Below are 72,089 nucleotides of genomic sequence, written 5' to 3'. Positions count from 1 at the left end.
CAATGATAGTTCCCAGAAATTACTAAGAATGTGTAAGAAACACCTCAAGTACATGGAAATAGAGTCTTACTACATTTACTGTCTCATTCAGTCACAGAGGTTTCCAGTGGAAAGCTGTGAAATGACGCAAATACTGGTAATATTTAGGTCTCCGGGTACTTACGGTGGCGTTTTCACGGGACAGTACTTTGAAAAATTAAGAGTTCATGCTTACAGAGCTCAGAATTGGTGTCTAAAGCCTTGGAATGACGAGAATATTGTTTCTCTTTACAATTAAGGAGGATTGGCTTTGGCGTTTTTTTGTGTGAATCAGTTAAAATGATGACGATTCTGGTAAATACTTCTAAGCAAACTGTATAATTTTGGTAAAACTGTTAAAATACACAATGATAGTTCCCAGAAATGACTAAGAACGTGTAAGAAACACCTCAAGTACACGTAAATAGAGTCTTACTAAATTTTCTGTCGTATTCAGTCACGGAGGTTTCCAGTGGAAAGCTGTGAAATGACATAAATACTGGTAATATTTACGTCTCCGGGTACTTCCGTTGGCGTTTTCACGGGACAGTGCTTTGAAAAATTAAGAGTTCATGCTTACAGAGCTCACAATTGGTGTCTGAAGCCTTGGAATGACGAGAATATTGTTTCTCTTTACAATTACGGAGGATTGGCTTTGGCGTTTTCTTGTGTGAATCAGTTAAAATGATGTCGATTCTGGTAAATACTTCTAAGCAAACTGTCTAATTTTGGTAAAACTGTTAAAATACACAATGATAGTTCCCCGAAATGATTAAGAACGTGTAAGAAACACCTCAAGTACACCTAAATACATTCTTACTATATTTACTGTCGTATTCAATCACGGAGGTTTCCAGTGGAAAGCTGTGAAATGGCCAAAATACCGGTAATATTTATGTCTCCGGGTACTTCCGGTGGCGTTTTCATGGGACTGTATTTTGAAATATTAAGACTTCATGCTTACAGTGCTCAGAAATGGTGTCTAACGCCTTGGAATGACGAGAATAGTGTTTCTGTTTACAATTAAGGTGGATTGGCTTTGGCGTTTTTTTGTGTGTGAATCAGTTAAAATGGTGACGATTCCGGTAAATACTTCTAAGCAAACTGTATAATTTTGGTAAAACTGTTAAAATACACAATGATAGTTCCCAGAAATGATTAAGAACGTGTAAGAAACACCTCAAGGACACCTAAATACATTCTTACTATATTTACTGTCGTATTCAATCACGGAGGTTTCCAGTGGAAAGCTGTGAAATGGCCAAAATACCGGTAATATTTATGTCTCCGGATACTTCCGGTGGCGTTTTCATGGGACTGTATTTTGAAATATTAAGACTTCATGCTTACAGTGCTCAGAAATGGTGTCTAACGCCTTGGAATGACGAGAATAGTGTTTCTGTTTACAATTAAGGTGGATTGGCTTTGGCGTTTTTTTGTGTGTGAATCAATTAAAATGGTGACGATTCCGGTAAATACTTCTAAGCAAACTGTCTAATTTTGGTAAAACTGTTAAAATACACAATGATAGTTCCCAGAAATGACTAAGAACATGTAAGAAACACCTCAAGTACACGTAAATAGAGTCTTACTACATTTACTGTCTCATTCAGTCACGGAGGTTTCCAGTGGAAAGCTGTGAAATGACGCAAATACTGGTAATATTTACGTCTCCGGGTACTTCCGGTGGCGTTTTCACGGGACTGTGCTTTGAAAAATTAAGAGTTCATGCTTACAGAGCTCACAATTGGTGTCTGAAGCCTTGGAATGACGAGAATATTGTTTCTCTTTACAATTAAGGAGGATTGGCTTTGGCGTTTTTTTGTGTGAATCAGTTAAAATGGTGACGATTCTGGTAAATACTTCTAAGCAAACTGTCTAATTTTGGGAAAACTGTTAAAATACACAATGATAGTTCCCAGAAATTACTAAGAATGTGTAAGAAACACCTCAAGTACATGGAAATAGAGTCTTACTACATTTACTGTCTCATTCAGTCACAGAGGTTTCCAGTGGAAAGCTGTGAAATGACGCAAATACTGGTAATATTTAGGTCTCCGGGTACTTACGGTGGCGTTTTCACGGGACAGTACTTTGAAAAATTAAGAGTTCATGCTTACAGAGCTCAGAATTGGTGTCTAAAGCCTTGGAATGACGAGAATATTGTTTCTCTTTACAATTAAGGAGGATTGGCTTTGGCGTTTTTTTGTGTGAATCAGTTAAAATGATGACGATTCTGGTAAATACTTCTAAGCAAACTGTATAATTTTGGTAAAACTGTTAAAATACACAATGATAGTTCCCAGAAATGACTAAGAACGTGTAAGAAACACCTCAAGTAAACGTAAATAGAGTCTTACTAAATTTTCTGTCGTATTCAGTCACGGAGATTTCCAGTGGAAAGCTGTGAAATGACGAAAATACTGGTAATATTTACGTCTCCGGGTACTTCCGGTGGCATTTTCATGGGACTGTGCTTTGAAATATTAAGACTTCACGCTTACAGAGCTCAGAATTGGTGTCTAAAGCCTTGGAATGACGAGAATAGTGTTTTTGTTTACAATTAAGGAGGATTGGCTTTGGCGTTTTTTTTGTGTGAATCAGTTAAAATGGTGACGATTCCGGTAAATACTTCTAAGCAAACTGTCTAATTTTGGTAAAACTGTTAAAATACACAATGATAGTTCCCAGAAATGACTAAGAACGTGTAAGAAACACCTCAAGTACACGTAAATAGAGTCTTACTACATTTACTGTCTCATTCAGTCACGGAGGTTTCCAGTGGAAAGCTGTGAAATGACGCAAATACTGGTAATATTTACGTCTCCGGGTACTTCCGGTGGCGTTTTCACGGGACTGTGCTTTGAAAAATTAAGAGTTCATGCTTACAGAGCTCACAATTGGTGTCTGAAGCCTTGGAATGACGAGAATATTGTTTCTCTTTACAATTAAGGAGGATTGGCTTTGGCGTTTTTTTGTGTGAATCAGTTAAAATGGTGACGATTCTGGTAAATACTTCTAAGCAAACTGTCTAATTTTGAGAAAACTGTTAAAATACACAATGATAGTTCCCAGAAATTACTAAGAATGTGTAAGAAACACCTCAAGTACATGGAAATAGAGTCTTACTACATTTACTGTCTCATTCAGTCACAGAGGTTTCCAGTGGAAAGCTGTGAAATGACGCAAATACTGGTAATATTTAGGTCTCCGGGTACTTACGGTGGCGTTTTCACGGGACAGTACTTTGAAAAATTAAGAGTTCATGCTTACAGAGCTCAGAATTGGTGTCTAAAGCCTTGGAATGACGAGAATATTGTTTCTCTTTACAATTAAGGAGGATTGGCTTTGGCGTTTTTTTGTGTGAATCAGTTAAAATGATGACGATTCTGGTAAATACTTCTAAGCAAACTGTATAATTTTGGTAAAACTGTTAAAATACACAATGATAGTTCCCAGAAATGACTAAGAACGTGTAAGAAACACCTCAAGTACACGTAAATAGAGTCTTACTAAATTTTCTGTCGTATTCAGTCACGGAGGTTTCCAGTGGAAAGCTGTGAAATGACGCAAATACTGGTAATATTTACGTCTCCGGGTACTTCCGGTGGCGTTTTCACGGGACTGTGCTTTGAAAAATTAAGAGTTCATGCTTACAGAGCTCAGAATTGGTGTCTGAAGCCTTGGAATGACGAGAATATTGTTTCTCTTTACAATTAAGGAGGATTGGCTTTGGCATTTTTTTGTGTGAATCAGTTAAAATGGTGACGATTCTGGTAAATACTTCTAAGCAAACTGTCTAATTTTGGTAAGACTGTTAAAATACACAATGATAGTTCCCAGAAATTACTAAGAATGTGTAAGAAACACCTCAAGTACATGGAAATAGAGTCTTACTACATTTACTGTCTCATTCAGTCACAGAGGTTTCCAGTGGAAAGCTGTGAAATGACGCAAATACTGGTAATATTTAGGTCTCCGGGTACTTACGGTGGCGTTTTCTCGGGACAGTACTTTGAAAAATTAAGAGTTCATGCTTACAGAGCTCAGAATTGGTGTCTAAAGCCTTGGAATGACGAGAATATTGTTTCTCTTTACAATTAAGGAGGATTGGCTTTGGCGTTTTTTTGTGTGAATCAGTTAAAATGATGACGATTCTGTTAAATACTTCTAAGCGAACTGTATAATTTTGGTAAAACTGTTAAAATACACACTGATAGTTCCCAGAAATGACTAAGAACGTGGAGGAAACACCTCAAGTACACGTAAATAGATTCTTACTACATTTACTGTCGTATTCAATCACGCAGTTTTCTAGTGGAAAGCTGTGCAATGACGCAAATACTGGTAATATTTACGTCTCCGGGTACTTCCGGTGGCATTTTCACGGGACTGTGCTTTGAAATATTAAGACTTCATGCTTACAGAGCTCAGAATTGGTGTCTAACGCCTTGGAATGACGAGAATAGTGTTTCTGTTTACAATTAAGGAGGATTGGCTTTGGCGTTTTTTTGTGTGAATCAGTTAAAATGATGACGATTCTGGTAAATACTTCTAAGCAAACTGTATAATTTTGGTAAAACTGTTAAAATACACAATGATAGTTCCCCGAAAAGATTAAGAACGTGTAAGAAACACATCAAGTACACCTAAATACATTCTTACTATATTTACTGTCGTATTCAATCACGGAGGTTTCCAGTGGAAAGCTGTGAAATGACGCAAATACTGGTAATATTTACGTCTCCGGGTACTTCCGGTGGCGTTTTCACGGGACTGTGCTTTGAAAAATTAAGAGTTCATGCTTACAGAGCTGACAATTGGTGTCTGAAGCCTTGGAATGACGAGAATATTGTTTCTCTTTACAATTAAGGAGGATTGGCTTTGGCGTTTTCTTGTGTGAATCAGTTAAAATGATGACGATTCTGGTAAATACTTCTAAGCAAACTGTATAATTTTGGTAAAACTGTTAAAATACACAATGATAGTTCCCCGAAATGATTAAGAACGTGTAAGAAACACCTCAAGTACACCTAAATACATTCTTACTATGTTTACTGTCATATTCAATCACGGAGGTTTACAGTGGAAAGCTGTGAAATGACGCAAATACTGGTAATATTTACGTCTCCGGGTACTTCCGGTGGCGTTTTCACGGCACTGTGCTTTGAAATATTAAGACTTCATGCTTACAGAGCTCAGAATTGGTGTCTAACGCCTTGGAATGACGAGAATATTGTTTCTGTTTACAATTAAGGAGGATTGGCTTTGGCGTTTTTTTTCTGTGAATCAGTTAAAATGGTGACGATTCCGGTAAATACTTCTAAGCAAATGTCTAATTTTGGTAAAACTGTTAAAATACACAATGATAGTTCCCAGAAATGACTAAGAACGTTTAAGAAACACCCCAAGTACACGTAAATAGAGTCTTACTAAATTTTCTGTCGTATTCAGTCACGGAGATTTCCAGTGGAAAGATGTGAAATGACGAAAATACTGGTAATATTTACGTCTCCGGGTACTTCCGGTGGCATTTTCATGGGACTGTGCTTTGAAATATTAAGACTTCATGCTTACAGAGCTCAGAATTGGTGTCTGAAGCCTTGGAATGACGAGAATATTTTTTCTCTTTACAATTAAGGAGGATTGGCTTTGGCGTTTTTTTGTGTGAATCAGTTAAAATGGTGACGATTCCGGTAAATACTTCTAAGCAAACTGTCTAATTTTGGTAAAACTGTTAAAATACACAATGATAGTTCCCAGAAATGATTAAGAACGTGTAAGAAACACCTCAAGTACACCTAAATACATTCTTACTATATTTACTGTCGTATTCAATCACGGAGGTTTCCAGTGGAAAGCTGTGAAATGACGCAAATACTGGTAATATTTACGTCTCCGGGTACTTCCGGTGGCGTTTTCATGGGACTGTACTTTGAAATATTAAGACTTCATGCTTACAGAGCTCAGAATTGGTGTCTAACGCCTTGGAATGACGAGAATAGTGTTTCTGTTTACAATTAAGGAGGATTGGCTTTGGCGTTTTTTTGTGTGAATCAGTTAAAATGGTGACAATTCCGGTAAATACTTCTAAGCAAACTTTCTAATTTTGGTAAAACTGTTAAAATACACAATGATAGTTCCCAGAAATGACTAAGAACGTGTAAGAAACACCTCAAGTACACGTAAATAGAGTCTTACTAAATTTTCTGTCGTATTCAGTCACGGAGGATTCCAGTGGAAAGCTGTGAAATGACGAAAATACTGGTAATATTTACGTCTCCGGGTACTTCCGGTGGCGTTTTCATGGGACTGTGCTTTGAAATATTAAGACTTCATGCTTACAGATCTCAGAATTGGTGTCTAAAGCCTTGGAAGGACGAGAGTAGTGTTTTTGTTTACAATTAAGGAGGATTGGCTTTGGCGTTTTTTTGTGTGAATCAGTTAAAATGGTGACGATTCTGGTAAATACTTCTAAGCAAACTGTCTAATTTTGGTAAAACTGTTAAAATACACAATGATAGTTCCCAGAAAGGACTAACAACGTGTAAGAAACACCTCAATTACACTTAAATAGATTCTTACTACATTTACTGTCGTATTCAATCACGGAGGTTTCTAGTGGAAAGCTGTGAAATGACGCAAATACTGGTAATATTTACGTCTCCGGGTACTTCCGGTGGCGTTTTCATGGGACTGTGCTTTGAAATATTAAGACTTCATGCTTACAGAGCTCAGAATTGGTGTCTAACGCCTTGGAATGAGGAGAATAGTGTTTCTATTTACAATTAAGGAGGATTGGCTTTGGCGTTTTTTTTTTTTGTGAATCAGTTCAAATGGTGACGATTCCGGTAAATACTTCTAAGCAAACTGTGTAATTTTGGTAAAACTGTTAAAATACACAATGATAGTTCCCAGAAAATACTAAGAACGTGTAAGAACCACCTCAAGTACACGGAAATAGAGTCTTACTACATTTACTGTCTCATTCAGTCACAGAGGTTTCCAGTGGAAAGCTGTGAAATGACGCAAATACTGGTAATATTTAGGTCTCCGGGTACTTCGGGTGGCGTTTTCACGGGACAGTACTTTGAAAAATTAAGAGTTCATGCTTACAGAGCTCAGAATTGGTGTCTAAAGCCTTGGAATGACGAGAATATTGTTTCTCTTTACAATTAAGGAGGATTGGCTTTGGCGTTTTTTTGTGTGAAAAAGTTAAAATGATGACGATTCTGGTAAATACTTCTAAGCAAACTGTCTAATTTTGGTAAAACTGTTAAAATACACAATGATAGTTCCCCGAAAAGATTAAGAATGTGTAAGAAACACCTCAAGTACACCTAAATACATTCTTACTATATTTACTGTCGTATTCAATCACGGAGGTTTCCAGTGGAAAGCTGTGAAATGACGCAAATACTGGTAATATTTACGTCTCCGGGTACTTCCAGTGGCGTTTTCACGGGACTGTGCTTTGAAAAATTAAGAGTTCATGCTTACAGAGCTCACAATTGGTGTCTGAAGCCTTGGAATGACGAGAATATTTTTTCTCTTTACAATTAAGGAGGATTGGCTTTGGCGTTTTTTTTCTGTGAATCAGTTAAAATGGTGACGATTCCGGTAAATACTTCTAAGCAAATGTCTAATTTTGGTAAAACTGTTAAAATACACAATGATAGTTCCCAGAAATGACTAAGAACGTGTAAGAAACACCCCAAGTACACGTAAATAGAGTCTTACTAAATTTTCTGTCGTATTCAGTCACGGAGATTTCCAGTGGAAAGATGTGAAATGACGAAAATACTGGTAATATTTACGTCTCCGGGTACTTCCGGTGGCATTTTCATGGGACTGTGCTTTGAAATATTAAGACTTCATGCTTACAGAGCTCAGAATTGGTGTCTGAAGCCTTGGAATGACGAGAATATTTTTTCTCTTTACAATTAAGGAGGATTGGCTTTGGCGTTTTTTTGTGTGAATCAGTTAAAATGGTGACGATTCCGGTAAATACTTCTAAGCAAACTGTCTAATTTTGGTAAAACTGTTAAAATACACAATGATAGTTCCCAGAAATGATTAAGAACGTGTAAGAAACACCTCAAGTACACCTAAATACATTCTTACTATATTTACTGTCGTATTCAATCACGGAGGTTTCCAGTGGAAAGCTGTGAAATGACGCAAATACTGTTAATATTTACTTCTCCGGGTACTTCCGGTGGCGTTTTCATGGGACTGTACTTTGAAATATTAAGACTTCATGATTACAGAGCTCAGAATTGGTGTCTAACGCCTTGGAATGACGAGAATAGTGTTTCTGTTTACAATTAAGGAGGATTGGCTTTGGCGTTTTTTTGTGTGAATCAGTTAAAATGGTGACAATTCCGGTAAATACTTCTAAGCAAACTTTCTAATTTTGGTAAAACTGTTAAAATACACAATGATAGTTCCCAGAAATGACTAAGAACGTGTAAGAAACACCTCAAGTACACGTAAATAGAGTCTTACTAAATTTTCTGTCGTATTCAGTCACGGAGGTTTCCAGTGGAAAGCTGTGAAATGACGTAAATACTGGTAATATTTAGGTTTCCGGGTACTTCGGGTGGCGTTTTCACGGGACAGTACTTTGAAAAATTAAGAGTTCATGCTTACAGAGCTCAGAATTGGTGTCTAAAGCCTTGGAATGACGAGAATATTGTTTCTCTTTACAATTAAGGAGGATTGGCTTTGGCGTTTTTTTGTGTGAAAAAGTTAAAATGATGACGATTCTGGTAAATACTTCTAAGCAAACTGTATAATTTTGGTAAAACTGTTAAAATACACAATGATAGTTCCCAGAAAGGACTAACAACGTGTAAGAAACACCTCAAGTACACTTAAATAGATTCTTACTACATTTACTGTCGTATTCAATCACGCAGTTTTCTAGTGGAAAGCTGTGCAATGACGCAAATACTGGTAATATTTACGTCTCCGGGTACTTCCGGTGGCATTTTCATGGGACTGTGCTTTGAAATATTAAGACTTCATGCTTACAGAGCTCAGAATTGGTGTCTAACGCCTTGGAATGACGAGAATAGTGTTTCTGTTTACAATTAAGGAGGATTGGCTTTGGCGTTTTTTGTGTGAATCAGTTAAAATGATGACGATTCTGGTAAATACTTCTAAGCAAACTGTATAATTTTGGTAAAACTGTTAAAATACACAATGATAGTTCCCCGAAAAGATTAAGAACGTGTAAGAAACACCTCAAGTACACCTAAATACATTCTTACTATATTTACTGTCGTATTCAATCACGGAGGTTTCCAGTGGAAAGCTGTGAAATGATGCAAATACTGGTAATATTTACGTCTCCGGGTACTTCCGGTGGCGTTTTCACGGGACTGTGCTTTGAAAAATTAAGAGTTCATGCTTACAGAGCTCACAATTGGTGTCTGAAGCCTTGGAATGACGAGAATATTGTTTCTCTTTACAATTAAGGAGGATTGGCTTTGGCGTTTTCTTGTGTGAATCAGTTAAAATGATGACGATTCTGGTAAATACTTCTAAGCAAACTTTCTAATTTTGGTAAAACTGTTAAAATACACAATGATAGTTCCCAGAAATGACTAAGAACGTGTAAGAAACACCTCAAGTACACGTAAATAGAGTCTTACTAAATTTTCTGTCGTATTCAGTCACGGAGGATTCCAGTGGAAAGCTGTGAAATGACGAAAATACTGGTAATCTTTACGTCTCCGGGTACTTCCGGTGGCGTTTTCATGGGACTGTGCTTTGAAATATTAAGACTTCATGCTTACAGATCTCAGAATTGGTGTCTAAAGCCTTGGAAGGACGAGAGTAGTGTTTTTGTTTACAATTAAGGAGGATTGGCTTTGGCGTTTTTTTGTGTGAATCAGTTAAAATGGTGACGATTCTGGTAAATACTTCTAAGCAAACTGTCTAATTTTGGTAAAACTGTTAAAATACACAATGATAGTTCCCAGAAAGGACTAACAACGTGTAAGAAACACCTCAATTACACTTAAATAGATTCTTACTACATTTACTGTCGTATTCAATCACGGAGGTTTCTAGTGGAAAGCTGTGAAATGACGCAAATACTGGTAATATTTACGTCTCCGGGTACTTCCGGTGGCGTTTTCATGGGACTGTGCTTTGAAATATTAAGACTTCATGCTTACAGAGCTCAGAATTGGTGTCTAACGCCTTGGAATGAGGAGAATAGTGTTTCTATTTACAATTAAGGAGGATTGGCTTTGGCGTTTTTTTTTGTGTGAATCAGTTCAAATGGTGACGATTCCGGTAAATACTTCTAAGCAAACTGTGTAATTTTGGTAAAACTGTTAAAATACACAATGATAGTTCCCAGAAAATACTAAGAACGTGTAAGAACCACCTCAAGTACACGGAAATAGAGTCTTACTACATTTACTGTCTCATTCAGTCACAGAGGTTTCCAGTGGAAAGCTGTGAAATGACGCAAATACTGGTAATATTTAGGTCTCCGGGTACTTCGGGTGGCGTTTTCACGGGACAGTACTTTGAAAAATTAAGAGTTCATGCTTACAGAGCTCAGAATTGGTGTCTAAAGCCTTGGAATGACGAGAATATTGTTTCTCTTTACAATTAAGGAGGATTGGCTTTGGCGTTTTTTTGTGTGAAAAAGTTAAAATGATGACGATTCTGGTAAATACTTCTAAGCAAACTGTATAATTTTGGTAAAACTGTTAAAATACACAATGATAGTTCCCAGAAAGGACTAACAACGTGTAAGAAACACCTCAAGTACACTTAAATAGATTCTTACTACATTTACTGTCGTATTCAATCACGCAGTTTTCTAGTGGAAAGCTGTGCAATGACGCAAATACTGGTAATATTTACGTCTCCGGGTACTTCCGGTGGCGTTTTCATGGGACTGTGCTTTGAAATATTAAGACTTCATGCTTACAGATCTCAGAATTGGTGTCTAAAGCCTTGGAAGGATGAGAGTAGTGTTTTTGTTTACAATTAAGGAGGATTGGCTTTGGCGTTTTTTTGTGTGAATCAGTTAAAATGGTGACGATTCTGGTAAATACTTCTAAGCAAACTGTCTAATTTTGGTAAAACTGTTAAAATACACAATGATAGTTCCCAGAAAGGACTAACAACGTGTAAGAAACACCTCAATTACACTTAAATAGATTCTTACTACATTTACTGTCGTATTCAATCACGGAGGTTTCTAGTGGAAAGCTGTGAAATGACGCAAATACTGGTAATATTTACGTCTCCGGGTACTTCCGGTGGCGTTTTCATGGGACTGTGCTTTGAAATATTAAGACTTCATGCTTACAGAGCTCAGAATTGGTGTCTAACGCCTTGGAATGAGGAGAATAGTGTTTCTATTTACAATTAAGGAGGATTGGCTTTGGCGTTTTTTTTTGTGGGAATCAGTTAAAATGGTGACGATTCCGGTAAATACTTCTAAGCAAACTGTGTAATTTTGGTAAAACTGTTAAAATACACAATGATAGTTCCCAGAAAATACTAAGAACGTGTAAGAACCACCTCAAGTACACGGAAATAGAGTCTTACTACATTTACTGTCTCATTCAGTCACAGAGGTTTCCAGTGGAAAGCTGTGAAATGACGCAAATACTGGTAATATTTAGGTCTCCGGGTACTTCGGGTGGCGTTTTCACGGGACAGTACTTTGAAAAATTAAGAGTTCATGCTTACAGAGCTCAGAATTGGTGTCTAAAGCCTTGGAATGACGAGAATATTGTTTCTCTTTACAATTAAGGAGGATTGGCTTTGGCGTTTTTTTGTGTGAATAAGTTAAAATGATGACGATTCTGGTAAATACTTCTAAGCAAACTGTATAATTTTGGTAAAACTGTTAAAATACACAATGATAGTTCCCAGAAATGACTAAGAACGTGTAAGAAACACCTCAAGTACACGTAAATAGAGTCTTACTACATTTACTCTCGTATTCAATCACGCAGTTTTCTAGTGGAAAGCTGTGCAATGACGCAAATACTGGTAATATTTACGTCTCCGGGTACTTCCGGTGGCATTTTCACGGGACTGTGCTTTGAAATATTAAGACTTCATGCTTACAGAGCTCAGAATTGGTGTCTAACGCCTTGGAATGACGAGAATAGTGTTTCTGTTTACAATTAAGGAGGATTGGCTTTGGCGTTTTTTTGTGTGAATCAGTTAAAATGATGACGATTCTGGTAAATACTTCTAAGCAAACTGTATAATTTTGGTAAAACTGTTAAAATACACAATGATAGTTCCCCGAAATGATTAAGAACGTGTAAGAAACACCTCAAGTACACCTAAATACATTCTTACTATATTTACTGTCGTATTCAATCACGGAGGTTTCCAGTGGAAAGCTGTGAAATGACGCAAATACTGGTAATATTTACGTCTCCGGGTACTTCCGGTGGCGTTTTCATGGGACTGTACTTTGAAATATTAAGACTTCATGCTTACAGAGCTCAGAAATGTTGTCTAACACCTTGGAATGACGAGAATAGTGTTTCTGTTTACAATTAAGGAGGATTGGCTTTGGCGTTTTTTTGTGTGTGAATCAGTTAAAATGGTGACGATTCCGGTAAATACTTCTAAGCAAATGTCTAATTTTGGTAAAACTGTTAAAATACACAATGATAGTTCCCAGAAATGATTAAGAACGTGTAAGAAACACCTCAAGTACACCTAAATACATTCTTACTATATTTACTGTCGTATTCAATCACGGAGGTTTCCAGTGGAAAGCTGTGAAATGACCAAAATACCGGTAATATTTACGTCTCCGGGTACTTCCGGTGGCGTTTTCATGGGACTGTACTTTGAAATATTAAGACTTCATGCTTACAGAGCTCAGAAATGGTGTCTAACGCCTTGGAATGACGAGAATAGTGTTTCTGTTTACAATTAAGGAGGATTGGCTTTGGCGTTTTTTTGTGTGTGAATCAGTTAAAATGGTGACGATTCCGGTAAATACTTCTAAGCAAACTTTCTAATTTTGGTAAAACTGTTAAAATACACAATGATAGTTCCCAGAAATGACTAAGAACGTGTAAGAAACACCTCAAGTACACTTAAATAGATTCTTACTACATTTACTGTCGTATTCAATCACGCAGTTTTCTAGTGGAAAGCTGTGCAATGACGCAAATACTGGTAATATTTACGTCTCCGGGTACTTCCGGTGGCATTTTCACGGGACTGTGCTTTGAAATATTAAGACTTCATGCTTACAGAGCTCAGAATTGGTGTCTAACGCCTTGGAATGACGAGAATAGTGTTTCTGTTTACAATTAAGGAGGATTGGCTTTGGCGTTTTTTGTGTGAATCAGTTAAAATGATGACGATTCTGGTAAATACTTCTAAGCAAACTGTCTAATTTTGGTAAAACTGTTAAAATACACAATGATAGTTCCCAGAAAGGACTAACAACGTGTAAGAAACACCTCAATTACACTTAAATAGATTCTTACTACATTTACTGTCGTATTCAATCACGGAGGTTTCTAGTGGAAAGCTGTGAAATGACGCAAATACTGGTAATATTTACGTCTCCGGGTACTTCCGGTGGCGTTTTCATGGGACTGTGCTTTGAAATATTAAGACTTCATGCTTACAGAGCTCAGAATTGGTGTCTAACGCCTTGGAATGAGGAGAATAGTGTTTCTATTTACAATTAAGGAGGATTGGCTTTGGCGTTTTTTTTTGTGTGAATCAGTTCAAATGGTGACGATTCCGGTAAATACTTCTAAGCAAACTGTGTAATTTTGGTAAAACTGTTAAAATACACAATGATAGTTCCCAGAAAATACTAAGAACGTGTAAGAACCACCTCAAGTACACGGAAATAGAGTCTTACTACATTTACTGTCTCATTCAGTCACAGAGGTTTCCAGTGGAAAGCTGTGAAATGACGCAAATACTGGTAATATTTAGGTCTCCGGGTACTTCGGGTGGCGTTTTCACGGGACAGTACTTTGAAAAATTAAGAGTTCATGCTTACAGAGCTCAGAATTGGTGTCTAAAGCCTTGGAATGACGAGAATATTGTTTCTCTTTACAATTAAGGAGGATTGGCTTTGGCGTTTTTTTGTGTGAAAAAGTTAAAATGATGACGATTCTGGTAAATACTTCTAAGCAAACTGTATAATTTTGGTAAAACTGTTAAAATACACAATGATAGTTCCCAGAAAGGACTAACAACGTGTAAGAAACACCTCAAGTACACTTAAATAGATTCTTACTACATTTACTGTCGTATTCAATCACGCAGTTTTCTAGTGGAAAGCTGTGCAATGACGCAAATACTGGTAATATTTACGTCTCCGGGTACTTCCGGTGGCGTTTTCATGGGACTGTACTTTGAAATATTAAGACTTCATGCTTACAGAGCTCAGAATTGGTGTCTAACGCCTTGGAATGACGAGAATAGTGTTTCTGTTTACAATTAAGGAGGATTGGCTTTGGCGTTTTTTTTGTGTGAATCAGTTAAAATGGTGACAATTCCGGTAAATACTTCTAAGCAAACTTTCTAATTTTGGTAAAACTGTTAAAATACACAATGATAGTTCCCAGAAATGACTAAGAACGTGTAAGAAACACCTCAAGTACACGTAAATAGAGTCTTACTAAATTTTCTGTCGTATTCAGTCACGGAGGATTCCAGTGGAAAGCTGTGAAATGACGAAAATACTGGTAATATTTACGTCTCCGGGTACTTCCGGTGGCGTTTTCATGGGACTGTGCTTTGAAATATTAAGACTTCATGCTTACAGATCTCAGAATTGGTGTCTAAAGCCTTGGAAGGACGAGAGTAGTGTTTTTGTTTACAATTAAGGAGGATTGGCTTTGGCGTTTTTTTGTGTGAATCAGTTAAAATGGTGACGATTCTGGTAAATACTTCTAAGCAAACTGTCTAATTTTGGTAAAACTGTTAAAATACACAATGATAGTTCCCAGAAAGGACTAACAACGTGTAAGAAACACCTCAATTACACTTAAATAGATTTTTACTACATTTACTGTCGTATTCAATCACGGAGGTTTCTAGTGGAAAGCTGTGAAATGACGCAAATACTGGTAATATTTACGTCTCCGGGTACTTCCGGTGGCGTTTTCATGGGACTGTGCTTTGAAATATTAAGACTTCATGCTTACAGAGCTCAGAATTGGTGTCTAACGCCTTGGAATGAGGAGAATAGTGTTTCTATTTACAATTAAGGAGGATTGGCTTTGGCGTTTTTTTTTGTGGGAATCAGTTAAAATGGTGACGATTCCGGTAAATACTTCTAAGCAAACTGTGTAATTTTGGTAAAACTGTTAAAATACACAATGATAGTTCCCAGAAAATACTAAGAACGTGTAAGAACCACCTCAAGTACACGGAAATAGAGTCTTACTACATTTACTGTCTCATTCAGTCACAGAGGTTTCCAGTGGAAAGCTGTGAAATGACGCAAATACTGGTAATATTTAGGTCTCCGGGTACTTCGGGTGGCGTTTTCACGGGACAGTACTTTGAAAAATTAAGAGTTCATGCTTACAGAGCTCAGAATTGGTGTCTAAAGCCTTGGAATGACGAGAATATTGTTTCTGTTTACAATTAAGGAGGATTGGCTTTGGCGTTTTTTTGTGTGAATAAGTTAAAATGATGACAATTCTGGTAAATACTTCTAAGCAAACTGTATAATTTTGGTAAAACTGTTAAAATACACAATGATAGTTCCCAGAAATGACTAAGAACGTGTAAGAAACACCTCAAGTACACGTAAATAGAGTCTTACTACATTTACTCTCGTATTCAATCACGCAGTTTTCTAGTGGAAAGCTGTGCAATGACGCAAATACTGGTAATATTTACGTCTCCGGGTACTTCCGGTGGCATTTTCACGGGACTGTGCTTTGAAATATTAAGACTTCATGCTTACAGAGCTCAGAATTGGTGTCTAACGCCTTGGAATGACGACAATAGTGTTTCTGTTTACAATTAAGGAGGATTGGCTTTGGCGTTTTTTTGTGTGAATCAGTTAAAATGATGACGATTCTGGTAAATACTTCTAAGCAAACTGTATAATTTTGGTAAAACTGTTAAAATACACAATGATAGTTCCCCGAAATGATTAAGAACGTGTAAGAAACACCTCAAGTACACCTAAATACATTCTTACTATATTTACTGTCGTATTCAATCACGGAGGTTTCCAGTGGAAAGCTGTGAAATGACGCAAATACTGGTAATATTTACGTCTCCGGGTACTTCCGGTGGCGTTTTCATGGGACTGTACTTTGAAATATTAAGACTTCATGCTTACAGAGCTCAGAAATGTTGTCTAACACCTTGGAATGACGAGAATAGTGTTTCTGTTTACAATTAAGGAGGATTGGCTTTGGCGTTTTTTTGTGTGTGAATCAGTTAAAATGGTGACGATTCCGGTAAATACTTCTAAGCAAATGTCTAATTTTGGTAAAACTGTTAAAATACACAATGATAGTTCCCAGAAATGATTAAGAACGTGTAAGAAACACCTCAAGTACACCTAAATACATTCTTACTATATTTACTGTCGTATTCAATCACGGAGGTTTCCAGTGGAAAGCTGTGAAATGACCAAAATACCGGTAATATTTACGTCTCCGGGTACTTCCGGTGGCGTTTTCATGGGACTGTACTTTGAAATATTAAGACTTCATGCTTACAGAGCTCAGAAATGGTGTCTAACGCCTTGGAATGACGAGAATAGTGTTTCTGTTTACAATTAAGGAGGATTGGCTTTGGCGTTTTTTTGTGTGTGAATCAGTTAAAATGGTGACGATTCCGGTAAATACTTCTAAGCAAACTTTCTAATTTTGGTAAAACTGTTAAAATACACAATGATAGTTCCCAGAAATGACTAAGAACGTGTAAGAAACACCTCAAGTACACGTAAATAGAGTCTTACTAAATTTTCTGTGGTATTCAGTCACGGAGATTTCCAGTGGAAAGCTCTGAAATGACGAAAATAATGGTAATATTTACGTCTCCGGGTACTTCCGGTGGCGTTTTCACGGGACTGTGCTTTGAAATATTAAGACTTCATGCTTACAGAGCTCAGAATTGGTGTCTAACGCCTTGGAATGACGAGAATAGTGTTTCTGTTTACAATTAAGGAGGATTGGCTTTGGCGTTTTTTTGTGTGTGAATCAGTTAAAATGGTGACGATTCCGGTATATACTTCTAAGCAAATGTCTAATTTTGGTAAAACTGTTAAAATACACAATGATAGTTCCCAGAAAGGACTAACAACGTGTAAGAAACACCTCAATTACACTTAAATAGATTCTTACTACATTTACTGTCGTATTCAATCACGGAGGTTTCTAGTGGAAAGCTGTGAAATGACGCAAATACTGGTAATATTTACGTCTCCGGGTACTTCCGGTGGCGTTTTCATGGGACTGTGCTTTGAAATATTAAGACTTCATGCTTACAGAGCTCAGAATTGGTGTCTAACGCCTTGGAATGAGGAGAATAGTGTTTCTATTTACAATTAAGGAGGATTGGCTTTGGCGTTTTTTTTTGTGTGAATCAGTTAAAATGGTGACGATTCCGGTAAATACTTCTAAGCAAACTGTGTAATTTTTGTAAAACTGTTAAAATACACAATGATAGTTCCCAGAAAATACTAAGAACGTGTAAGAACCACCTCAAGTACACGGAAATAGAGTCTTACTACATTTACTGTCTCATTCAGTCACAGAGGTTTCCAGTGGAAAGCTGTGAAATGACGCAAATACTGGTAATATTTAGGTCTCCGGGTACTTCGGGTGGCGTTTTCACGGGACAGTACTTTGAAAAATTAAGAGTTCATGCTTACAGAGCTCAGAATTGGTGTCTAAAGCCTTGGAATGACGAGAATATTGTTTCTCTTTACAATTAAGGAGGATTGGCTTTGGCGTTTTTTTGTGTGAAAAAGTTAAAATGATGACGATTCTGGTAAATACTTCTAAGCAAACTGTATAATTTTGGTAAAACTGTTAAAATACACAATGATAGTTCCCAGAAAGGACTAACAACGTGTAAGAAACACCTCAAGTACACTTAAATAGATTCTTACTACATTTACTGTCGTATTCAATCACGCAGTTTTCTAGTGGAAAGCTGTGCAATGACGCAAATACTGGTAATATTTACGTCTCCGGGTACTTCCGGTGGCATTTTCACGGGACTGTGCTTTGAAATATTAAGACTTCATGCTTACAGAGCTCAGAATTGGTGTCTAACGCCTTGGAATGACGAGAATAGTGTTTCTGTTTACAATTAAGGAGGATTGGCTTTGGCGTTTTTTTGTGTGAATCAGTTAAAATGATGACGATTCTGGTAAATACTTCTAAGCAAACTGTCTAATTTTGGTAAAACTGTTAAAATACACAATGATAGTTCCCCGAAAAGATTAAGAATGTGTAAGAAACACCTCAAGTACACCTAAATACATTCTTACTATATTTACTGTCGTATTCAATCACGGAGGTTTCCAGTGGAAAGCTGTGAAATGACGCAAATACTGGTAATATTTACGTCTCCGGGTACTTCCGGTGGCGTTTTCACGGGACTGTGCTTTGAAAAATTAAGAGTTCATGCTTACAGAGCTCACAATTGGTGTCTGAAGCCTTGGAATGACGAGAATATTTTTTCTCTTTACAATTAAGGAGGATTGGCTTTGGCGTTTTTTTTCTGTGAATCAGTTAAAATGGTGACGATTCCGGTAAATACTTCTAAGCAAATGTTTAATTTTGGTAAAACTGTTAAAATACACAATGATAGTTCCCAGAAATGACTAATCACGTGTAAGAAACACCCCAAGTACACGTATATAGAGTCTTACTAAATTTTCTGTCGTATTCAGTCACGGAGATTTCCAGTGGAAAGATGTGAAATGACGAAAATACTGGTAATATTTACGTCTCCGGGTACTTTCGGTGGCATTTTCATGGGACTGTGCTTTGAAATATTAAGACTTCATGCTTACAGAGCTCAGAATTGGTGTCTGAAGCCTTGGAATGACGAGAATATTTTTTCTCTTTACAATTAAGGAGGATTGGCTTTGGCGTTTTTTTGTGTGAATCAGTTAAAATGGTGACGATTCCGGTAAATACTTCTAAGCAAACTGTCTAATTTTGGTAAAACTGTTAAAATACACAATGATTGTTCCCAGAAATGATTAAGAACGTGTAAGAAACACCTCAAGTACACCTAAATACATTCTTACTATATTTACTGTCGTATTCAATCACGGAGGTTTCCAGTGGAAAGCTGTGAAATGACACAAATACTGGTAATATTTACGTCTCCGGGTACTTCCGGTGGCGTTTTCATGGGACTGTACTTTGAAATATTAAGACTTCATGCTTACAGAGCTCAGAATTGGTGTCTAACGCCTTGGAATGACGAGAATAGTGTTTCTGTTTACAATTAAGGAGGATTGGCTTTGGCGTTTTTTTTGTGTGAATCAGTTAAAATGGTGACAATTCCGGTAAATACTTCTAAGCAAACTTTCTAATTTTGGTAAAACTGTTAAAATACACAATGATAGTTCCCAGAAATGACTAAGAACGTGTAAGAAACACCTCAAGTACACGTAAATAGAGTCTTACTAAATTTTCTGTCGTATTCAGTCACGGAGGATTCCAGTGGAAAGCTGTGAAATGACGAAAATACTGGTAATATTTACGTCTCCGGGTACTTCCGGTGGCGTTTTCATGGGACTGTGCTTTGAAATATTAAGACTTCATGCTTACAGATCTCAGAATTGGTGTCTAAAGCCTTGGAAGGACGAGAGTAGTGTTTTTGTTTACAATTAAGGAGGATTGGCTTTGGCGTTTTTTTGTGTGAATCAGTTAAAATGGTGACGATTCTGGTAAATACTTCTAAGCAAACTGTCTAATTTTGGTAAAACTGTTAAAATACACAATGATAGTTCCCAGAAAGGACTAACAACGTGTAAGAAACACCTCAATTACACTTAAATAGATTCTTACTACATTTACTGTCGTATTCAATCACGGAGGTTTCTAGTGGAAAGCTGTGAAATGACGCAAATACTGGTAATATTTACGTCTCCGGGTACTTCCGGTGGCGTTTTCCTGGGACTGTGCTTTGAAATATTAAGACTTCATGCTTACAGAGCTCAGAATTGGTGTCTAACGCCTTGGAATGAGGAGAATAGTGTTTCTATTTACAATTAAGGAGGATTGGCTTTGGCGTTTTTTTTTGTGTGAATCAGTTAAAATGGTGACGATTCCGGTAAATACTTCTAAGCAAACTGTGTAATTTTGGTAAAACTGTTAAAATACACAATGATAGTTCCCAGAAAATACTAAGAACGTGTAAGAACCACCTCAAGTACACGGAAATAGAGTCTTACTACATTTACTGTCTCATTCAGTCACAGAGGTTTCCAGTGGAAAGCTGTGAAATGACGCAAATACTGGTAATATTTAGGTCTCCGGGTACTTCGGGTGGCGTTTTCACGGGACAGTACTTTGAAAAATTAAGAGTTCATGCTTACAGAGCTCAGAATTGGTGTCTAAAGCCTTGGAATGACGAGAATATTGTTTCTCTTTACAATTAAGGAGGATTGGCTTTGGCGTTTTTTTGTGTGAATAAGTTAAAATGATGACGATTCTGGTAAATACTTCTAAGCAAACTGTATAATTTTGGTAAAACTGTTAAAATACACAATGATAGTTCCCAGAAATGACTAAGAACGTGTAAGAAACACCTCAAGTACACGTAAATAGAGTCTTATTACATTTACTGTCGTATTCAATCACGCAGTTTTCTAGTGGAAAGCTGTGCAATGACGCAAATACTGGTAATATTTACGTCTCCGGGTACTTCCGGTGGCATTTTCACGGGACTGTGCTTTGAAATATTAAGACTTCATGCTTACAGAGCTCAGAATTGGTGTCTAACGCCTTGGAATGACGAGAATAGTGTTTCTGTTTACAATTAAGGAGGATTGGCTTTGGCGTTTTTTTGTGTGAATCAGTTAAAATGATGACGATTCTGGTAAATACTTCTAAGCAAACTGTATAATTTTGGTAAAACTGTTAAAATACACAATGATAGTTCCCCGAAATGATTAAGAACGTGTAAGAAACACCTCAAGTACACCTAAATACATTCTTACTATATTTACTGTCGTATTCAATCACGGAGGTTTCCAGTGGAAAGCTGTGAAATGACGCAAATACTGGTAATATTTACGTCTCCGGGTACTTCCGGTGGCGTTTTCATGGGACTGTACTTTGAAATATTAAGACTTCATGCTTACAGAGCTCAGAAATGTTGTCTAACACCTTGGAATGACGAGAATAGTGTTTCTGTTTACAATTAAGGAGGATTGGCTTTGGCGTTTTTTTGTGTGTGAATCAGTTAAAATGGTGACGATTCCGGTAAATACTTCTAAGCAAATGTCTAATTTTGGTAAAACTGTTAAAATACACAATGATAGTTCCCAGAAATGATTAAGAACGTGTAAGAAACACCTCAAGTACACCTAAATACATTCTTACTATATTTACTGTCGTATTCAATCACGGAGGTTTCCAGTGGAAAGCTGTGAAATGACCAAAATACCGGTAATATTTACGTCTCCGGGTACTTCCGGTGGCGTTTTCATGGGACTGTACTTTGAAATATTAAGACTTCATGCTTACAGAGCTCAGAAATGGTGTCTAACGCCTTGGAATGACGAGAATAGTGTTTCTGTTTACAATTAAGGAGGATTGGCTTTGGCGTTTTTTTTGTGTGAATCAGTTAAAATGGTGACAATTCCGGTAAATACTTCTAAGCAAACTTTCTAATTTTGGTAAAACTGTTAAAATACACAATGATAGTTCCCAGAAATGACTAAGAACGTGTAAGAAACACCTCAAGTACACGTAAATAGAGTCTTACTAAATTTTCTGTCGTATTCAGTCACGGAGGATTCCAGTGGAAAGCTGTGAAATGACGAAAATACTGGTAATATTTACGTCTCCGGGTACTTCCGGTGGCGTTTTCATGGGACTGTGCTTTGAAATATTAAGACTTCATGCTTACAGATCTCAGAATTGGTGTCTAAAGCCTTGGAAGGACGAGAGTAGTGTTTTTGTTTACAATTAAGGAGGATTGGCTTTGGCGTTTTTTTGTGTGAATCAGTTAAAATGGTGACGATTCTGGTAAATACTTCTAAGCAAACTGTCTAATTTTGGTAAAACTGTTAAAATACACAATGATAGTTCCCAGAAAGGACTAACAACGTGTAAGAAACACCTCAATTACACTTAAATAGATTCTTACTACATTTACTGTCGTATTCAATCACGGAGGTTTCTAGTGGAAAGCTGTGAAATGACGCAAATACTGGTAATATTTACGTCTCCGGGTACTTCCGGTGGCGTTTTCCTGGGACTGTGCTTTGAAATATTAAGACTTCATGCTTACAGAGCTCAGAATTGGTGTCTAACGCCTTGGAATGAGGAGAATAGTGTTTCTATTTACAATTAAGGAGGATTGGCTTTGGCGTTTTTTTTTGTGTGAATCAGTTAAAATGGTGACGATTCCGGTAAATACTTCTAAGCAAACTGTGTAATTTTGGTAAAACTGTTAAAATACACAATGATAGTTCCCAGAAAATACTAAGAACGTGTAAGAACCACCTCAAGTACACGGAAATAGAGTCTTACTACATTTACTGTCTCATTCAGTCACAGAGGTTTCCAGTGGAAAGCTGTGAAATGACGCAAATACTGGTAATATTTAGGTCTCCGGGTACTTCGGGTGGCGTTTTCACGGGACAGTACTTTGAAAAATTAAGAGTTCATGCTTACAGAGCTCAGAATTGGTGTCTAAAGCCTTGGAATGACGAGAATATTGTTTCTCTTTACAATTAAGGAGGATTGGCTTTGGCGTTTTTTTGTGTGAATAAGTTAAAATGATGACGATTCTGGTAAATACTTCTAAGCAAACTGTATAATTTTGGTAAAACTGTTAAAATACACAATGATAGTTCCCAGAAATGACTAAGAACGTGTAAGAAACACCTCAAGTACACGTAAATAGAGTCTTATTACATTTACTGTCGTATTCAATCACGCAGTTTTCTAGTGGAAAGCTGTGCAATGACGCAAATACTGGTAATATTTACGTCTCCGGGTACTTCCGGTGGCATTTTCACGGGACTGTGCTTTGAAATATTAAGACTTCATGCTTACAGAGCTCAGAATTGGTGTCTAACGCCTTGGAATGACGAGAATAGTGTTTCTGTTTACAATTAAGGAGGATTGGCTTTGGCGTTTTTTTGTGTGAATCAGTTAAAATGATGACGATTCTGGTAAATACTTCTAAGCAAACTGTATAATTTTGGTAAAACTGTTAAAATACACAATGATAGTTCCCCGAAATGATTAAGAACGTGTAAGAAACACCTCAAGTACACCTAAATACATTCTTACTATATTTACTGTCGTATTCAATCACGGAGGTTTCCAGTGGAAAGCTGTGAAATGACGCAAATACTGGTAATATTTACGTCTCCGGGTACTTCCGGTGGCGTTTTCATGGGACTGTACTTTGAAATATTAAGACTTCATGCTTACAGAGCTCAGAAATGTTGTCTAACACCTTGGAATGACGAGAATAGTGTTTCTGTTTACAATTAAGGAGGATTGGCTTTGGCGTTTTTTTGTGTGTGAATCAGTTAAAATGGTGACGATTCCGGTAAATACTTCTAAGCAAATGTCTAATTTTGGTAAAACTGTTAAAATACACAATGATAGTTCCCAGAAATGATTAAGAACGTGTAAGAAACACCTCAAGTACACCTAAATACATTCTTACTATATTTACTGTCGTATTCAATCACGGAGGTTTCCAGTGGAAAGCTGTGAAATGACCAAAATACCGGTAATATTTACGTCTCCGGGTACTTCCGGTGGCGTTTTCATGGGACTGTACTTTGAAATATTAAGACTTCATGCTTACAGAGCTCAGAAATGGTGTCTAACGCCTTGGAATGACGAGAATAGTGTTTCTGTTTACAATTAAGGAGGATTGGCTTTGGCGTTTTTTTGTGTGTGAATCAGTTAAAATGGTGACGATTCCGGTAAATACTTCTAAGCAAACTTTCTAATTTTGGTAAAACTGTTAAAATACACAATGATAGTTCCCAGAAATGACTAAGAACGTGTAAGAAACACCTCAAGTACACGTAAATAGAGTCTTACTAAATTTTCTGTGGTATTCAGTCACGGAGATTTCCAGTGGAAAGCTGTGAAATGACGAAAATACTGGTAATATTTACGTCTCCGGGTACTTCCGGTGGCGTTTTCACGGGACTGTGCTTTGAAATATTAAGACTTCATGCTTACAGAGCTCAGAATTGGTGTCTAACGCCTTGGAATGACGAGAATAGTGTTTCTGTTTACAATTAAGGAGGATTGGCTTTGGCGTTTTTTTGTGTGTGAATCAGTTAAAATGGTGACGATTCCGGTAAATACTTCTAAGCAAATGTATAATTTTGGTAAAACTGTTAAAATACACAATGATAGTTCCCAGAAATGATTAAGAACATGTAAGAAACACCTCAAGTACACCTAAAAACATTCTTACTATATTTACTGTCGTATTCAATCACGGAGGTTTCCAGTGGAAAGCTGTGAAATGACCAAAATACCGGTAATATTTACGTCTCCGGGTACTTCCGGTGGCGTTTTCATGGGACTGTACTTTGAAATATTAAGACTTCATGCTTACAGAGCTCAGAATTGGTGTCTAACGCCTTGGAATGACGAGAATAGTGTTTCTGTTTACAATTAAGGAGGATTGGCTTTGGCGTTTTTTTGTGTGAATCAGTTAAAATGATGACGATTCTGGTAAATACTTCTAAGCAAACTGTATAATTTTGGTAAAACTGTTAAAATACACAATGATAGTTCCCCGAAATGATTAAGAACGTGTAAGAAACACCTCAAGTACACCTAAATACATTCTTACTATATTTACTGTCGTATTCAATCACGGAGGTTTCCAGTGGAAAGCTGTGAAATGACGCAAATACTGGTAATATTTACGTCTCCGGGTACTTCCGGTGGCGTTTTCATGGGACTGTACTTTGAAATATTAAGACTTCATGCTTACAGAGCTCAGAAATGTTGTCTAACACCTTGGAATGACGAGAATAGTGTTTCTGTTTACAATTAAGGAGGATTGGCTTTGGCGTTTTTTTGTGTTTGAATCAGTTAAAATGGTGACGATTCCGGTAAATACTTCTAAGCAAATGTCTAATTTTGGTAAAACTGTTAAAATACACAATGATAGTTCCCAGAAATGATTAAGAACGTGTAAGAAACACCTCAAGTACACCTAAATACATTCTTACTATATTTACTGTCGTATTCAATCACGGAGGTTTCCAGTGGAAAGCTGTGAAATGACCAAAATACCGGTAATATTTACGTCTCCGGGTACTTCCGGTGGCGTTTTCACGGGACTGTACTTTGAAATATTAAGACTTCATGCTTACAGAGCTCAGAAATGGTGTCTAACGCCTTGGAATGACGAGAATAGTGTTTCTGTTTACAATTAAGGAGGATTGGCTTTGGCGTTTTTTTGTGTGTGAATCAGTTAAAATGGTGACGATTCCGGTAAATACTTCTAAGCAAACTTTCTAATTTTGGTAAAACTGTTAAAATACACAATGATAGTTCCCAGAAATGACTAAGAACGTGTAAGAAACACCTCAAGTACACGTAAATAGAGTCTTACTAAATTTTCTGTGGTATTCAGTCACGGAGATTTCCAGTGGAAAGCTGTGAAATGACGAAAATAATGGTAATATTTACGTCTCCGGGTACTTCCGGTGGCGTTTTCACGGGACTGTGCTTTGAAATATTAAGACTTCATGCTTACAGAGCTCAGAATTGGTGTCTAACGCCTTGGAATGACGAGAATAGTGTTTCTGTTTACAATTAAGGAGGATTGGCTTTGGCGTTTTTTTGTGTGTGAATCAGTTAAAATGGTGACGATTCCGGTAAATACTTCTAAGCAAATGTATAATTTTGGTAAAACTGTTAAAATACACAATGATAGTTCCCAGAAATGATTAAGAACATGTAAGAAACACCTCAAGTACACCTAAATACATTCTTACTATATTTACTGTCGTATTCAATCACGGAGGTTTCCAGTGGAAAGCTGTGAAATGACCAAAATACCGGTAATATTTACGTCTCCGGGTACTTCCGGTGGCGTTTTCATGGGACTGTACTTTGAAATATTAAGACTTCATGCTTACAGAGCTCAGAAATGGTGTCTAACGCCTTGGAATGACGAGAATAGTGTTTCTGTTTACAATTAAGGAGGATTGGCTTTGGCGTTTTTTTGTGTGTGAATCAGTTAAAATGGTGACGATTCCGGTAAATACTTCTAAGAAAACTTTCTAATTTTGGTAAAACTGTTAAAATACACAATGATAGTTCCCAGAAATGACTAAGAACGTGTAAGAAACACCTCAAGTACACGTAAATAGAGTCTTACTAAATTTTCTGTGGTATTCAGTCACGGAGATTTCCAGTGGAAAGCTGTGAAATGACGAAAATACTGGTAATATTTACGTCTCCGGGTACTTCCGGTGGCGTTTTCACGGGACTGTGCTTTGAAATATTAAGACTTCATGCTTACAGAGCTCAGAATTGGTGTCTAAAGCCTTGGAATGACGAGAATAGTGTTTTTGTTTACAATTAAGAAGGATTGGCTTTGGCGTTTTTTTTGTGTGAATCAGTTAAAATGGTGACGATTCCGGTAAATACTTCTAAGCAAACTGTCTAATTTTGGTAAAACTGTTAAAATACACAATGATAGTTCCCAGAAATGACTAAGAACGTGTAAGAAACACCTCAAGTACACGTAAATAGAGTCTTACTACATTTACTGTCTCATTCAGTCACGGAGTTTTCCAGTGGAAAGCTGTGAAATGACGCAAATACTGGTAATATTTACGTCTCCGGGTACTTCCGGTGGCGTTTTCACGGGACTGTGCTTTGAAAAATTAAGAGTTCATGCTTACAGAGCTCAGAATTGGTGTCTGAAGCCTTGGAATGACGAGAATATTGTTTCTGTTTACAATTAAGGAGGATTGGCTTTGGCGTTTTTTTGTGTGTGAATCAGTTAAAATGGTGACGATTCCGGTAAATACTTCTAAGCAAATGTATAATTTTGGTAAAACTGTTAAAATACACAATGATAGTTCCCAGAAATGATTAAGAACATGTAAGAAACACCTCAAGTACACCTAAATACATTCTTACTATATTTACTGTCGTATTCAATCACGGAGGTTTCCAGTGGAAAGCTGTGAAATGACCAAAATACCGGTAATATTTACGTCTCCGGGTACGTCCGGTGGCGTTTTCATGGGACTGTACTTTGAAATATTAAGACTTCATGCTTACAGAGCTCAGAAATGGTGTCTAAAGCCTTGGAATGACGAGAATAGTGTTTCTGTTTACAATTAAGGAGGATTGGCTTTGGCGTTTTTTTGTGTGTGAATCAGTTAAAATGGTGACGATTCCGGTAAATACTTCTAAGCAAACTTTCTAATTTTGGTAAAACTGTTAAAATACACAATGATAGTTCCCAGAAATGACTAAGAACGTGTAAGAAACACCTCAAGTACACGTAAATAGAGTCTTACTAAATTTTCTGTGGTATTCAGTCACGGAGATTTCCAGTGGAAAGCTGTGAAATGACGAAAATACTGGTAATATTTACGTCTCCGGGTACTTCCGGTGGCGTTTTCACGGGACTGTGCTTTGAAATATTAAGACTTCATGCTTACAGAGCTCAGAATTGGTGTCTAACGCCTTGGAATGACGAGAATAGTGTTTTTGTTTACAATTAAGAAGGATTGGCTTTGGCGTTTTTTTTGTGTGAATCAGTTAAAATGGTGACGATTCCGGTAAATACTTCTAAGCAAACTGTCTAATTTTGGTAAAACTGTTAAAATACACAATGATAGTTCCCAGAAATGACTAAGAACGTGTAAGAAACACCTCAAGTACACGTAAATAGAGTCTTACTACATTTACTGTCTCATTCAGTCACGGAGTTTTCCAGTGGAAAGCTGTGAAATGACGCAAATACTGGTAATATTTACGTCTCCGGGTACTTCCGGTGGCGTTTTCACGGGACTGTGCTTTGAAAAATTAAGAGTTCATGCTTACAGAGCTCAGAATTGGTGTCTGAAGCCTTGGAATGACGAGAATATTGTTTCTCTTTACAATTAAGGAGGATTGGCTTTGGCGTTTTTTTTTGTGAATCAGTTAAAATGGTGACGATTCTGGTAAATACTTCTAAGCAAAGTGCCTAATTTTGGTAAAACTGTTAAAATACACAATGATAGTTCCCAGAAATTACTAAGAATGTGTAAGAAACACCTCAAGTACATGGAAATAGAGTCTTACTACATTTACTGTCTCATTCAGTCACAGAGGTTTCCAGTGGAAAGCTGTGAAATGAAGCAAATACTGGTAATATTTAGGTCTCCGGGTACTTACGGTGGCGTTTTCACGGGACAGTACTTTGAAAAATTAAGAGTTCATGCTTACAGAGCTCAGAATTGGTGTCTAAAGCCTTGGAATGACGAGAATATTGTTTCTCTTTACAATTAAGGAGGATTGGCTTTGGCGTTTTTTGGGTGAATCAGTTAAAATGATGACGATTCTGTTAAATACTTCTAAGCAAACTGTCTAATTTTGGTAAAACTGTTAAAATACACAATGATAGTTCCCAGAAATGACTAAGAACGTGTAAGAAACACCTCAAGTACACGTAAATAGAGTCTTACTAAATTTTCTGTCGTATTCAGTCACGGAGGTTTCCAGTGGAAAGCTGTGAAATGTCGTAAATACTGGTAATATTTACGTCTCCGGGTACTTCCGGTGGCGTTTTCACGGGACTGTGCTTTGAAATATTAAGACTTCATGCTTACAGAGCTCAGAATTGGTGTCTAAAGCCTTGGAATGACGAGAATAGTGTTTTTGTTTACAATTAAGGAGGATTGGCTTTGGCGTTTTTTTTGTGTGAATCAGTTAAAATGGTGACGATTCCGGTAAATACTTCTAAGCAAACTGTCTAATTTTGGTAAAACTGTTAAAATACACAATGATAGTTCCCAGAAATGACTAAGAACGTATAAGAAACACCTCAAGTACACGTAAATAGAGTCTTACTACATTTACTGTCTCATTCAGTCACGGAGTTTTCCAGTGGAAAGCTGTGAAATGACGCAAATACTGGTAATATTTAGGTCTCCGGGTACTTCCGGTGGCGTTTTCACGGGACTGTGCTTTGAAAAATTAAGAGTTCATGCTTACAGAGCTCAGAATTGGTGTCTGAAGCCTTGGAATGACGAGAATATTGTTTCTGTTTACAATTAAGGAGGATTGGCTTTGGCGTTTTTTTGTGTGTGAATCAGTTAAAATGGTGACGATTCCGGTAAATACTTCTAAGCAAATGTATAATTTTGGTAAAACTGTTAAAATACACAATGATAGTTCCCAGAAATGATTAAGAACATGTAAGAAACACCTCAAGTACACCTAAATACATTCTTACTATATTTACTGTCGTATTCAATCACGGAGGTTTCCAGTGGAAAGCTGTGAAATGACCAAAATACCGGTAATATTTACGTCTCCGGGTACTTCCGGTGGCGTTTTCATGGGACTGTACTTTGAAATATTAAGACTTCATGCTTACAGAGCTCAGAAATGGTGTCTAACGCCTTGGAATGACGAGAATAGTGTTTCTGTTTACAATTAAGGAGGATTGGCTTTGGCGTTTTTTTGTGTGTGAATCAGTTAAAATGGTGACGATTCCGGTAAATACTTCTAAGCAAACTTTCTAATTTTGGTAAAACTGTTAAAATACACAATGATAGTTCCCAGAAATGACTAAGAACGTGTAAGAAACACCTCAAGTACACGTAAATAGAGTCTTACTAAATTTTCTGTGGTATTCAGTCACGGAGATTTCCAGTGGAAAGCTGTGAAATGACGAAAATACTGGTAATATTTACGTCTCCGGGTACTTCCGGTGGCGTTTTCACGGGACTGTGCTTTGAAATATTAAGACTTCATGCTTACAGAGCTCAGAATTGGTGTCTAACGCCTTGGAATGACGAGAATAGTGTTTCTGTTTACAATTAAGGAGGATTGGCTTTGGCGTTTTTTTGTGTGTGAATCAGTTAAAATGGTGACGATTCCGGTAAATACTTCTAAGCAAATGTATAATTTTGGTAAAACTGTTAAAATACACAATGATAGTTCCCAGAAATGATTAAGAACATGTAAGAAACACCTCAAGTACACCTAAAAACATTCTTACTATATTTACTGTCGTATTCAATCACGGAGGTTTCCAGTGGAAAGCTGTGAAATGACCAAAATACCGGTAATATTTACGTCTCCGGGTACTTCCGGTGGCGTTTTCATGGGACTGTACTTTGAAATATTAAGACTTCATGCTTACAGAGCTCAGAATTGGTGTCTAACGCCTTGGAATGACGAGAATAGTGTTTCTGTTTACAATTAAGGAGGATTGGCTTTGGCGTTTTTTTGTGTGAATCAGTTAAAATGATGACGATTCTGGTAAATACTTCTAAGCAAACTGTATAATTTTGGTAAAACTGTTAAAATACACAATGATAGTTCCCCGAAATGATTAAGAACGTGTAAGAAACACCTCAAGTACACCTAAATACATTCTTACTATATTTACTGTCGTATTCAATCACGGAGGTTTCCAGTGGAAAGCTGTGAAATGACGCAAATACTGGTAATATTTACGTCTCCGGGTACTTCCGGTGGCGTTTTCATGGGACTGTACTTTGAAATATTAAGACTTCATGCTTACAGAGCTCAGAAATGTTGTCTAACACCTTGGAATGACGAGAATAGTGTTTCTGTTTACAATTAAGGAGGATTGGCTTTGGCGTTTTTTTGTGTTTGAATCAGTTAAAATGGTGACGATTCCGGTAAATACTTCTAAGCAAATGTCTAATTTTGGTAAAACTGTTAAAATACACAATGATAGTTCCCAGAAATGATTAAGAACGTGTAAGAAACACCTCAAGTACACCTAAATACATTCTTACTATATTTACTGTCGTATTCAATCACGGAGGTTTCCAGTGGAAAGCTGTGAAATGACCAAAATACCGGTAATATTTACGTCTCCGGGTACTTCCGGTGGCGTTTTCACGGGACTGTACTTTGAAATATTAAGACTTCATGCTTACAGAGCTCAGAAATGGTGTCTAACGCCTTGGAATGACGAGAATAGTGTTTCTGTTTACAATTAAGGAGGATTGGCTTTGGCGTTTTTTTGTGTGTGAATCAGTTAAAATGGTGACTATTCCGGTAAATACTTCTAAGCAAACTTTCTAATTTTGGTAAAACTGTTAAAATACACAATGATAGTTCCCAGAAATGACTAAGAACGTGTAAGAAACACCTCAAGTACACGTAAATAGAGTCTTACTAAATTTTCTGTGGTATTCAGTCACGGAGATTTCCAGTGGAAAGCTGTGAAATGACGAAAATAATGGTAATATTTACGTCTCCGGGTACTTCCGGTGGCGTTTTCACGGGACTGTGCTTTGAAATATTAAGACTTCATGCTTACAGAGCTCAGAATTGGTGTCTAACGCCTTGGAATGACGAGAATAGTGTTTCTGTTTACAATTAAGGAGGATTGGCTTTGGCGTTTTTTTGTGTGTGAATCAGTTAAAATGGTGACGATTCCGGTAAATACTTCTAAGCAAATGTATAATTTTGGTAAAACTGTTAAAATACACAATGATAGTTCCCAGAAATGATTAAGAACATGTAAGAAACACCTCAAGTACACCTAAATACATTCTTACTATATTTACTGTCGTATTCAATCACGGAGGTTTCCAGTGGAAAGCTGTGAAATGACCAAAATACCGGTAATATTTACGTCTCCGGGTACTTCCGGTGGCGTTTTCATGGGACTGTACTTTGAAATATTAAGACTTCATGCTTACAGAGCTCAGAAATGGTGTCTAACGCCTTGGAATGACGAGAATAGTGTTTCTGTTTACAATTAAGGAGGATTGGCTTTGGCGTTTTTTTGTGTGTGAATCAGTTAAAATGGTGACGATTCCGGTAAATACTTCTAAGAAAACTTTCTAATTTTGGTAAAACTGTTAAAATACACAATGATAGTTCCCAGAAATGACTAAGAACGTGTAAGAAACACCTCAAGTACACGTAAATAGAGTCTTACTAAATTTTCTGTGGTATTCAGTCACGGAGATTTCCAGTGGAAAGCTGTGAAATGACGAAAATACTGGTAATATTTACGTCTCCGGGTACTTCCGGTGGCGTTTTCACGGGACTGTGCTTTGAAATATTAAGACTTCATGCTTACAGAGCTCAGAATTGGTGTCTAAAGCCTTGGAATGACGAGAATAGTGTTTTTGTTTACAATTAAGAAGGATTGGCTTTGGCGTTTTTTTTGTGTGAATCAGTTAAAATGGTGACGATTCCGGTAAATACTTCTAAGCAAACTGTCTAATTTTGGTAAAACTGTTAAAATACACAATGATAGTTCCCAGAAATGACTAAGAACGTGTAAGAAACACCTCAAGTACACGTAAATAGAGTCTTACTACATTTACTGTCTCATTCAGTCACGGAGTTTTCCAGTGGAAAGCTGTGAAATGACGCAAATACTGGTAATATTTACGTCTCCGGGTACTTCCGGTGGCGTTTTCACGGGACTGTGCTTTGAAAAATTAAGAGTTCATGCTTACAGAGCTCAGAATTGGTGTCTGAAGCCTTGGAATGACGAGAATATTGTTTCTGTTTACAATTAAGGAGGATTGGCTTTGGCGTTTTTTTGTGTGTGAATCAGTTAAAATGGTGACGATTCCGGTAAATACTTCTAAGCAAACTTTCTAATTTTGGTAAAACTGTTAAAATACACAATGATAGTTCCCAGAAATGACTAAGAACGTGTAAGAAACACCTCAAGTACACGTAAATAGAGTCTTACTAAATTTTCTGTGGTATTCAGTCACGGAGATTTCCAGTGGAAAGCTGTGAAATGACGAAAATACTGGTAATATTTACGTCTCCGGGTACTTCCGGTGGCGTTTTCACGGGACTGTGCTTTGAAATATTAAGACTTCATGCTTACAGAGCTCAGAATTGGTGTCTAACGCCTTGGAATGACGAGAATAGTGTTTTTGTTTACAATTAAGAAGGATTGGCTTTGGCGTTTTTTTTGTGTGAATCAGTTAAAATGGTGACGATTCCGGTAAATACTTCTAAGCAAACTGTCTAATTTTGGTAAAACTGTTAAAATACACAATGATAGTTCCCAGAAATGACTAAGAACGTGTAAGAAACACCTCAAGTACACGTAAATAGAGTCTTACTACATTTACTGTCTCATTCAGTCACGGAGTTTTCCAGTGGAAAGCTGTGAAATGACGCAAATACTGGTAATATTTACGTCTCCGGGTACTTCCGGTGGCGTTTTCACGGGACTGTGCTTTGAAAAATTAAGAGTTCATGCTTACAGAGCTCAGAATTGGTGTCTGAAGCCTTGGAATGACGAGAATATTGTTTCTCTTTACAATTAAGGAGGATTGGCTTTGGCGTTTTTTTTTGTGAATCAGTTAAAATGGTGACGATTCTGGTAAATACTTCTAAGCAAAGTGCCTAATTTTGGTAAAACTGTTAAAATACACAATGATAGTTCCCAGAAATTACTAAGAATGTGTAAGAAACACCTCAAGTACATGGAAATAGAGTCTTACTACATTTACTGTCTCATTCAGTCACAGAGGTTTCCAGTGGAAAGCTGTGAAATGAAGCAAATACTGGTAATATTTAGGTCTCCGGGTACTTACGGTGGCGTTTTCACGGGACAGTACTTTGAAAAATTAAGAGTTCATGCTTACAGAGCTCAGAATTGGTGTCTAAAGCCTTGGAATGACGAGAATATTGTTTCTCTTTACAATTAAGGAGGATTGGCTTTGGCGTTTTTTGGGTGAATCAGTTAAAATGATGACGATTCTGTTAAATACTTCTAAGCAAACTGTCTAATTTTGGTAAAACTGTTAAAATACACAATGATAGTTCCCAGAAATGACTAAGAACGTGTAAGAAACACCTCAAGTACACGTAAATAGAGTCTTACTAAATTTTCTGTCGTATTCAGTCACGGAGGTTTCCAGTGGAAAGCTGTGAAATGTCGTAAATACTGGTAATATTTACGTCTCCGGGTACTTCCGGTGGCGTTTTCACGGGACTGTGCTTTGAAATATTAAGACTTCATGCTTACAGAGCTCAGAATTGGTGTCTAAAGCCTTGGAATGACGAGAATAGTGTTTTTGTTTACAATTAAGGAGGATTGGCTTTGGCGTTTTTTTTGTGTGAATCAGTTAAAATGGTGACGATTCCGGTAAATACTTCTAAGCAAACTGTCTAATTTTGGTAAAACTGTTAAAATACACAATGATAGTTCCCAGAAATGACTAAGAACGTATAAGAAACACCTCAAGTACACGTAAATAGAGTCTTACTACATTTACTGTCTCATTCAGTCACGGAGTTTTCCAGTGGAAAGCTGTGAAATGACGCAAATACTGGTAATATTTAGGTCTCCGGGTACTTCCGGTGGCGTTTTCACGGGACTGTGCTTTGAAAAATTAAGAGTTCATGCTTACAGAGCTCAGAATTGGTGTCTGAAGCCTTGGAATGACGAGAATATTGTTTCTGTTTACAATTAAGGAGGATTGGCTTTGGCGTTTTTTTGTGTGTGAATCAGTTAAAATGGTGACGATTCCGGTAAATACTTCTAAGCAAATGTATAATTTTGGTAAAACTGTTAAAATACACAATGATAGTTCCCAGAAATGATTAAGAACATGTAAGAAACACCTCAAGTACACCTAAATACATTCTTACTATATTTACTGTCGTATTCAATCACGGAGGTTTCCAGTGGAAAGCTGTGAAATGACCAAAATACCGGTAATATTTACGTCTCCGGGTACTTCCGGTGGCGTTTTCATGGGACTGTACTTTGAAATATTAAGACTTCATGCTTACAGAGCTCAGAAATGGTGTCTAACGCCTTGGAATGACGAGAATAGTGTTTCTGTTTACAATTAAGGAGGATTGGCTTTGGCGTTTTTTTGTGTGTGAATCAGTTAAAATGGTGACGATTCCGGTAAATACTTCTAAGCAAACTTTCTAATTTTTGTAAAACTGTTAAAATACACAATGATAGTTCCCAGAAATGACTAAGAACGTGTAAGAAACACCTCAAGTACACGTAAATAGAGTCTTACTAAATTTTCTGTGGTATTCAGTCACGGAGATTTCCAGTGGAAAGCTCTGAAATGACGAAAATAATGGTAATATTTACGTCTCCGGGTACTTCCGGTGGCGTTTTCACGGGACTGTGCTTTGAAATATTAAGACTTCATGCTTACAGAGCTCAGAATTGGTGTCTAACGCCTTGGAATGACGAGAATAGTGTTTCTGTTTACAATTAAGGAGGATTGGCTTTGGCGTTTTTTTGTGTGTGAATCAGTTAAAATGGTGACGATTCCGGTAAATACTTCTAAGCAAATGTATAATTTTGGTAAAACTGTTAAAATACACAATGATAGTTCCCAGAAATGATTAAGAACATGTAAGAAACACCTCAAGTACACCTAAATACATTCTTACTATATTTACTGTCGTATTCAATCACGGAGGTTTCCAGTGGAAAGCTGTGAAATGACCAAAATACCGGTAATATTTACGTCTCCGGGTACTTCCGGTGGCGTTTTCATGGGACTGTACTTTGAAATATTAAGACTTCATGCTTACAGAGCTCAGAATTGGTGTCTAACGCCTTGGAATGACGAGAATAGTGTTTCTGTTTACAATTAAGGAGGATTGGCTTTGGCGTTTTTTTGTGTGAATCAGTTAAAATGATGACGATTCTGGTAAATACTTCTAAGCAAACTGTATAATTTTGGTAAAACTGTTAAAATACACAATGATAGTTCCCCGAAATGATTAAGAACGTGTAAGAAACACCTCAAGTACACCTAAATACATTCTTACTATATTTACTGTCGTATTCAATCACGGAGGTTTCCAGTGGAAAGCTGTGAAATGACGCAAATACTGGTAATATTTACGTCTCCGGGTACTTCCGGTGGCGTTTTCATGGGACTGTACTTTGAAATATTAAGACTTCATGCTTACAGAGCTCAGAAATGTTGTCTAACACCTTGGAATGACGAGAATAGTGTTTCTGTTTACAATTAAGGAGGATTGGCTTTGGCGTTTTTTTGTGTGTGAATCAGTTAAAATGGTGACGATTCCGGTAAATACTTCTAAGCAAATGTCTAATTTTGGTAAAACTGTTAAAATACACAATGATAGTTCCCAGAAAGGACTAACAACGTGTAAGAAACACCTCAATTACACTTAAATAGATTCTTACTACATTTACTGTCGTATTCAATCACGGAGGTTTCTAGTGGAAAGCTGTGAAATGACGCAAATACTGGTAATATTTACGTCTCCGGGTACTTCCGGTGGCGTTTTCATGGGACTGTGCTTTGAAATATTAAGACTTCATGCTTACAGAGCTCAGAATTGGTGTCTAACGCCTTGGAATGAGGAGAATAGTGTTTCTATTTACAATTAAGGAGGATTGGCTTTGGCGTTTTTTTTTGTGTGAATCAGTTAAAATGGTGACGATTCCGGTAAATACTTCTAAGCAAACTGTGTAATTTTGGTAAAACTGTTAAAATACACAATGATAGTTCCCAGAAAATACTAAGAACGTGTAAGAACCACCTCAAGTACACGGAAATAGAGTCTTACTACATTTACTGTCTCATTCAGTCACAGAGGTTTCCAGTGGAAAGCTGTGAAATGACGCAAATACTGGTAATATTTAGGTCTCCGGGTACTTCGGGTGGCGTTTTCACGGGACAGTACTTTGAAAAATTAAGAGTTCATGCTTACAGAGCTCAGAATTGGTGTCTAAAGCCTTGGAATGACGAGAATATTGTTTCTCTTTACAATTAAGGAGGATTGGCTTTGGCGTTTTTTTGTGTGAAAAAGTTAAAATGATGACGATTCTGGTAAATACTTCTAAGCAAACTGTATAATTTTGGTAAAACTGTTAAAATACACAATGATAGTTCCCAGAAAGGACTAACAACGTGTAAGAAACACCTCAAGTACACTTAAATAGATTCTTACTACATTTACTGTCGTATTCAATCACGCAGTTTTCTAGTGGAAAGCTGTGCAATGACGCAAATACTGGTAATATTTACGTCTCCGGGTACTTCCGGTGGCATTTTCACGGGACTGTGCTTTGAAATATTAAGACTTCATGCTTACAGAGCTCAGAATTGGTGTCTAACGCCTTGGAATGACGAGAATAGTGTTTCTGTTTACAATTAAGGAGGATTGGCTTTGGCGTTTTTTTGTGTGAATCAGTTAAAATGATGACGATTCTGGTAAATACTTCTAAGCAAACTGTCTAATTTTGGTAAAACTGTTAAAATACACAATGATAGTTCCCCGAAAAGATTAAGAATGTGTAAGAAACACCTCAAGTACACCTAAATACATTCTTACTATATTTACTGTCGTATTCAATCACGGAGGTTTCCAGTGGAAAGCTGTGAAATGACGCAAATACTGGTAATATTTACGTCTCCGGGTACTTCCGGTGGCGTTTTCACGGGACTGTGCTTTGAAAAATTAAGAGTTCATGCTTACAGAGCTCACAATTGGTGTCTGAAGCCTTGGAATGACGAGAATATTTTTTCTCTTTACAATTAAGGAGGATTGGCTTTGGCGTTTTTTTTCTGTGAATCAGTTAAAATGGTGACGATTCCGGTAAATACTTCTAAGCAAATGTTTAATTTTGGTAAAACTGTTAAAATACACAATGATAGTTCCCAGAAATGACTAATCACGTGTAAGAAACACCCCAAGTACACGTATATAGAGTCTTACTAAATTTTCTGTCGTATTCAGTCACGGAGATTTCCAGTGGAAAGATGTGAAATGACGAAAATACTGGTAATATTTACGTCTCCGGGTACTTTCGGTGGCATTTTCATGGGACTGTGCTTTGAAATATTAAGACTTCATGCTTACAGAGCTCAGAATTGGTGTCTGAAGCCTTGGAATGACGAGAATATTTTTTCTCTTTACAATTAAGGAGGATTGGCTTTGGCGTTTTTTTGTGTGAATCAGTTAAAATGGTGACGATTCCGGTAAATACTTCTAAGCAAACTGTCTAATTTTGGTAAAACTGTTAAAATACACAATGATTGTTCCCAGAAATGATTAAGAACGTGTAAGAAACACCTCAAGTACACCTAAATACATTCTTACTATATTTACTGTCGTATTCAATCACGGAGGTTTCCAGTGGAAAGCTGTGAAATGACACAAATACTGGTAATATTTACGTCTCCGGGTACTTCCGGTGGCGTTTTCATGGGACTGTACTTTGAAATATTAAGACTTCATGCTTACAGAGCTCAGAATTGGTGTCTAACGCCTTGGAATGACGAGAATAGTGTTTCTGTTTACAATTAAGGAGGATTGGCTTTGGCGTTTTTTTTGTGTGAATCAGTTAAAATGGTGACAATTCCGGTAAATACTTCTAAGCAAACTTTCTAATTTTGGTAAAACTGTTAAAATACACAATGATAGTTCCCAGAAATGACTAAGAACGTGTAAGAAACACCTCAAGTACACGTAAATAGAGTCTTACTAAATTTTCTGTCGTATTCAGTCACGGAGGATTCCAGTGGAAAGCTGTGAAATGACGAAAATACTGGTAATATTTACGTCTCCGGGTACTTCCGGTGGCGTTTTCATGGGACTGTGCTTTGAAATATTAAGACTTCATGCTTACAGATCTCAGAATTGGTGTCTAAAGCCTTGGAAGGACGAGAGTAGTGTTTTTGTTTACAATTAAGGAGGATTGGCTTTGGCGTTTTTTTGTGTGAATCAGTTAAAATGGTGACGATTCTGGTAAATACTTCTAAGCAAACTGTCTAATTTTGGTAAAACTGTTAAAATACACAATGATAGTTCCCAGAAAGGACTAACAACGTGTAAGAAACACCTCAATTACACTTAAATAGATTCTTACTACATTTACTGTCGTATTCAATCACGGAGGTTTCTAGTGGAAAGCTGTGAAATGACGCAAATACTGGTAATATTTACGTCTCCGGGTACTTCCGGTGGCGTTTTCATGGGACTGTGCTTTGAAATATTAAGACTTCATGCTTACAGAGCTCAGAATTGGTGTCTAACGCCTTGGAATGAGGAGAATAGTGTTTCTATTTACAATTAAGGAGGATTGGCTTTGGCGTTTTTTTTTGTGTGAATCAGTTAAAATGGTGACGATTCCGGTAAATACTTCTAAGCAAACTGTGTAATTTTGGTAAAACTGTTAAAATACACAATGAAAGTTCCCAGAAAATACTAAGAACGTGTAAGAACCACCTCAAGTACACGGAAATAGAGTCTTACTACATTTACTGTCTCATTCAGTCACAGAGGTTTCCAGTGGAAAGCTGTGAAATGACGCAAATACTGGTAATATTTAGGTCTCCGGGTACTTCGGGTGGCGTTTTCACGGGACAGTACTTTGAAAAATTAAGAGTTCATGCTTACAGAGCTCAGAATTGGTGTCTAAAGCCTTGGAATGACGAGAATATTGTTTCTCTTTACAATTAAGGAGGATTGGCTTTGGCGTTTTTTTGTGTGAATAAGTTAAAATGATGACGATTCTGGTAAATATTTCTAAGCAAACTGTATAATTTTGGTAAAACTGTTAAAATACACAATGATAGTTCCCAGAAATGACTAAGAACGTGTAAGAAACACCTCAAGTACACGTAAATAGAGTCTTACTACATTTACTGTCGTATTCAATCACGCAGTTTTCTAGTGGAAAGCTGTGCAATGACGCAAATACTGGTAATATTTACGTCTCCGGGTACTTCCGGTGGCATTTTCACGGGACTGTGCTTTGAAATATTAAGACTTCATGCTTACAGAGCTCAGAATTGGTGTCTAACGCCTTGGAATGACGAGAATAGTGTTTCTGTTTACAATTAAGGAGGATTGGCTTTGGCGTTTTTTTGTGTGAATCAGTTAAAATGATGACGATTCTGGTAAATACTTCTAAGCAAACTGTATAATTTTGGTAAAACTGTTAAAATACACAATGATAGTTCCCCGAAATGATTAAGAACGTGTAAGAAACACCTCAAGTACACCTAAATACATTCTTACTATATTTACTGTCGTATTCAATCACGGAGGTTTCCAGTGGAAAGCTGTGAAATGACGCAAATACTGGTAATATTTACGTCTCCGGGTACTTCCGGTGGCGTTTTCATGGGACTGTACTTTGAAATATTAAGACTTCATGCTTACAGAGCTCAGAAATGTTGTCTAACACCTTGGAATGACGAGAATAGTGTTTCTGTTTACAATTAAGGAGGATTGGCTTTGGCGTTTTTTTGTGTGTGAATCAGTTAAAATGGTGACGATTCCGGTAAATACTTCTAAGCAAATGTCTAATTTTGGTAAAACTGTTAAAATACACAATGATAGTTCCCAGAAATGATTAAGAACGTGTAAGAAACACCTCAAGTACACCTAAATACATTCTTACTATATTTACTGTCGTATTCAATCACGGAGGTTTCCAGTGGAAAGCTGTGAAATGACCAAAATACCGGTAATATTTACGTCTCCGGGTACTTCCGGTGGCGTTTTCATGGGACTGTACTTTGAAATATTAAGACTTCATGCTTACAGAGCTCAGAAATGGTGTCTAACGCCTTGGAATGACGAGAATAGTGTTTCTGTTTACAATTAAGGAGGATTGGCTTTGGCGTTTTTTTGTGTGTGAATCAGTTAAAATGGTGACGATTCCGGTAAATACTTCTAAGCAAACTTTCTAATTTTGGTAAAACTGTTAAAATACACAATGATAGTTCCCAGAAATGACTAAGAACGTGTAAGAAACACCTCAAGTACACGTAAATAGAGTCTTACTAAATTTTCTGTGGTATTCAGTCACGGAGATTTCCAGTGGAAAGCTGTGAAATGACGAAAATACTGGTAATATTTACGTCTCCGGGTACTTCCGGTGGCGTTTTCACGGGACTGTGCTTTGAAATATTAAGACTTCATGCTTACAGAGCTCAGAATTGGTGTCTAACGCCTTGGAATGACGAGAATAGTGTTTCTGTTTACAATTAAGGAGGATTGGCTTTGGCGTTTTTTTGTGTGTGAATCAGTTAAAATGGTGACGATTCCGGTAAATACTTCTAAGCAAATGTATAATTTTGGTAAAACTGTTAAAATACACAATGATAGTTCCCAGAAATGATTAAGAACATGTAAGAAACACCTCAAGTACACCTAAAAACATTCTTACTATATTTACTGTCGTATTCAATCACGGAGGTTTCCAGTGGAAAGCTGTGAAATGACCAAAATACCGGTAATATTTACGTCTCCGGGTACTTCCGGTGGCGTTTTCATGGGACTGTACTTTGAAATATTAAGACTTCATGCTTACAGAGCTCAGAATTGGTGTCTAACGCCTTGGAATGACGAGAATAGTGTTTCTGTTTACAATTAAGGAGGATTGGCTTTGGCGTTTTTTTGTGTGAATCAGTTAAAATGATGACGATTCTGGTAAATACTTCTAAGCAAACTGTCTAATTTTGGTAAAACTGTTAAAATACACAATGATAGTTCCCCGAAATGATTAAGAACGTGTAAGAAACACCTCAAGTACACCTAAATACATTCTTACTATATTTACTGTCGTATTCAATCACGGAGGTTTCCAGTGGAAAGCTGTGAAATGACGCAAATACTGGTAATATTTACGTCTCCGGGTACTTCCGGTGGCGTTTTCATGGGACTGTACTTTGAAATATTAAGACTTCATGCTTACAGAGCTCAGAAATGTTGTCTAACACCTTGGAATGACGAGAATAGTGTTTCTGTTTACAATTAAGGAGGATTGGCTTTGGCGTTTTTTTGTGTGTGAATCAGTTAAAATGGTGACGATTCCGGTAAATACTTCTAAGCAAATGTCTAATTTTGGTAAAACTGTTAAAATACACAATGATAGTTCCCAGAAATGATTAAGAACGTGTAAGAAACACCTCAAGTACACCTAAATACATTCTTACTATATTTACTGTCGTATTCAATCACGGAGGTTTCCAGTGGAAAGCTGTGAAATGACCAAAATACCGGTAATATTTACGTCTCCGGGTACTTCCGGTGGCGTTTTCACGGGACTGTACTTTGAAATATTAAGACTTCATGCTTACAGAGCTCAGAAATGGTGTCTAACGCCTTGGAATGACGAGAATAGTGTTTCTGTTTACAATTAAGGAGGATTGGCTTTGGCGTTTTTTTGTGTGTGAATCAGTTAAAATGGTGACGATTCCGGTAAATACTTCTAAGCAAACTTTCTAATTTTGGTAAAACTGTTAAAATACACAATGATAGTTCCCAGAAATGACTAAGAACGTGTAAGAAACACCTCAAGTACACGTAAATAGAGTCTTACTAAATTTTCTGTGGTATTCAGTCACGGAGATTTCCAGTGGAAAGCTGTGAAATGACGAAAATAATGGTAATATTTACGTCTCCGGGTACTTCCGGTGGCGTTTTCACGGGACTGTGCTTTGAAATATTAAGACTTCATGCTTACAGAGCTCAGAATTGGTGTCTAACGCCTTGGAATGACGAGAATAGTGTTTCTGTTTACAATTAAGGAGGATTGGCTTTGGCGTTTTTTTGTGTGTGAATCAGTTAAAATGGTGACGATTCCGGTAAATACTTCTAAGCAAATGTATAATTTTGGTAAAACTGTTAAAATACACAATGATAGTTCCCAGAAATGATTAAGAACATGTAAGAAACACCTCAAGTACACCTAAATACATTCTTACTATATTTACTGTCGTATTCAATCACGGAGGTTTCCAGTGGAAAGCTGTGAAATGACCAAAATACCGGTAATATTTACGTCTCCGGGTACTTCCGGTGGCGTTTTCATGGGACTGTACTTTGAAATATTAAGACTTCATGCTTACAGAGCTCAGAAATGGTGTCTAACGCCTTGGAATGACGAGAATAGTGTTTCTGTTTACAATTAAGGAGGATTGGCTTTGGCGTTTTTTTGTGTGTGAATCAGTTAAAATGGTGACGATTCCGGTAAATACTTCTAAGCAAACTTTCTAATTTTGGTAAAACTGTTAAAATACACAATGATAGTTCCCAGAAATGACTAAGAACGTGTAAGAAACACCTCAAGTACACGTAAATAGAGTCTTACTAAATTTTCTGTGGTATTCAGTCACGGAGATTTCCAGTGGAAAGCTGTGAAATGACGAAAATACTGGTAATATTTACGTCTCCGGGTACTTTCGGTGGCGTTTTCACGGGACTGTGCTTTGAAATATTAAGACTTCATGCTTACAGAGCTCAGAATTGGTGTCTAAAGCCTTGGAATGACGAGAATAGTGTTTTTGTTTACAATTAAGAAGGATTGGCTTTGGCGTTTTTTTTGTGTGAATCAGTTAAAATGGTGACGATTCCGGTAAATACTTCTAAGCAAACTGTCTAATTTTGGTAAAACTGTTAAAATACACAATGATAGTTCCCAGAAATGACTAAGAACGTGTAAGAAACACCTCAAGTACACGTAAATAGAGTCTTACTACATTTACTGTCTCATTCAGTCACGGAGTTTTCCAGTGGAAAGCTGTGAAATGACGCAAATACTGGTAATATTTACGTCTCCGGGTACTTCCGGTGGCGTTTTCACGGGACTGTGCTTTGAAAAATTAAGAGTTCATGCTTACAGAGCTCAGAATTGGTGTCTGAAGCCTTGGAATGACGAGAATATTGTTTCTGTTTACAATTAAGGAGGATTGGCTTTGGCGTTTTTTTGTGTGTGAATCAGTTAAAATGGTGACGATTCCGGTAAATACTTCTAAGCAAATGTATAATTTTGGTAAAACTGTTAAAATACACAATGATAGTTCCCAGAAATGATTAAGAACATGTAAGAAACACCTCAAGTACACCTAAATACATTCTTACTATATTTACTGTCGTATTCAATCACGGAGGTTTCCAGTGGAAAGCTGTGAAATGACCAAAATACCGGTAATATTTACGTCTCCGGGTACGTCCGGTGGCGTTTTCATGGGACTGTACTTTGAAATATTAAGACTTCATGCTTACAGAGCTCAGAAATGGTGTCTAAAGCCTTGGAATGACGAGAATAGTGTTTCTGTTTACAATTAAGGAGGATTGGCTTTGGCGTTTTTTTGTGTGTGAATCAGTTAAAATGGTGACGATTCCGGTAAATACTTCTAAGCAAACTTTCTAATTTTGGTAAAACTGTTAAAATACACAATGATAGTTCCCAGAAATGACTAAGAACGTGTAAGAAACACCTCAAGTACACGTAAATAGAGTCTTACTAAATTTTCTGTGGTATTCAGTCACGGAGATTTCCAGTGGAAAGCTGTGAAATGACGAAAATACTGGTAATATTTACGTCTCCGGGTACTTCCGGTGGCGTTTTCACGGGACTGTGCTTTGAAATATTAAGACTTCATGCTTACAGAGCTCAGAATTGGTGTCTAACGCCTTGGAATGACGAGAATAGTGTTTTTGTTTACAATTAAGAAGGATTGGCTTTGGCGTTTTTTTTGTGTGAATCAGTTAAAATGGTGACGATTCCGGTAAATACTTCTAAGCAAACTGTCTAATTTTGGTAAAACTGTTAAAATACACAATGATAGTTCCCAGAAATGACTAAGAACGTGTAAGAAACACCTCAAGTACACGTAAATAGAGTCTTACTACATTTACTGTCTCATTCAGTCACGGAGTTTTCCAGTGGAAAGCTGTGAAATGACGCAAATACTGGTAATATTTACGTCTCCGGGTACTTCCGGTGGCGTTTTCACGGGACTGTGCTTTGAAAAATTAAGAGTTCATGCTTACAGAGCTCAGAATTGGTGTCTGAAGCCTTGGAATGACGAGAATATTGTTTCTCTTTACAATTAAGGAGGATTGGCTTTGGCGTTTTTTTTTGTGAATCAGTTAAAATGGTGACGATTCTGGTAAATACTTCTAAGCAAAGTGCCTAATTTTGGTAAAACTGTTAAAATACACAATGATAGTTCCCAGAAATTACTAAGAATGTGTAAGAAACACCTCAAGTACATGGAAATAGAGTCTTACTACATTTACTGTCTCATTCAGTCACAGAGGTTTCCAGTGGAAAGCTGTGAAATGAAGCAAATACTGGTAATATTTAGGTCTCCGGGTACTTACGGTGGCGTTTTCACGGGACAGTACTTTGAAAAATTAAGAGTTCATGCTTACAGAGCTCAGAATTGGTGTCTAAAGCCTTGGAATGACGAGAATATTGTTTCTCTTTACAATTAAGGAGGATTGGCTTTGGCGTTTTTTGGGTGAATCAGTTAAAATGATGACGATTCTGTTAAATACTTCTAAGCAAACTGTCTAATTTTGGTAAAACTGTTAAAATACACAATGATAGTTCCCAGAAATGACTAAGAACGTGTAAGAAACACCTCAAGTACACGTAAATAGAGTCTTACTAAATTTTCTGTCGTATTCAGTCACGGAGGTTTCCAGTGGAAAGCTGTGAAATGTCGTAAATACTGGTAATATTTACGTCTCCGGGTACTTCCGGTGGCGTTTTCACGGGACTGTGCTTTGAAATATTAAGACTTCATGCTTACAGAGCTCAGAATTGGTGTCTAAAGCCTTGGAATGACGAGAATAGTGTTTTTGTTTACAATTAAGGAGGATTGGCTTTGGCGTTTTTTTTGTGTGAATCAGTTAAAATGGTGACGATTCCGGTAAATACTTCTAAGCAAACTGTCTAATTTTGGTAAAACTGTTAAAATACACAATGATAGTTCCCAGAAATGACTAAGAACGTATAAGAAACACCTCAAGTACACGTAAATAGAGTCTTACTACATTTACTGTCTCATTCAGTCACGGAGTTTTCCAGTGGAAAGCTGTGAAATGACGAAAATACTGGTAATATTTACGTCTCCGGGTACTTCCGGTGGCGTTTTCACGGGACTGTGCTTTGAAAAATTAAGAGTTCATGCTTACAGAGCTCAGAATTGGTGTCTGAAGCCTTGGAATGACGAGAATATTGTTTCTGTTTACAATTAAGGAGGATTGGCTTTGGCGTTTTTTTGTGTGTGAATCAGTTAAAATGGTGACGATTCCGGTAAATACTTCTAAGCAAATGTATAATTTTGGTAAAACTGTTAAAATACACAATGATAGTTCCCAGAAATGATTAAGAACATGTAAGAAACACCTCAAGTACACCTAAATACATTCTTACTATATTTACTGTCGTATTCAATCACGGAGGTTTCCAGTGGAAAGCTGTGAAATGACCAAAATACCGGTAATATTTACGTCTCCGGGTACTTCCGGTGGCGTTTTCATGGGACTGTACTTTGAAATATTAAGACTTCATGCTTACAGAGCTCAGAAATGGTGTCTAACGCCTTGGAATGACGAGAATAGTGTTTCTGTTTACAATTAAGGAGGATTGGCTTTGGCGTTTTTTTGTGTGTGAATCAGTTAAAATGGTGACGATTCCGGTAAATACTTCTAAGCAAACTTTCTAATTTTGGTAAAACTGTTAAAATACACAATGATAGTTCCCAGAAATGACTAAGAACGTGTAAGAAACACCTCAAGTACACGTAAATAGAGTCTTACTAAATTTTCTGTGGTATTCAGTCACGGAGATTTCCAGTGGAAAGCTGTGAAATGACGAAAATACTGGTAATATTTACGTCTCCGGGTACTTCCGGTGGCGTTTTCACGGGACTGTGCTTTGAAATATTAAGACTTCATGCTTACAGAGCTCAGAATTGGTGTCTAAAGCCTTGGAATGACGAGAATAGTGTTTTTGTTTACAATTAAGAAGGATTGGCTTTGGCGTTTTTTTTGTGTGAATCAGTTAAAATGGTGACGATTCCGGTAAATACTTCTAAGCAAACTGTCTAATTTTGGTAAAACTGTTAAAATACACAATGATAGTTCCCAGAAATGACTAAGAACGTGTAAGAAAGACCTCAAGTACACGTAAATAGAGTCTTACTACATTTACTGTCTCATTCAGTCACGGAGTATTCCAGTGGAAAGCTGTGAAATGACGCAAATACTGGTAATATTTACGTCTCCGGGTACTTCCGGTGGCGTTTTCACGGGACTGTGCTTTGTAAAATTAAGAGTTCATGCTTACAGAGCTCAGAATTGGTGTCTGAAGCCTTGGAATGACGAGAATATTGTTTCTCTTTACAATTAAGGAGGATTGGCTTTGGCGTTTTTTTGTGTGAATCAGTTAAAATGGTGACGATTCTGGTAAATACTTCTAAGCAAAGTGCCTAATTTTGGTAAAACTGTTAAAATACACAATGATAGTTCCCAGAAATTACTAAGAATGTGTAAGAAACACCTCAAGTACATGGAAATAGAGTCTTACTACATTTACTGTCTCATTCAGTCACAGAGGTTTCCAGTGGAAAGCTGTGAAATGACGCAAATACTGGTAATATTTAGGTCTCCGGGTACTTACGGTGGCGTTTTCACGGGACAGTACTTTGAAAAATTAAGAGTTCATGCTTACAGAGCTCAGAATTGGTGTCTAAAGCCTTGGAATGACGAGAATATTGTTTCTCTTTACAATTAAGGAGGATTGGCTTTGGCGTTTTTTGGGTGAATCAGTTAAAATGATGACGATTCTGTTAAATACTTCTAAGCAAACTGTCTAATTTTGGTAAAACTGTTAAAATACACAATGATAGTTCCCAGAAATGACTAAGAACGTGTAAGAAACACCTCAAGTACACGTAAATAGAGTCTTACTAAATTTTCTGTCGTATTCAGTCACGGAGGTTTCCAGTGGAAAGCTGTGAAATGTCGTAAATACTGGTAATATTTACGTCTCCGGGTACTTCCGGTGGCGTTTTCACGGGACTGTGCTTTGAAATATTAAGACTTCATGCTTACAGAGCTCAGAATTGGTGTCTAAAGCCTTGGAATGACGAGAATAGTGTTTTTGTTTACAATTAAGGAGGATTGGCTTTGGCGTTTTTTTTGTGTGAATCAGTTAAAATGGTGACGATTCCGGTAAATACTTCTAAGCAAACTGTCTAATTTTGGTAAAACTGTTAAAATACACAATGATAGTTCCCAGAAATGACTAAGAACGTGTAAGAAACACCTCAAGTACACGTAAATAGAGTCTTACTAAATTTTCTGTGGTATTCAGTCACGGAGATTTCCAGTGGAAAGCTCTGAAATGACGAAAATAATGGTAATATTTACGTCTCCGGGTACTTCCGGTGGCGTTTTCACGGGACTGTGCTTTGAAAAATTAAGAGTTCATGCTTACAGAGCTCAGAATTGGTGTCTGAAGCCTTGGAATGACGAGAATATTGTTTCTGTTTACAATTAAGGAGGATTGGCTTTGGCGTTTTTTTGTGTGTGAATCAGTTAAAATGGTGACGATTCCGGTAAATACTTCTAAGCAAATGTATAATTTTGGTAAAACTGTTAAAATACACAATGATAGTTCCCAGAAATGATTAAGAACATGTAAGAAACACCTCAAGTACACCTAAATACATTCTTACTATATTTACTGTCGTATTCAATCACGGAGGTTTCCAGTGGAAAGCTGTGAAATGACCAAAATACCGGTAATATTTACGTCTCCGGGTACTTCCGGTGGCGTTTTCATGGGACTGTACTTTGAAATATTAAGACTTCATGCTTACAGAGCTCAGAAATGGTGTCTAACGCCTTGGAATGACGAGAATAGTGTTTCTGTTTACAATTAAGGAGGATTGGGTTTGGCGTTTTTTTGTGTGTGAATCAGTTAAAATGGTGACGATTCCGGTAAATACTTCTAAGCAAACTTTCTAATTTTGGTAAAACTGTTAAAATACACAATGATAGTTACCAGAAATGACTAAGAACGTGTAAGAAACACCTCAAGTACACGTAAATAGAGTCTTACTAAATTTTCTGTGGTATTCAGTCACGGAGATTTCCAGTGGAAAGCTGTGAAATGACGAAAATACTGGTAATATTTACGTCTCCGGGTACTTCCGGTGGCGTTTTCACGGGACTGTGCTTTGAAATATTAAGACTTCATGCTTACAGAGCTCAGAATTGGTGTCTAAAGCCTTGGAATGACGAGAATAGTGTTTTTGTTTACAATTAAGAAGGATTGGCTTTGGCGTTTTTTTAGTGTGAATCAGTTAAAATGGTGACGATTCCGGTAAATACTTCTAAGCAAACTGTCTAATTTTGGTAAAACTGTTAAAATACACAATGATAGTTCCCAGAAATGACTAAGAACGTGTAAGAAACACCTCAAGTACACGTAAATAGAGTCTTACTACATTTACTGTCTCATTCAGTCACGGAGTTTTCCAGTGGAAAGCTGTGAAATGACGCAAATACTGGTAATATTTACGTCTCCGGGTACTTCCGGTGGCGTTTTCACGGGACTGTGCTTTGAAAAATTAAGAGTTCATGCTTACAGAGCTCAGAATTGGTGTCTGAAGCCTTGGAATGACGAGAATATTGTTTCTCTTTACAATTAAGGAGGATTGGCTTTGGCGTTTTTTTGTGTGAATCAGTTAAAATGGTGACGATTCTGGTAAATACTTCTAAGCAAAGTGCCTAATTTTGGTAAAACTGTTAAAATACACAATGATAGTTCCCAGAAATTACTAAGAATGTGTAAGAAACACCTCAAGTACATGGAAATAGAGTCTTACTACATTTACTGTCTCATTCAGTCACAGAGGTTTCCAGTGGAAAGCTGTGAAATGACGCAAATACTGGTAATATTTAGGTCTCCGGGTACTTCGGGTGGCGTTTTCACGGGACAGTACTTTGAAAAATTAAGAGTTCATGCTTACAGAGCTCAGAATTGGTGTCTAAAGCCTTGGAATGACGAGAATAGTGTTTCTCTTTACAATTAAGGAGGATTGGCTTTGGCGTTTTTTGGGTGAATCAGTTAAAATGATGACGATTCTGTTAAATACTTCTAAGCAAACTGTCTAATTTTGGTAAAACTGTTAAAATACACAATGATAGTTCCCAGAAATGACTAAGAACGTGTAAGAAACACCTCAAGTACACGTAAATAGAGTCTTACTAAATTTTCTGTCGTATTCAGTCACGGAGGTTTCCAGTGGAAAGCTGTGAAATGTCGTAAATACTGGTAATATTTACGTCTCCGGGTACTTCCGGTGGCGTTTTCACGGGACTGTGCTTTGAAATATTAAGACTTCATGCTTACAGAGCTCAGAATTGGTGTCTAAAGCCTTGGAATGACGAGAATAGTGTTTTTGTTTACAATTAAGGAGGATTGGCTTTGGCGTTTTTTTTGTGTGAATCAGTTAAAATGGTGACGATTCCGGTAAATACTTCTAAGCAAACTGTCTAATTTTGGTAAAACTGTTAAAATACACAATGATAGTTCCCAGAAATGACTAAGAACGTATAAGAAACACCTCAAGTACACGTAAATAGAGTCTTACTACATTTACTGTCTCATTCAGTCACGGAGGTTTCCAGTGGAAAGCTGTGAAATGACGCAAATACTGGTAATATTTACGTCTCCGGGTACTTCCGGTGGCGTTTTCACGGGACTGTGCTTTGAAAAATTAAGAGTTCATGCTTACAGAGCTCAGAATTGGTGTCTGAAGCCTTGGAATGACGAGAATATTGTTTCTCTTTACAATTAAGGAGGATTGGCTTTGGCGTTTTTTGTGTGAATCAGTTAAAATGGTGACGATTCTGGTAAATACTTCTAAGCAAACTGTCTAATTTTGGTAAAACGGTTAAAATACACAATGATAGTTCCCAGAAATGACTAAGAACGTGTAAGAAACACCTCAAGTACACGTAAATAGAGTCTTACTAAATTTTCTGTCGTATTCAGTCACGGAGGATTCCAGTGGAAAGCTGTGAAATGACGAAAATACTGGTAATATTTACGTCTCCGGGTACGTCCGGTGGCGTTTTCATGGGACTGTGCTTTGAAATATTAAGACTTCATGCTTACAGATCTCAGAATTGGTGTCTAAAGCCTTGGAAGGACGAGAGTAGTGTTTTTGTTTACAATTAAGGAGGATTGGCTTTGGCGTTTTTTTGTGTGACTCAGTTAAAATGGTGACGATTCTGGTAAATACTTCTAAGCAAACTGTCTAATTTTGGTAAAACTGTTAAAATACACAATGATAGTTCCCAGAAAGGACTAACAACGTGTAAGAAACACCTCAATTACACTTAAATAGATTCTTACTACATTTACTGTCGTATTCAATCACGGAGGTTTCTAGTGGAAAGCTGTGAAATGACGCAAATACTGGTAATATTTACGTCTCCGGGTACTTCCGGTGGCGTTTTCACGGGACTGTGCTTTGAAATATTAAGACTTCATGCTTACAGAGCTCAGAATTGGTGTCTAACGCCTTGGAATGAGGAGAATAGTGTTTGTATTTACAATTAAGGAGGATTGGCTTTGGCGTTTTTTTGTGTGTGAATCAGTTCAAATGATGACGATTCCGGTAAATACTTCTAAGCAAACTGTGTAATTTTGGTAAAACTGTTAAAATACACAATGATAGTTCCCAGAAAATACTAAGAACGTGTAAGAACCACCTCAAGTACACGGAAATAGAGTCTTACTACATTTACTGTCTCATTCAGTCACAGAGGTTTCCAGTGGAAAGCTGTGAAATGACGCAAATACTGGTAATATTTAGGTCTCCGGGTACTTCGGGTGGCGTTTTCACGGGACAGTACTTTGAAAAATTAAGAGTTCATGCTTACAGAGCTCAGAATTGGTGTCTAAAGCCTTGGAATGACGAGAATATTGTTTCTCTTTACAATTAAGGAGGATTGGCTTTGGCGTTTTTTTGTGTGAATCAGTTAAAATGATGACGATTCTGGTAAATACTTCTAAGCAAACTGTATAATTTTGGTAAAACTGTTAAAATACACAATGATAGTTCCCAGAAAGGACTAACAACGTGTAAGAAACACCTCAAGTACACTTAAATAGATTCTTACTACATTTACTGTCATATTCAATCACGCAGTTTTCTAGTGGAAAGCTGTGCAATGACGCAAATACTGGTAATATTTACGTCTCCGGGTACTTCCGGTGGCATTTTCACGGGACTGTGCTTTGAAATATTAAGACTTCATGCTTCCAGAGCTCAGAATTGGTTTCTAACGCCTTGGAATGACGAGAATAGTGTTTCTGTTTACAATTAAGGAGGATTGGCTTTGGCGTTTTTTTGTGTGAATCAGTTAAAATGATGACGATTCTGGTAAATATTTCTAAGCAAACTGTATAATTTTGGTAAAACTGTTAAAATACACAATGATAGTTCCCCGAAATGATTAAGAACGTGTAAGAAACACCTCAAGTACACCTAAATACATTCTTACTATATTTACTGTCGTATTCAATCACGGAGGTTTCCAGTGGAAAGCTGTGAAATGACGCAAATACTGGTAATATTTACGTCTCCGGGTACTTCCGGTGGCGTTTTCATGGGACTGTACTTTGAAATATTAAGACTTCATGCTTACAGAGCTCAGAAATGGTGTCTAACGCCTTGGAATGACGAGAATAGTGTTTCTGTTTACAATTAAGGAGGATTGGCTTTGGCGTTTTTTTGTGTGTGAATCAGTTAAAATGGTGACGATTCCGGTAAATACTTCTAAGCAAATGTCTAATTTTGGTAAAACTGTTAAAATACACAATGATAGTTCCCAGAAATGATTAAGAACGTGTAAGAAACACCTCAAGTACACCTAAATACATTCTTACTATATTTACTGTCGTATTCAATCACGGAGGTTTCCAGTGGAAAGCTGTGAAATGACGCAAATACTGGTAATATTTACGTCTCCGGGTACTTCCGGTGGCATTTTCACGGGACTGTGCTTTGAAATATTAAGACTTCATGCTTACAGAGCTCAGAATTGGTGTCTAACGCCTTGGAATGACGAGAATAGTGTTTCTGTTTACAATTAAGGAGGATTGGCTTTGGCGTTTTTTTGTGTGAATCAGTTAAAATGATGACGATTCTGGTAAATACTTCTAAGCAAACTGTCTAATTTTGGTAAAACTGTTAAAATACACAATGATAGTTCCCAGAAATGACTAAGAACGTGTAAGAAACACCTCAAGTACACGTAAATAGAGTCTTACTAAATTTTCTGTCGTATTCAGTCACGGAGGATTCCAGTGGAAAGCTGTGAAATGACGAAAATACTGGTAATATTTACGTCTCCGGGTACTTCCGGTGGCGTTTTCACGGGACTGTGCTTTGAAATATTAAGACTTCATGCTTACAGAGCTCAGAATTGGTGTCTAAAGCCTTGGAATGACGAGAATAGTGTTTTTGTTTACAATTAAGAAGGATTGGCTTTGGCGTTTTTTTTGTGTGAATCAGTTAAAATGGTGACGATTCCGGTAAATACTTCTAAGCAAACTGTCTAATTTTGGTAAAACTGTTAAAATACACAATGATAGTTCCCAGAAATGACTAAGAACGTGTAAGAAACACCTCAAGTACACGTAAACAGAGTCTTACTACATTTACTGTCTCATTCAGTCACGGAGGTTTCCAGTGGAAAGCTGTGAAATGACGCAAATACTGGTAATATTTACGTCTCCGGGTACTTCCGGTGGCGTTTTCACGGGACTGTGCTTTGAAAAATTAAGAGTTCATGCTTACAGAGCTCAGAATTGGTGTCTGAAGCCTTGGAATGACGAGAATATTGTTTCTCTTTACAATTAAGGAGGATTGGCTTTGGCGTTTTTTTGTGTGAATCAGTTAAAATGGTGACGATTCTGGTAAATACTTCTAAGCAAAGTGCCTAATTTTGGTAAAACTGTTAAAATACACAATGATAGTTCCCAGAAATTACTAAGAATGTGTAAGAAACACCTCAAGTACATGGAAATAGAGTCTTACTACATTTACTGTCTCATTCAGTCACAGAGGTTTCCAGTGGAAAGCTGTGAAATGACGCAAATACTGGTAATATTTAGGTCTCCGGGTACTTACGGTGGCGTTTTCACGGGACAGTACTTTGAAAAATTAAGAGTTCATGCTTACAGAGCTCAGAATTGGTGTCTAAAGCCTTGGAATGACGAGAATATTGTTTCTCTTTACAATTAAGGAGGATTGGCTTTGGCGTTTTTTTGTGTGAATCAGTTAAAATGATGACGATTCTGTTAAATACTTCTAAGCAAACTGTATAATTTTGGTAAAACTGTTAAAATACACAATGATAGTTCCCAGAAATGACTAAGAACGTGTAAGAAACACCTCAAGTACACGTAAATAGAGTCTTACTAAATTTTCTGTCGTATTCAGTCACGGAGGTTTCCAGTGGAAAGCTGTGAAATGTCGTAAATACTGGTAATATTTACGTCTCCGGGTACTTCCGGTGGCGTTTTCACGGGACTGTGCTTTGAAATATTAAGACTTCATGCTTACAGAGCTCAGAATTGGTGTCTAAAGCCTTGGAATGACGAGAATAGTGTTTTTGTTTACAATTAAGGAGGATTGGCTTTGGCGTTTTTTTTGTGTGAATCAGTTAAAATGGTGACGATTCCGGTAAATACTTCTAAGCAAACTGTCTAATTTTGGTAAAACTGTTAAAATACACAATGATAGTTCCCAGAAATGACTAAGAACGTGTAAGAAACACCTCAAGTACACGTAAATAGAGTCTTACTACATTTACTGTCTCATTCAGTCACGGAGGTTTCCAGTGGAAAGCTGTGAAATGACGCAAATACTGGTAATATTTACGTCTCCGGGTACTTCCGGTGGCGTTTTCACGGGACTGTGCTTTGAAAAATTAAGAGTTCATGCTTACAGAGCTCAGAATTGGTGTCTGAAGCCTTGGAATGACGAGAATATTGTTTCTCTTTACAATTAAGGAGGATTGGCTTTGGCGTTTTTTTGTGTGAATCAGTTAAAATGGTGACGATTCTGGTAAATACTTCTAAGCAAACTGTCTAATTTTGGTAAAACTGTTAAAATACACAATGATAGTTCCCAGAAATGACTAAGAACGTGTAAGAAACACCTCAAGTACACGTAAATAGAGTCTTACTAAATTTTCTGTCGTATTCAGTCACGGAGGATTCCAGTGGAAAGCTGTGAAATGACGGAAATACTGGTAATATTTACGTCTCCGGGTACTTCCGGTGGCGTTTTCATGGGACTGTGCTTTGAAATATTAAGACTTCATGCTTACAGAGCTCAGAATTGGTGTCTAACGCCTTGGAATGACGAGAATAGTGTTTCTGTTTACAATTAAGGAGGATTGGCTTTGGCGTTTTTTTGTGTGAATCAGTTAAAATGATGACGATTCTGGTAAATACTTCTAAGCAAACTGTATAATTTTGGTAAAACTGTTAAAATACACAATGATAGTTCCCCGAAATGATTAAGAACGTGTAAGAAACACCTCAAGTACACCTAAATACATTCTTACTATATTTACTGTCGTATTCAATCACGGAGGTTTCCAGTGGAAAGCTGTGAAATGACGCAAATACTGGTAATATTTACGTCTCCGGGTACTTCCGGTGGCGTTTTCATGGGACTGTACTTTGAAATATTAAGACTTCCTGCTTACAGAGCTCAGAAATAGTGTCTAACGCCTTGGAATGACGAGAATAGTGTTTCTGTTTACAATTAAGGAGGATTGGCTTTGGCGTTTTTTTGTGTGTGAATCAGTTAAAATGGTGACGATTCCGGTAAATACTTCTAAGCAAATGTCTAATTTTGGTAAAACTGTTAAAATACACAATGATAGTTCCCAGAAATGATTAAGAACGTGTAAGAAACACCTCAAGTACACCTAAATACATTCTTACTATATTTACTGTCGTATTCAATCACGGAGGTTTCCAGTGGAAAGCTGTGAAATGACGCAAATACTGGTAATATTTACGTCTCCGGGTACTTCCGGTGGCATTTTCACGGGACTGTGCTTTGAAATATTAAGACTTCATGCTTACAGAGCTCAGAATTGGTGTCTAACGCCTTGGAATGACGAGAATAGTGTTTCTGTTTACAATTAAGGAGGATTGGCTTTGGCGTTTTTTTGTGTGAATCAGTTAAAATGATGACGATTCTGGTAAATACTTCTAAGCAAACTGTATAATTTTGGTAAAACTGTTAAAATACACAATGATAGTTCCCCGAAATGATTAAGAACGTGTAAGAAACACCTCAAGTACACCTAAATACATTCTTACTATATTTACTGTCGTATTCAATCACGGAGGTTTCCAGTGGAAAGCTGTGAAATGACCAAAATACCGGTAATATTTACGTCTCCGGGTACTTCCGGTGGCGTTTTCATGGGACTGTACTTTGAAATATTAAGACTTCATGCTTACAGAGCTCAGAAATGGTGTCTAACGCCTTGGAATGACGAGAATAGTGTTTCTGTTTACAATTAAGGAGGATTGGCTTTGGCGTTTTTTTGTGTGTGAATCAGTTAAAATGGTGACGATTCCGGTAAATACTTCTAAGCAAACTTTCTAATTTTGGTAAAACTGTTAAAATACACAATGATAGTTCCCAGAAATGACTAAGAACGTGTAAGAAACACCTCAAGTACACGTAAATAGAGTCTTACTAAATTTTCTGTGGTATTCAGTCACGGAGATTTCCAGTGGAAAGCTGTGAAATGACGAAAATACTGGTAATATTTACGTCTCCGGGTACTTTCGGTGGCGTTTTCACGGGACTGTGCTTTGAAATATTAAGACTTCATGCTTACAGAGCTCAGAATTGGTGTCTAAAGCCTTGGAATGACGAGAATAGTGTTTTTGTTTACAATTAAGAAGGATTGGCTTTGGCGTTTTTTTTGTGTGAATCAGTTAAAATGGTGACGATTCCGGTAAATACTTCTAAGCAAACTGTCTAATTTTGGTAAAACTGTTAAAATACACAATGATAGTTCCCAGAAATGACTAAGAACGTGTAAGAATCACCTCAAGTACACGTAAATAGAGTCTTACTACATTTACTGTCTCATTCAGTCACGGAGTTTTCCAGTGGAAAGCTGTGAAATGACGCAAATACTGGTAATATTTACGTCTCCGGGTACTTCCGGTGGCGTTTTCACGGGACTGTGCTTTGAAAAATTAAGAGTTCATGCTTACAGAGCTCAGAATTGGTGTCTGAAGCCTTGGAATGACGAGAATATTGTTTCTCTTTACAATTAAGGAGGATTGGCTTTGGCGTTTTTTTTGTGTGAATCAGTTAAAATGGTGACGATTCTGGTAAATACTTCTAAGCAAAGTGCCTAATTTTGGTAAAACTGTTAAAATACACAATGATAGTTCCCAGAAATTACTAAGAATGTGTAAGAAACACCTCAAGTACATGGAAATAGAGTCTTACTACATTTACTGTCTCATTCAGTCACAGAGGTTTCCAGTGGAAAGCTGTGAAATGACGCAAATACTGGTAATATTTAGGTCTCCGGGTACTTACGGTGGCGTTTTCACGGGACAGTACTTTGAAAAATTAAGAGTTCATGCTTACAGAGCTCAGAATTGGTGTCTAAAGCCTTGGAATGACGAGAATATTGTTTCTCTTTACAATTAAGGAGGATTTGCTTTGGCGTTTTTTTGTGTGAATCAGTTAAAATGATGACGATTCTGTTAAATACTTCTAAGCAAACTGTATAATTTTGGTAAAACTGTTAAAATACACAATGATAGTTCCCAGAAATGACTAAGAACGTGTAAGAAACACCTCAAGTACACGTAAATAGAGTCTTACTAAATTTTCTGTCGTATTCAGTCACGGAGGTTTCCAGTGGAAAGCTGTGAAATGTCGTAAATACTGGTAATATTTACGTCTCCGGGTACTTCCGGTGGCGTTTTCACGGGACTGTGCTTTGAAATATTAAGACTTCATGCTTACAGAGCTCAGAATTGGTGTCTAAAGCCTTGGAATGACGAGAATAGTGTTTTTGTTTACAATTAAGGAGGATTGGCTTTGGCGTTTTTTTTGTGTGAATCAGTTAAAATGGTGACGATTCCGGTAAATACTTCTAAGCCAACTGTCTAATTTTGGTAAAACTGTTAAAATACACAATGATAGTTCCCAGAAATGACTAAGAACGTATAAGAAACACCTCAAGTACACGTAAATAGAGTCTTACTACATTTACTGTCTCATTCAGTCACGGAGGTTTCCAGTGGAAAGCTGTGAAATGACGCAAATACTGGTAATATTTACGTCTCCGGGTACTTCCGGTGGCGTTTTCACGGGACTGTGCTTTGAAAAATTAAGAGTTCATGCTTACAGAGCTCAGAATTGGTGTCTGAAGCCTTGGAATGACGAGAATATTGTTTCTCTTTACAATTAAGGAGGATTGGCTTTGGCGTTTTTTTGTGTGAATCAGTTAAAATGGTGACGATTCTGGTAAATACTTCTAAGCAAACTGTCTAATTTTGGTAAAACTGTTAAAATACACAATGATAGTTCCCAGAAATGACTAAGAACGTGTAAGAAACACCTCAAGTACACGTAAATAGAGTCTTACTAAATTTTCTGTCGTATTCAGTCACGGAGGATTCCAGTGGAAAGCTGTGAAATGACGAAAATACTGGTAATATTTACGTCTCCGGGTACTTCCGGTGGCGTTTTCATGGGACTGTGCTTTGAAATGTTAAGACTTCATGCTTACAGATCTCAGAATTGGTGTCTAAAGCCTTGGAAGGACGAGAGTAGTGTTTTTGTTTACAATTAAGGAGGATTGGCTTTGGCGTTTTTTTGTGTGACTCAGTTAAAATGGTGACGATTCTGGTAAATACTTCTAAGCAAACTGTCTAATTTTGGTAAAACTGTTAAAATACACAATGATAGTTCCCAGAAAGGACTAACAACGTGTAAGAAACACCTCAATTACACTTAAATAGATTCTTACTACATTTACTGTCGTATTCAATCACGGAGGTTTCTAGTGGAAAGCTGTGAAATGACGCAAATACTGGTAATATTTACGTCTCCGGGTACTTCCGGTGGCGTTTTCACGGGACTGTGCTTTGAAATATTAAGACTTCATGCTTACAGAGCTCAGAATTGGTGTCTAACGCCTTGGAATGAGGAGAATAGTGTTTGTATTTACAATTAAGGAGGATTGGCTTTGGCGTTTTTTTTTGTGTGAATCAGTTCAAATGATGACGATTCCGGTAAATACTTCTAAGCAAACTGTGTAATTTTGGTAAAACTGTTAAAATACACAATGATAGTTCCCAGAAAATACTAAGAACGTGTAAGAACCACCTCAAGTACACGGAAATAGAGTCTTACTACATTTACTGTCTCATTCAGTCACAGAGGTTTCCAGTGGAAAGCTGTGAAATGACGCAAATACTGGTAATATTTACGTCTCCGGGTACTTCCGGTGGCATTTTCACGGGACTGTGCTTTGAAATATTAAGACTTCATGCTTCCAGAGCTCAGAATTGGTTTCTAACGCCTTGGAATGACGAGAATAGTGTTTCTGTTTACAATTAAGGAGGATTGGCTTTGGCGTTTTTTTGTGTGAATCAGTTAAAATGATGACGATTCTGGTAAATATTTCTAAGCAAACTGTATAATTTTGGTAAAACTGTTAAAATACACAATGATAGTTCCCCGAAATGATTAAGAACGTGTAAGAAACACCTCAAGTACACCTAAATACATTCTTACTATATTTACTGTCGTATTCAATCACGGAGGTTTCCAGTGGAAAGCTGTGAAATGACGCAAATACTGGTAATATTTACGTCTCCGGGTACTTCCGGTGGCGTTTTCATGGGACTGTACTTTGAAATATTAAGACTTCATGCTTACAGAGCTCAGAAATGGTGTCTAACGCCTTGGAATGACGAGAATAGTGTTTCTGTTTACAATTAAGGAGGATTGGCTTTGGCGTTTTTTTGTGTGTGAATCAGTTAAAATGGTGACGATTCCGGTAAATACTTCTAAGCAAATGTCTAATTTTGGTAAAACTGTTAAAATACACAATGATAGTTCCCAGAAATGATTAAGAACGTGTAAGAAACACCTCAAGTACACCTAAATACATTCTTACTATATTTACTGTCGTATTCAATCACGGAGGTTTCCAGTGGAAAGCTGTGAAATGACGCAAGTACTGGTAATATTTACGTCTCCGGGTACTTCCGGTGGCATTTTCACGGGACTGTGCTTTGAAATATTAAGACTTCATGCTTACAGAGCTCAGAATTGGTGTCTAACGCCTTGGAATGACGAGAATAGTGTTTCTGTTTACAATTAAGGAGGATTGGCTTTGGCGTTTTTTTGTGTGAATCAGTTAAAATGATGACGATTCTGGTAAATACTTCTAAGCAAACTGTATAATTTTGGTAAAACTGTTAAAATACACAATGATAGTTCCCCGAAATGATTAAGAACGTGTAAGAAACACCTCAAGTACACCTAAATACATTCTTACTATATTTACTGTCGTATTCAATCACGGAGGTTTCCAGTGGAAAGCTGTGAAATGACGCAAATACTGGTAATATTTACGTCTCCGGGTACTTCCGGTGGCGTTTTCATGGGACTGTACTTTGAAATATTAAGACTTCATGCTTACAGAGCTCAGAAATGGTGTCTAACGCCTTGGAATGACGAGAATAGTGTTTCTGTTTACAATTAAGGAGGATTGGCTTTGGCGTTTTTTTGTTTGTGAATCAGTTAAAATGGTGACGATTCCGGTAAATACTTCTAAGCAAATGTCTAATTTTGGTAAAACTGTTAAAATACACAATGATAGTTCCCAGAAATGATTAAGAACGTGTAAGAAACACCTCAAGTACACCTAAATACATTCTTACTATATTTACTGTCGTATTCAATCACGGAGGTTTCCAGTGGAAAGCTGTGAAATGACCAAAATACCGGTAATATTTACGTCTCCGGGTACTTCCGGTGGCGTTTTCATGGGACTGTACTTTGAAATATTAAGACTTCATGCTTACAGAGCTCAGAAATGGTGTCTAACGCCTTGGAATGACGAGAATAGTGTTTCTGTTTACAATTAAGGAGGATTGGCTTTGGCGTTTTTTTGTGTGTGAATCAGTTAAAATGGTGACGATTCCGGTAAATACTTCTAAGCAAACTTTCTAATTTTGGTAATACTGTTAAAATACACAATGATAGTTCCCAGAAATGACTAAGAACGTGGAAGAAACACCTCAAGTACACGTAAATAGAGTCTTACTAAATTTTCTGTGGTATTCAGTCACGGAGATTTCCAGTGGAAAGCTGTGAAATGACGAAAATACTGGTAATATTTACGTCTCCGGGTACTTCCGGTGGCGTTTTCACGGGACTGTGCTTTGAAATATTAAGACTTCATGCTTACAGAGCTCAGAATTGGTGTGTAACGCCTTGGAATGACGAGAATAGTGTTTCTGTTTACAATTAAGGAGGATTGGCTTTGGCGTTTTTTTGTGTGTGAATCAGTTAAAATGGTGACGATTCCGGTAAATACTTCTAAGCAAATGTCTAATTTTGGTAAAACTGTTAAAATACACAATGATAGTTCCCAGAAATGATTAAGAACGTGTAAGAAACACCTCAAGTACACCTAAATACATTCTTACTATATTTACTGTCGTATTCAATCACGGAGGTTTCCAGTGGAAAGCTGTGAAATGACCAATATACCGGTAATATTTACGTCTCCGGGTACTTCCGGTGGCGTTTTCATGGGACTGTACTTTGAAATATTAAGACTTCATGCTTACAGAGCTCAGAAATGGTGTCTAACGCCTTGGAATGACGAGAATAGTGTTTCTGTTTACAATTAAGGAGGATTGGCTTTGGCGTTTTTTTGTGTGTGAATCAGTTAAAATGGTGACGATTCCGGTAAATACTTCTAAGCAAACTTTCTAATTTTGGTAATACTGTTAAAATACACAATGATAGTTCCCAGAAATGACTAAGAACGTGGAAGAAACACCTCAAGTACACGTAAATAGAGTCTTACTAAATTTTCTGTGGTATTCAGTCACGGAGATTTCCAGTGGAAAGCTGTGAAATGACGAAAATACTGGTAATATTTACGTCTCCGGGTACTTTCGGTGGCGTTTTCACGGGACTGTGCTTTGAAATATTAAGACTTCATGCTTACAGAGCTCAGAATTGGTGTCTAAAGCCTTGGAATGACGAGAATAGTGTTTTTGTTTACAATTAAGAAGGATTGGCTTTGGCGTTTTTTTTGTGTGAATCAGTTAAAATGGTGACGATTCCGGTAAATACTTCTAAGCAAACTGTCTAATTTTGGTAAAACTGTTAAAATACACAATGATAGTTCCCAGAAATGACTAAGAACGTGTAAGAATCACCTCAAGTACACGTAAATAGAGTCTTACTACATTTACTGTCTCATTCAGTCACGGAGTTTTCCAGTGGAAAGCTGTGAAATGACGCAAATACTGGTAATATTTACGTCTCCGGGTACTTCCGGTGGCGTTTTCACGGGACTGTGCTTTGAAAAATTAAGAGTTCATGCTTACAGAGCTCAGAATTGGTGTCTGAAGCCTTGGAATGACGAGAATATTGTTTCTCTTTACAATTAAGGAGGATTGGCTTTGGCGTTTTTTTTGTGTGAATCAGTTAAAATGGTGACGATTCTGGTAAATACTTCTAAGCAAAGTGCCTAATTTTGGTAAAACTGTTAAAATACACAATGATAGTTCCCAGAAATTACTAAGAATGTGTAAGAAACACCTCAAGTACATGGAAATAGAGTCTTACTACATTTACTGTCTCATTCAGTCACAGAGGTTTCCAGTGGAAAGCTGTGAAATGACGCAAATACTGGTAATATTTAGGTCTCCGGGTACTTACGGTGGCGTTTTCACGGGACAGTACTTTGAAAAATTAAGAGTTCATGCTTACAGAGCTCAGAATTGGTGTCTAAAGCCTTGGAATGACGAGAATATTGTTTCTCTTTACAATTAAGGAGGATTGGCTTTGGCGTTTTTTTGTGTGAATCAGTTAAAATGATGACGATTCTGTTAAATACTTCTAAGCAAACTGTATAATTTTGGTAAAACTGTTAAAATACACAATGATAGTTCCCAGAAATGACTAAGAACGTGTAAGAAACACCTCAAGTACACGTAAATAGAGTCTTACTAAATTTTCTGTCGTATTCAGTCACGGAGGTTTCCAGTGGAAAGCTGTGAAATGTCGTAAATACTGGTAATATTTATGTCTCCGGGTACTTCCGGTGGCGTTTTCACGGGACTGTGCTTTGAAATATTAAGACTTCATGCTTACAGAGCTCAGAATTGGTGTCTAACGCCTTGGAATGACGAGAATAGTGTTTCTGTTTACAATTAAGGAGGATTGGCTTTGGCGTTTTTTTGTGTGAATCAGTTAAAATGATGACGATTCTGGTAAATACTTCTAAGCAAACTGTATAATTTTGGTAAAACTGTTAAAATACACAATGATAGTTCCCAGAAATGATTAAGAACGTGTAAGAAACACCTCAAGTACACCTAAATACATTCTTACTATATTTACTGTCGTATTCAATCACGGAGGTTTCCAGTGGAAAGCTGTGAAATGACGCAAATACTGGTAATATTTACGTCTCCGGGTACTTCCGGTGGCATTTTCACGGGACTGTGCTTTGAAATATTAAGACTTCATGCTTACAGAGCTCAGAATTGGTGTCTAACGCCTTGGAATGACGAGAATAGTGTTTCTGTTTACAATTAAGGAGGATTGGCTTTGGCGTTTTTTTGTGTGAATCAGTTAAAATGGTGACGATTCTGGTAAATACTTCTAAGCAAACTGTATAATTTTGGTAAAACTGTTAAAATACACAATGATAGTTCCCCGAAATGATTAAGAACGTGTAAGAAACACCTCAAGTACACCTAAATACATTCTTACTATATTTACTGTCGTATTCAATCACGGAGGTTTCCAGTGGAAAGCTGTGAAATGACGCAAATACTGGTAATATTTACGTCTCCGGGTACTTCCGGTGGCGTTTTCATGGGACTGTACTTTGAAATATTAAGACTTCATGCTTACAGAGCTCAGAAATGGTGTCTAACGCCTTGGAATGACGAGAATAGTGTTTCTGTTTACAATTAAGGAGGATTGGCTTTGGCGTTTTTTTGTTTGTGAATCAGTTAAAATGGTGACGATTCCGGTAAATACTTCTAAGCAAATGTCTAATTTTGGTAAAACTGTTAAAATACACAATGATAGTTCCCAGAAATGATTAAGAACGTGTAAGAAACACCTCAAGTACACCTAAATACATTCTTACTATATTTACTGTCGTATTCAATCACGGAGGTTTCCAGTGGAAAGCTGTGAAATGACCAAAATACCGGTAATATTTACGTCTCCGGGTACTTCCGGTGGCGTTTTCATGGGACTGTACTTTGAAATATTAAGACTTCATGCTTACAGAGCTCAGAAATGGTGTCTAACGCCTTGGAATGACGAGAATAGTGTTTCTGTTTACAATTAAGGAGGATTGGCTTTGGCGTTTTTTTGTGTGTGAATCAGTTAAAATGGTGACGATTCCGGTAAATACTTCTAAGCAAACTTTCTAATTTTGGTAATACTGTTAAAATACACAATGATAGTTCCCAGAAATGACTAAGAACGTGTAAGAAACACCTCAAGTACACGTAAATAGAGTCTTACTAAATTTTCTGTGGTATTCAGTCACGGAGATTTCCAGTGGAAAGCTGTGAAATGACGAAAATCCTGGTAATATTTACGTCTCCGGGTACTTCCGGTGGCGTTTTCACGGGACTGTGCTTTGAAATATTAAGACTTCATGCTTACAGAGCTCAGAATTGGTGTCTAACGCCTTGGAATGACGAGAATAGTGTTTCTGTTTACAATTAAGGAGGATTGGCTTTGGCGTTTTTTTGTGTGTGAATCAGTTAAAATGGTGACGATTCCGGTAAATACTTCTAAGCAAATGTCTAATTTTGGTAAAACTGTTAAAATACACAATGATAGTTCCCAGAAATGATTAAGAACGTGTAAGAAACACCTCAAGTACACCTAAATACATTCTTACTATATTTACTGTCGTATTCAATCACGGAGGTTTCCAGTGGAAAGCTGTGAAATGACCAATATACCGGTAATATTTACGTCTCCGGGTACTTCCGGTGGCGTTTTCATGGGACTGTACTTTGAAATATTAAGACTTCATGCTTACAGAGCTCAGAAATGGTGTCTAACGCCTTGGAATGACGAGAATAGTGTTTCTGTTTACAATTAAGGAGGATTGGCTTTGGCGTTTTTTTGTGTGTGAATCAGTTAAAATGGTGACGATTCCGGTAAATACTTCTAAGCAAACTTTCTAATTTTGGTAATACTGTTAAAATACACAATGATAGTTCCCAGAAATGACTAAGAACGTGTAAGAAACACCTCAAGTACACGTAAATAGAGTCTTACTAAATTTTCTGTGGTATTCAGTCACGGAGATTTCCAGTGGAAAGCTGTGAAATGACGAAAATACTGGTAATATTTACGTCTCCGGGTACTTTCGGTGGCGTTTTCACGGGACTGTGCTTTGAAATATTAAGACTTCATGCTTACAGAGCTCAGAATTGGTGTCTAAAGCCTTGGAATGACGAGAATAGTGTTTTTGTTTACAATTAAGAAGGATTGGCTTTGGCGTTTTTTTTGTGTGAATCAGTTAAAATGGTGACGATTCCGGTAAATACTTCTAAGCAAACTGTCTAATTTTGGTAAAACTGTTAAAATACACAATGATAGTTCCCAGAAATGACTAAGAACGTGTAAGAATCACCTCAAGTACACGTAAATAGAGTCTTACTACATTTACTGTCTCATTCAGTCACGGAGTTTTCCAGTGGAAAGCTGTGAAATGACGCAAATACTGGTAATATTTACGTCTCCGGGTACTTCCGGTGGCGTTTTCACGGGACTGTGCTTTGAAAAATTAAGAGTTCATGCTTACAGAGCTCAGAATTGGTGTCTGAAGCCTTGGAATGACGAGAATATTGTTTCTCTTTACAATTAAGGAGGATTGGCTTTGGCGTTTTTTTTGTGTGAATCAGTTAAAATGGTGACGATTCTGGTAAATACTTCTAAGCAAAGTGCCTAATTTTGGTAAAACTGTTAAAATACACAATGATAGTTCCCAGAAATTACTAAGAATGTGTAAGAAACACCTCAAGTACATGGAAATAGAGTCTTACTACATTTACTGTCTCATTCAGTCACAGAGGTTTCCAGTGGAAAGCTGTGAAATGACGCAAATACTGGTAATATTTAGGTCTCCGGGTACTTACGGTGGCGTTTTCACGGGACAGTACTTTGAAAAATTAAGAGTTCATGCTTACAGAGCTCAGAATTGGTGTCTAAAGCCTTGGAATGACGAGAATATTGTTTCTCTTTACAATTAAGGAGGATTGGCTTTGGCGTTTTTTTGTGTGAATCAGTTAAAATGATGACGATTCTGTTAAATACTTCTAAGCAAACTGTATAATTTTGGTAAAACTGTTAAAATACACAATGATAGTTCCCAGAAATGACTAAGAACGTGTAAGAAACACCTCAAGTACACGTAAATAGAGTCTTACTAAATTTTCTGTCGTATTCAGTCACGGAGGTTTCCAGTGGAAAGCTGTGAAATGTCGTAAATACTGGTAATATTTACGTCTCCGGGTACTTCCGGTGGCGTTTTCACGGGACTGTGCTTTGAAATATTAAGACTTCATGCTTACAGAGCTCAGAATTGGTGTCTAAAGCCTTGGAATGACGAGAATAGTGTTTTTGTTTACAATTAAGGAGGATTGGCTTTGGCGTTTTTTTTGTGTGAATCAGTTAAAATGGTGACGATTCCGGTAAATACTTCTAAGCAAACTGTCTAATTTTGGTAAAACTGTTAAAATACACAATGATAGTTCCCAGAAATGACTAAGAACGTATAAGAAACACCTCAAGTACACGTAAATAGAGTCTTACTACATTTACTGTCTCATTCAGTCACGGAAGTTTCCAGTGGAAAGCTGTGAAATGACGCAAATACTGGTAATATTTACGTCTCCGGGTACTTCCGGTGGCGTTTTCACGGGACTGTGCTTTGAAAAATTAAGAGTTCATGCTTACAGAGCTCAGAATTGGTGTCTGAAGCCTTGGAATGACGAGAATATTGTTTCTCTTTACAATTAAGGAGGATTGGCTTTGGCGTTTTTTTGTGTGAATCAGTTAAAATGGTGACGATTCTGGTAAATACTTCTAAGCAAACTGTCTAATTTTGGTAAAACTGTTAAAATACACAATGATAGTTCCCAGAAATGACTAAGAACGTGTAAGAAACACCTCAAGTACACGTAAATAGAGTCTTACTAAATTTTCTGTCGTATTCAGTCACGGAGGATTCCAGTGGAAAGCTGTGAAATGACGAAAATACTGGTAATATTTACGTCTCCGGGTACTTCCGGTGGCGTTTTCATGGGACTGTGCTTTGAAATATTAAGACTTCATGCTTACAGATCTCAGAATTGGTGTCTAAAGCCTTGGAAGGACGAGAGTAGTGTTTTTGTTTACAATTAAGGAGGATTGGCTTTGGCGTTTTTTTGTGTGACTCAGTTAAAATGGTGACGATTCTGGTAAATACTTCTAAGCAAACTGTCTAATTTTGGTAAAACTGTTAAAATACACAATGATAGTTCCCAGAAAGGACTAACAACGTGTAAGAAACACCTCAATTACACTTAAATAGATTCTTACTACATTTACTGTCGTATTCAATCACGGAGGTTTCTAGTGGAAAGCTGTGAAATGACGCAAATACTGGTAATATTTACGTCTCCGGGTACTTCCGGTGGCGTTTTCACGGGACTGTGCTTTGAAATATTAAGACTTCATGCTTACAGAGCTCAGAATTGGTGTCTAACGCCTTGGAATGAGGAGAATAGTGTTTGTATTTACAATTAAGGAGGATTGGCTTTGGCGTTTTTTTTTTGTGTGAATCAGTTCAAATGATGACGATTCCGGTAAATACTTCTAAGCAAACTGTGTAATTTTGGTAAAACTGTTAAAATACACAATGATAGTTCCCAGAAAATACTAAGAACGTGTAAGAACCACCTCAAGTACACGGAAATAGAGTCTTACTACATTTACTGTCTCATTCAGTCACAGAGGTTTCCAGTGGAAAGCTGTGAAATGACGCAAATACTGGTAATATTTACGTCTCCGGGTACTTCGGGTGGCGTTTTCACGGGACAGTACTTTGAAAAATTAAGAGTTCATGCTTACAGAGCTCAGAATTGGTGTCTAAAGCCTTGGAATGACGAGAATATTGTTTCTCTTTACAATTAAGGAGGATTGGCTTTGGCGTTTTTTTGTGTGAATCAGTTAAAATGATGACGATTCTGGTAAATACTTCTAAGCAAACTGTATAATTTTGGTAAAACTGTTAAAATACACAATGATAGTTCCCAGAAAGGACTAACAACGTGTAAGAAACACCTCAAGTACACTTAAATAGATTCTTACTACATTTACTGTCATATTCAATCACGCAGTTTTCTAGTGGAAAGCTGTGCAATGACGCAAATACTGGTAATATTTACGTCTCCGGGTACTTCCGGTGGCATTTTCACGGGACTGTGCTTTGAAATATTAAGACTTCATGCTTCCAGAGCTCAGAATTGGTTTCTAACGCCTTGGAATGACGAGAATAGTGTTTCTGTTTACAATTAAGGAGGATTGGCTTTGGCGTTTTTTTGTGTGAATCAGTTAAAATGATGACGATTCTGGTAAATATTTCTAAGCAAACTGTATAATTTTGGTAAAACTGTTAAAATACACAATGATAGTTCCCCGAAATGATTAAGAACGTGTAAGAAACACCTCAAGTACACCTAAATACATTCTTACTATATTTACTGTCGTATTCAATCACGGAGGTTTCCAGTGGAAAGCTGTGAAATGACGCAAATACTGGTAATATTTACGTCTCCGGGTACTTCCGGTGGCGTTTTCATGGGACTGTACTTTGAAATATTAAGACTTCATGCTTACAGAGCTCAGAAATGGTGTCTAACGCCTTGGAATGACGAGAATAGTGTTTCTGTTTACAATTAAGGAGGATTGGCTTTGGCGTTTTTTTGTGTGTGAATCAGTTAAAATGGTGACGATTCCGGTAAATACTTCTAAGCAAATGTCTAATTTTGGTAAAACTGTTAAAATACACAATGATAGTTCCCAGAAATGATTAAGAACGTGTAAGAAACACCTCAAGTACACCTAAATACATTCTTACTATATTTACTGTCGTATTCAATCACGGAGGTTTCCAGTGGAAAGCTGTGAAATGACGCAAATACTGGTAATATTTACGTCTCCGGGTACTTCCGGTGGCATTTTCACGGGACTGTGCTTTGAAATATTAAGACTTCATGCTTACAGAGCTCAGAATTGGTGTTTAACGCCTTGGAATGACGAGAATAGTGTTTCTGTTTACAATTAAGGAGGATTGGCTTTGGCGTTTTTTTGTGTGAATCAGTTAAAATGATGACGATTCTGGTAAATACTTCTAAGCAAACTGTATAATTTTGGTAAAACTGTTAAAATACACAATGATAGTTCCCCGAAATGATTAAGAACGTGTAAGAAACACCTCAAGTACACCTAAATACATTCTTACTATATTTACTGTCGTATTCAATCACGGAGGTTTCCAGTGGAAAGCTGTGAAATGACGCAAATACTGGTAATATTTACGTCTCCGGGTACTTCCGGTGGCGTTTTCATGGGACTGTACTTTGAAATATTAAGACTTCATGCTTACAGAGCTCAGAAATAGTGTCTAACGCCTTGGAATGACGAGAATAGTGTTTCTGTTTACAATTAAGGAGGATTGGCTTTGGCGTTTTTTTGTGTGTGAATCAGTTAAAATGGTGACGATTCCGGTAAATACTTCTAAGCAAATGTCTAATTTTGGTAAAACTGTTAAAATATACAATGATAGTTCCCAGAAATGATTAAGAACGTGTAAGAAACACCTCAAGTACACCTAAATACATTCTTACTATATTTACTGTCGTATTCAATCACGGAGGTTTCCAGTGGAAAGCTGTGAAATGACGCAAATACTGGTAATATTTACGTCTCCGGGTACTTCCGGTGGCATTTTCACGGGACTGTGCTTTGAAATATTAAGACTTCATGCTTACAGAGCTCAGAATTGGTGTCTAACGCCTTGGAATGACGAGAATAGTGTTTCTGTTTACAATTAAGGAGGATTGGCTTTGGCGTTTTTTTGTGTGAATCAGTTAAAATGATGACGATTCTGGTAAATACTTCTAAGCAAACTGTATAATTTTGGTAAAACTGTTAAAATACACAATGATAGTTCCCCGAAATGATTAAGAACGTGTAAGAAACACCTCAAGTACACCTAAATACATTCTTACTATATTTACTGTCGTATTCAATCACGGAGGTTTCCAGTGGAAAGCTGTGAAATGACGCAAATACTGGTAATATTTACGTCTCCGGGTACTTCCGGTGGCGTTTTCATGGGACTGTACTTTGAAATATTAAGACTTCATGCTTACAGAGCTCAGAAATGGTGTCTAACGCCTTGGAATGACGAGAATAGTGTTTCTGTTTACAATTAAGGAGGATTGGCTTTGGCGTTTTTTTGTTTGTGAATCAGTTAAAATGGTGACGATTCCGGTAAATACTTCTAAGCAAATGTCTAATTTTGGTAAAACTGTTAAAATACACAATGATAGTTCCCAGAAATGATTAAGAACGTGTAAGAAACACCTCAAGTACACCTAAATACATTCTTACTATATTTACTGTCGTATTCAATCACGGAGGTTTCCAGTGGAAAGCTGTGAAATGACCAAAATACCGGTAATATTTACGTCTCCGGGTACTTCCGGTGGCGTTTTCATGGGACTGTACTTTGAAATATTAAGACTTCATGCTTACAGAGCTCAGAAATGGTGTCTAACGCCTTGGAATGACGAGAATAGTGTTTCTGTTTACAATTAAGGAGGATTGGCTTTGGCGTTTTTTTGTGTGTGAATCAGTTAAAATGGTGACGATTCCGGTAAATACTTCTAAGCAAACTTTCTAATTTTGGTAATACTGTTAAAATACACAATGATAGTTCCCAGAAATGACTAAGAACGTGTAAGAAACACCTCAAGTACACGTAAATAGAGTCTTACTAAATTTTCTGTGGTATTCAGTCACGGAGATTTCCAGTGGAAAGCTGTGAAATGACGAAAATACTGGTAATATTTACGTCTCCGGGTACTTCCGGTGGCGTTTTCACGGGACTGTGCTTTGAAATATTAAGACTTCATGCTTACAGAGCTCAGAATTGGTGTCTAACGCCTTGGAATGACGAGAATAGTGTTTCTGTTTACAATTAAGGAGGATTGGCTTTGGCGTTTTTTTGTGTGTGAATCAGTTAAAATGGTGACGATTCCGGTAAATACTTCTAAGCAAACTGTATAATTTTGGTAAAACTGTTAAAATACACAATGATAGTTCCCAGAAATGATTAAGAACGTGTAAGAAACACCTCAAGTACACCTAAATACATTCTTACTATATTTACTGTCGTATTCAATCACGGAGGTTTCCAGTGGAAAGCTGTGAAATGACCAAAATACCGGTAATATTTACG

Source organism: Myotis daubentonii, chromosome 10, assembly GCF_963259705.1.
Source record: "Myotis daubentonii chromosome 10, mMyoDau2.1, whole genome shotgun sequence".
NCBI lineage: Eukaryota > Metazoa > Chordata > Mammalia > Chiroptera > Vespertilionidae > Myotis > Myotis daubentonii.
The sequence above is the reverse complement of the archived record's forward strand: the minus strand, read 5'-3'. Positions refer to the sequence as shown.